The 72,089-nt window shown below is 35.5% G+C and overlaps 1 pseudogene; it reads right to left on the reverse strand.

Annotated features, from left to right (window-relative positions):
• Positions 1–28,401: 28,401 nt before the first annotated feature.
• On the reverse strand, positions 28,402–58,756 carry LOC113264694 (endophilin-A1-like; annotated as a pseudogene).
• Positions 58,757–72,089: the final 13,333 nt, after the last annotated feature.

Genomic DNA, 72,089 nt, shown 5'->3' on the forward strand with positions numbered 1-72,089 from the left:
CTGAGCCGAAGGCAGACGCTTAACGACTGCGCCACCCAGGCGCCCCATGTTATTTTAAAACTTTCTATCTGTCCCTGCAATTCTCTCAGTTTTTGCTTCATATATTTTGATCACTTGGTCTTAGGTACATACATGTTTATAATGGTTGCTGTATGGAAAGATTTTCCTGTGCCTCCCCAGTGGCAGCAGAGCTAGGCTTTCTTTTGGGGCAGAAACCCAGGCTCAAGAATATTTCATGTCTCTCCAAAAGTGGCTGATGGCTGTTGCTTCTACTCCTTTCTCCAGTAGCAGCATATCTTTGTCTGGATCCTGAGGAGCGGAGAGTTTAATACTCCACTTTTTGATTCAAATATAATTTTTAAAAAATATTCCTACCCTGACCCTAATCTTTCTCTTAAAAGTACCTGATGGAGGGGTGCCTGGGTGACTCAGTCAGTTAAGCGGCCAACTCTTGGTCTCAGCTAAGGTCTTGATCTCAGGGTCATACATTCAAGCCCCACATTGGGCTCCCCACTGGGCACGGATCCTACTTAAAAAAAAAAAAAAAAAAAAAAAAGTACCTGAAGGAGACCTATTGGAAAAAGCTTGAAATTGAGTGCACATTCTTCTTGTGTGTGGGGACTCCAGTTATTCAAAACTGACATACTTATCCATAGTCAGTCCTTAAGAATTCATCAAAAATTTAGCTTATTTAGTCTTACACGTTTATATGGTGGCTATTCTGTCCTCTCAAGCCGTACCCAAAGTAAAAGTTTATGTGTCCTGTCTCTCCTTGAAGGAGCTTGTCATTTTTGAGAAATTATGGTTGCTTCATAACCTGAGTGCTGCAATGGGCTCAAGAGACAGTTTGATTTTTTTTAGATCATCAGGCTCTTACCTGTTTGATTGGGAGCAAGGTTCTTATGTGGCTTTCTACACTGTAAGAAAAAGCAAAGCCACTCATTTGTTTTTCTAATTAAGTGAATAACAAAGATAGTTGACTATTTGGAAAAAAGACTTAAACTGTAAGATGAATAGTTACGAATGAGAAGGAACTGGAAGTTATAATGTGTTATCCCACACTGGCTGCTTTAGGGTCAACGGACACTCAGTGCAAAATAGATATGACTTTCTTTATACTCTTCTGTTTCTTTTTTAACGACACTGAAGATACACTCAGGAAGCAAAGACAAAAAGGACTTTCTCCTCCCACAGCTTCAGGGAGAATCAATTTCAATAAGGGATGGGAAAATGTAGCATTTGATTTGATTTAAAGCAGAGCCTGAGGGGCTAACTTCAAGCCTAGTTTGAAGCCTCAAGTGATAAAGATTTATAGGGGAACCAGGAAGGTTACGAATACGCATCCATGCTATGAGAAAGTGAGCAGATTATTTCAAAGTTTTCAGCCAGTGTCATGCTGATATTGGACCAATACTCTATAGAAGCACAGCAGGAAATTAGATAGTACATATGCATGAGACATAGCCTAAATTTGAAAAGGATCAAGCTTTTATTAATTTGCTTTGGAAGATAATCCAAAAGTTGCTTTAATTTAATGGGATTAATAAAATGGGCCAGTGCTTAGAGGTAGGGTTAGAAATATGTCAAGTATTTCTGCCTAGCATTTCTGCTACTATAAGACGTGTTATAGTATATATATATATATATATGTAAAAGTTTATATATATATGTAAAATAATGGTATTGATTTAGAAACACATTTAATAAATTAGCAACTTCTGTAAAGAGAATAGTTTCCATAGAAGTGATTGTCTAGCTTCCACATATACTCAATATGCATGCCAGAACAGGAAACAATGACCACAAGACTTGAGTACACTACATCTCTTACCCTAGTTAATGTTATAAAATGCTGATGGAACTTTCAGGGTAAACAGGGTTGGGTCTACCCAACATCCTCTACGTGAGTCATGCAAAATGTTAGGATGGAAAGGAGGACAGTTAGAGTAGCTCCTCTGCTGACCTGGTGGTGGCAAGTCAGTGAAGAACAGTCACCAAAGTGACAATAGTGCACTGAACCCTGGACTAGTGGGAGGGCTTAGAATCATTCTTTTACAGCCTGTAGTGGAGCTTTCAGGAGCCTCTCCAAGGCAGCTGGATATTAGTGGGGCCAAACCCTCCTAGACTTCATGGTAGGTTTTACTATGGGTTGGTGTCTATGGCATGATAGGATCTCATCACATCCTGGTTCACCTCCGTGCACAGGAATTCTTTTGGTTGTACTATATAGCAGTTTTAGTAGGGCTTGGGGACTTCAAACCTTAGATTTTAAAAAATATCTTTCAGAACCCTTTAGAAACACCATTATACTTCATCTTTAAAAAATGACTAAGATAATTATGGAGATGGAAATGAGAAATCAGTAAGTAGAGATAATAAAATAATTAGGTTGAAAGAATTCTGGGAAAGTTGGAAACCAGCTGTGTCCTAAATGTAGTGACTTCTGTACAGGCTTAGAGACTTGTGTGCCATATACATGTTTCTGATGGGGTGAAAAAATTTATCTTGTTTTTGTTGTTATGATACCTGAAGCAGACCAAAAAAAAAAAAAAAAGTCATAAAGAGCCGAAATCAGTAGCAGAGACAGTAAATTTGTCATCTCAATCAAAACCACCTTCTCCCACAAGAACATATATAAGTATTCAACAAGTAAGTTGTTAGTGTGAGTTAAGAAGGTGTTCCAATTCCTGAGTAAACAGTGTGAAAGAATGGATGGTAATATACCAGCAAAAGGAAGTTGAGGAACTGATTAATATTAACATCAAGATTCTCAAAAATAAGAAAATAAAGCGGAAATAGAGATTTTAGATAGGATGCTTTAGAGTTTTAAAAGTAATACATGTGACAATGCATCAAGATAGTAACAGAAAAAACTCCCTCGAAGAAACAAGAAGGTGATTTTTTTTCCCCCAAGATAACACACAATTTGAAAAAAATAATGCCACTGGGTTCAAATGAAGAAAGTAAAATCATGTTGGAACAGAATAACTAAATGCCTTGCAGTCCCTTTAGACTATCTATGATATTACTGCCTTGACTCCAGCCACATACATGCTGAAGATAGGGAATTTATTGGCAAACTGCACCCATATGCCAGTGACAATGTAAAACATCACAGCTTGTGTTCTGGAAGAAGTACGTAAGACACAGTTTACCAAGCATTCACCAGTGATAGGATATAGGTAAAGAAAGCATTCAGCAAAGTTTATTAAAACAACTAGAGTATCTGAATTGATGTTCCAAAGAAAGAGTCATCTTCAACTACACTGAGAAGTAGTTCATATTGATGCAACAAACATCATGTCTTTGTATCTGGTGTTTTCAAGACTTAGATTCTTTACCTCTTGGTAAGAACTTCAAAAAGAACTTCAAATTTGGATTCCCATCAATTCTTTGGACAGGACAAAGGTGCTGGGGCTGCCACAAAGCTGGTGAAAGTGGGAACTAGAATACTATGTCCACTACCATAGTATTCTAGTTCCCACTTCCATGCATTACACGGAAGCCAGAGTTGATTGCATTTGGCATGGTTTCTAGGATTGTGGGGCATTGCTCTCAGTGGTACCATTGCATGGCCTGAGTGTGAAAACTCTTGAATGCGTTCTAGCTGCGGCCTTATTCAGGATGGATGAGTATGAAATAAATGTTAATGAGGATGCTTAGACGTTCACAGCCACTTGGAGCTAGACAGAAAAGTAGATCCAAGAGACCTTTGGTCCACAGGTAAAAACTGTTACTAGGAAAAAAAAGTGTGAATTCTCTAATACTGAAGGCATAGAGGTTGTCGGAAAACGTAGGGTGGGTGAAAGGACCAGGCATCTGCAAAACTCCTCCGAAGGAGAGTATCACTCTTGAGTTCAAGGAAGTAAGTTAGCAATCAGTTACTTCAAACAGACACTGTCAGACTTCCAATTGTATATATGGTTTTTCCTTCTGTGAAAATCATATTATCTCTACAATATAACATTAAAGATATTGGCTCTTCCTTGAACCACAAACATGGTCAGAAGCCATGGATTAGAATCAAGCTTATTCGTCTAATCATGGATTAGACTGTGCATATTACTTTAACATCATATGGATATGCGTAGATGATATCATGCGGGCATTAATGTACACTGTCCAAATATAAAATGTACATTATTTTGTTTCAATTCTCTTAAGCTTTCTATTTTGAAATTGTTTTAGAATTTTAAAGCTAGGTCTTAATAAGATTCTTAGAATTGTTTTAAGCAACGAGGATATTGCAAGTATCCAGAAATTTTACTATTATGTTACTTTTCATCTGAGAAACTTATTTTATGATAAAAGAACTATCAAGATAATGTACATTTAGTTAAAAAGCATTTCCCAACACCATGTGCAATGGTTCTCATATGTACAATAAACTTGTCTTAGTTTTAGAAATAACATGTTTTCTTCCTTGAAATTCGGTCTTTTCCTTACATACCCTTTTTTTAAGAACAAGAAAATATTAAACTAAGAATCTATGCATGTATATATGTATGTATATATTTATTCATATGAATGTGGTTTATCCAAATAACTCCATAACCTTAGATTTTTCTTTGCATTTAGTTATACCATTGGCCTGAAAATGGGAACAGGTCCATAGATAGAGGTACTGAAAACAATTGTGTTCTACTTAGTTTTATAGGGTATTGGGAAAAGATAAGCTCTTGCTACTATTGCTCTTCTTCTTTTTTTTTCTTTTAAAGATTTTATTTACTTGTTAGGGAGAGAGAGTGTGTGTGAGCACCACCCAGGGGAGCAGCAGGCAGAGGGAGAAGCAGGCTCCCTGCCAAGCAAAGAGCCCAATGTGAGACTTGATCCCAGGACCCTGGGATCATGACCTGAACCTAAAGCAGCTGCTTAACTGACTGAGCCCCCCAGGTGTCCCCACTATTGCTTTTCTGAAGGCAGAGAGTTTAGTACACTAAACTAAAGCATCTCGTGCAACACTATGCATCCAGTCATTGTGGTTAAATACTGACTGGATTATACGGAAAAAAACATGAATTTTTCATACCTGTATTCTTGTTTTCTCCTACTTTTCCCTACATATTCATTTCTGCAAGAACTCAGAGAACTTGCTCAAAACCTCAATCGATTTTATTAAATTTTATACATGACAACAATGTACACTACAACCTATCACTAGTGTTCCAGTATTTGGAGCCGTTGCTGACACAACCGCAATAGTTTGAGGTTGTTCTGGAAAGAGGTGACACACTGACTATACGGCACAATTACATTTTTTAAAAAGGATGTATGAGCTGACAAACTTGCGCTAAATTTGTTTTCTGCACTATAATTAAATATATTTTACACATCAGGTACATTTTACATAGGATTTGGAGGTTAATTTACTTAAATAGGTTTATTTCTAAAACACAGTAGCATTTTAAAATGTCAAATGTGATATGAAAAACAGCTTAGCAGTTTTGAGTGCAACATTTGCAATTTTTCTCTGAAGGAGTTATAGGTCATTAAACAGGCTTTCAGGGCCAACAGTTATTATCACTGAAAAAAAGGCATAAAATACACAGTGGTAGTGCATCTCACGGTGTTAGAAATGAGGGTAATGCTACATTACTTGAGTAGATGTATTTAAACAAACGTCAATCTCCATAAAACCTTACGTTTAAAGCTTCACTGGGAAAAGCCTTAAGGAACAAAACATAACTTTTAGCATTTTACCTGTTTCTGTAGCGTTAGTGATTTGATTAGGATTAAAAGTCATGTGAAAGAAAAAATAAATGGATTTTTTCTTCAGAGACACCTAAAGACAGCTAGTATATGTGTGGCTCGTACATGAGAGGGGCCCTAAAATTTAGGCTTTATTAGTCATAAATCTGCCATTAGCTGTCTTCACGCCTCACCCAAATTCTCTATATCAGTCCATGGAAGTGAACAGCTTTCATCCAGCTGACTAGCCATCGACTTCTACCAAAACCATTGTTAATATCTTTGGCCTCTGCTCTACCCTTCAAACTCCCGCAATAGAGTTCACTGCTCCCTGATTTAAATACTGTTTTAACATCACTTTGAGGTCTCACACTTTCAGGGTGATTTTTTATTCCAACCTCAATGATTAGTCTTTGTCGTCCACTTTGGAGGATTTCTTCTCTTTCTGAACTCCAAGTATGGGTTCCCGGGGATTTATTTGGTACCATGCTTCCTTCTCTCTTATATTTTCTCCCTTAACGATCCAGGCCAGTCACATGCATAAACAAAATTTACATGAGGATGACAGCTGAACTTTTATCTTCAGTCTTGAACCTTTCTCTAAACTCCAGATTGATACATCTGTGTACTACCTGATGTCCCTACTAGTCATCTCAAACGTATTTTGTCGCAGGGTGACTTCTTGATAGCATTCACTCAAATATTCTTTTTCATTAGTTTTCCTCTCTCATTAAATGTTACAAACATTCACCCAAATGCGCAAGCTAAATATCTAAGAGTCATCTTTGATTTTCTCTTCTTCCTATAACCAATTCATTAATAATTCCCGTTTTGCCCCTTCCAAAATATTTTCTAATACTGTGCACTTCTCTCCACCTTTACTGCCATCCTGCCTCCTTACAAATTCATCTTTCTTTCTTTCCATAGGACTATTGTAATAAGTGTTCGAGTTGAGACCCCTGTTTCATTCTTGCCTGTCCTCTCCAGTCCACAACCTATTGAATTCTCAACTGAATAGGTCGTCTTAAAATGCTCTATCAAGTGAACAAATTAACTGCGTAAAATTCACGTTTGGCAAACTACACAGATGTCAGCTATCCCAGGAAAGACAGTTCAGTACATCCAGCAGGTGAGAAACTCTAACTGGCAGAGCTGGCTGAGAACCAAGGGGAAGTGGAATGGTTGGTGAAAGATGCAGCGTTATCTGTCAATTATGGCTTTAGGAATGGTTGCAGAAACTAGGGCTATGATATCTACCTATACGTCTAGATTGCTGGGTCACATTCAATTAGATGTTTTAACTAGCTTAAAAAAAAAATCTTAATCCTTTACGTTCGAGAGAGTTTATTAATATTGGTAAATTAACTATTTGATACATTATCATATAATGACCTGAGACTTATTAAAATAGGAAGAGACAGTATAATAAAAATCCTGTATTAAAGCTAGATACAATAATGTATTAGACTTCACATTATTTTCCTTTGGTCAGAGGGAAGCATCTTTTTGGAATAACATACAATTCCTGTATTGGTCTGCTAGCAGGAAACAGCATGCACACTCTGTTCCAGCAGTGCTTTAAAAAAGGGATTATTTGTCAAAGAAGTGACAAAATGTAGGGAAACCACAAGGGATAGTACAGTGAGTACTTTGGGACTATGCCGCCACTAGACCCAAAGGGAAGAAAAAAAGACAGCAATTACTGGAACCCAGAAGGAAAAGACTGACTTCAATTAGAGTTTCAAATGCAAAGAGTCACCTTTCAAAGGAGAGCTGGAGCCATCCTGGGGCCACCCTCAGGAGAGGGAGAAAACACACCCACTACCTCCCTCTCCTTCCCTCTGGCATCCTGCCAGGACTCCCAGTTAAACCAAAGCTGAAATCAGACAAGGGAGAAGTGTGGTCTCTGCAGGTCAGCCCCTTGGATCAGAGGGCAGGATGGAGAGAAGTGGAGAGTTGAGTTGAAGATCTCTGGAACAGTGATATCATGTGAGCCAGGGGCATTTTGTGTTGTTTGGAAGTTAAATATTAAAGAATGTGGGGGTTGATATGGGTCAGTGAGGATGTTGGATCATATGCTTCTTTGTGATGTGTGTGGACATGAGCAACTCTTTAACGTCACTTCTGTTTAGGAGGAAATGCTTTGCACTGAGTCCTGTCTGGCCAAGACAGAAGGAACAAACCCGCTTTCTCATCCTCACGTACCACTGCGGCAGTTACGTGAACTAAGCATTGCTAGACCGATTACCCCATGGTAGACGTGGACTTTAACAAAAATGGAAAAAGCTGCGCCATGTAGAAGCAATTTTCTGTCAAACTCTCTTGGCAAAGACACCTGGCTTTCAGGGTTAGCAGAGTTAGCATCAGCGTTGGCAGGCTGAGCTGCTGCGTTTGTGCCCCTGGTCACAGCACTGAGGTCCCTCCCTCAGTAGTTGCATCGACCACTTTGCATTGCTGCTGGCTGCGTAGCTTCCTATCCTGACTTTTCTGCTCTGCTTGATGTGCTGGATCTATCGCTCTCATTAAACTATTTATCATATTACCGTGCTTATTATTATTTGCAGTTAAAATCCAGACTGATACATCATGCTGTTCTTTAAACAGATGCACATGATTGACACTAATTTAAAAACAAGTGTCTGTTGATGGTCAGTCTCTCTCTCTCTCACATAAATAGATAAAAAAATAAATAAATAAATAAAATCTTAAAGACCTGAGAATAGGACTGCTTTGGTTGATTTCGTATGTCAATTTGATTGGGCCACAAGATGCCCAGATATCTGGTCAAATATTATTCTTGGGTAAGTCTGTGAGGGCATTTCTGGATGAGATTAGTATTTGAATCTGTAGGCTGAGTAAATCAGATTGTTCTAATGTGGGTGGGCTTTATTCAAGCAATTAAAGATTGAATTAAAAAAAAGGCTAAGAGGACTCCTATTGTTGGAGCCCAAAACAGCTCTTTTCTTGCCTTCAGATTCCAGCTGAGTAACATCAACTCTTCTGGGGTCTTGAGCCTGCTCACTTTAGGACTGGAATTACACTATTGATTCTACTGGTTCTCAGTCCTCCAGATCCAGAACGGAACTCTGCCTGCAGCTTACTGACTGCAAATCTTGGGATTTCCCAGCCTCCATAATTGCTTAGGCCATTCCATGAAAGAAGGAAAGAAAGAAAGAAAGAAAGAAAGAAAGAAAGAAAGAAAGAAAGAAAGAAAGAGAGAGAGAGAGAGAGAAAGAAAGAAAGAAAGAAAGAAAGAAAGAAAGAAAGAAAGAGAAAGAAAGAAAGGCCTATGGATACCCATTTCGTTCTATTTCTCTGAAGAACCATAATTAATATAACATCCTTTTCATTTTGAAGTCAGTGATATTAAATAAGAACAATAATGACAAGGTAATAAGCTAAAAATAAAAGTATTTTTAAAATTTATTAGAACCTCTGTTTTATGGTTTTTTCTTTAATGATACTTTGCCAGGGATGGCCAGCAATCCCTGTACTGACCAATGAAAGATTACTCCAAACTTTGCTGTGAAAGAGAGGAGAAAGCAAGGGGTTCAACGCTCAGAGGCAAAGACACTTCACTCTTCTTTGCTCCCTCTTTTATTGGTCCTGCAGCATAATCACAAATCCTTATCACTGTTTCTCAAGCACGTGATGTGTGACAAGGGGTCCTACTGAAACTGGGAGGATCTGTTTAAGGGGAAAGATACGATATGCTAATTTGCGTGTTCTACGAGTTCTGCTGAACGTAGCCTAAGGGACAATGCCTACCTCTCTTAGATCACAGGGCGGCTGTCTGGGCTAGGAAAGTTTCGGAACGGCAACTCCCCGCAGCGTTCCAACTGCACAGTGGTCACTCAGGCCTCAGCATTCCAAAGGCCTATGACCTTCTCTGAAACCTTCCCTCACCCCCGCGGCCTCTGTGTTAACATTTTAGCGAGCCAGGTGTTATGGCTGATTTCATGCTCTACATTAACCCCAAGAATACTTTACTTTAAAATTCAGTTGATATTTTATTAAAGATGTAAAATTTTACATACTACATTGAGATCCACTATTTTTTCTAACCTCTCCACTACTAGTCTTCTTTCTGCTATCATGAATTTGTGGCCCTTTCAGAGCCCTTCCAGGCCATATTTCTGTAATGTTATTCTGCATTATACATCACAGTTTAACATGGATTTCAATCCATATCATTAATATATTTTCTGTGCTACAAAACTCTCTTTTATACATATTGTAATTTTAAAATGAAATCTATGATTTTAAATATAAATCAAGTTGTTTCATTTTAGTTGCTACTTTTTATTTCTATCATATGAATATACATTTTTTCCGGAGATGGTAGTTTGGCTTAATTTTCAGGTATATCCAAAGGAAAATTGCTTGATCAGAAGTTATTCTATTTAGCTTCCCATTTCGATTCTTGTAGAAGTGCTTATACCAATTTATACCTTTCCCATCTGTGCATGAGAGTTACTATTTCTACACAATTCCCACTAACTGATAGTTTCAAATCTTATTTTTAGCTAATATCTAAAGAAGTGGAATACTATTTCTTTTTATTTAAAATTTTTATTTTACCAATTATAAAAATATTGAGTGTTATTTTGAAATTCTTATTAGCTATTTGAGATTACACTTCTGAGAATTGTTCATTCGTATTTATAGAAGATGCCGCTTGTATAGGTCACATCCCCTTGACTCATCTCTGATCTCAGCACTGGCAAGTTTAGTGGACAGTTCTGTGCAAACTCACACACCCAGCAGCTAGTCTCAAGAGTGCAATAATGGACTTTATGTATTCTACCTCAGGGCTTTCTAAAGGCCAGACAGAGTTTGCTCTGACTGTTCTCAAGCACTGCTCTGAAATACTAGAGTTAATCCTTGGGGCCAATATTCACACAGTGGAATTTAGGCACCACTGCTAGGACTAGGATCCTCCAGCTTCCTGTCCTTTTGATAGAAAAATTTGGTAGACATTTTGTTTGCTTCTCAGAGGTCCCAGCAGTAGTGAGTCTTTCCCCATAGCATCAAGCTTCATTACAGACCCTCCATTGGCCTCTCTTCCTTTCCTGTATCCCTTTCCATGTTCCCCCACTCCTGTTTAGTGAGACTGTCTCCCAATACAGTGCCTGTACCAAAGTTCTTGGTCTTTGCTTTCAAGGGAAAACAAACTAAGAAACTACCTTCATGTAATGTATTTTTTTACAGATTTATTGAGATATTATTAATATACAAAAACTGTACATATTTAATGCATGCAATTAGATGAAGTTGGACATAAGCATGCACCTGTGCTACCATCACCATTATTAAGTTAACAAATATCTCCAAAAGTGTCTTTGTGTCTTTTACTTTTTGTTTTCTTTTTTTCTTAATTAATGTTGTAAGTTTTGAAAATATATTAGAGTAATAAATACTTTGTCACATATGTGGCAAAAATTTTAGTCGCTGAGATAAAAATTGTTATTAGTGATAATTCTATTCTTGTAAAGTTATATATGTGTATTTTAAAGTAATTATGTATTAGATACATAAATATGAATATAAATATGTATGTACATATATTATAGTCAAGTGTGTCAGTCTTTAGTTGAATGAATAGGTTGTATTTATGTCCTTTCCACCCCCCCAGTTTTATTGAAGTATAATTGATTAAATAGATAAAATTATGTATATTTAAATTGTACACCATGATTTGATACATGGGTACATGGTGAAGTGGTTCCCACAATCAAGTTATTTAACACATCCGTCACCGTGCATGCATTTTTTTCTGTTACATTTTCGTGTGCATATGTGGTGAAATGCTTAAGATCTACTCTCCTAGCAAATTTCAAGTATACTATACAGTACTGTTGGCTAGAGTCACCATGCTGTACGTTAGATAAAAATTGATTTATTTTTAAGTCAAAGTTTGTACCTCTGACCAACATCTGCCCATTTCCTCCACTCTGCCTCATTCCCTAGCAACCACTTTGTTTCTATCAAACTTTTTCTTTCTTTTTTGTTTTGTTTTGTTTTTGTTTTTAGATTCCACAAATAAGTGAGATCATACAACATTTATTTTTCTCTACCTAGCTTATTTAACTTAGCATAATGTCCTCCAGTTTCATCTATGTTATCACAGACGGCAAGATTTTTTTCTTTTTTATGGCTCAATAATATTCTATTATCTATATCTTTATAAGTTCAATTCTTGTTGATCACATTTCTGGAGATAAGAGCTTTCTTTCTTTCTTTCTTTCAATTCATTTAAATCAAATTTTCTTGGAATTTACATCTTGACTAATGAATTTCCCGAGATTTTGACTCTAGGATACTGATGATCCAACCCTCTTCTCAGACACACTACTCTCCTTCACTGTAATTGAACTTCTTTTTTTTTTTAAGATTTTATTTATTTATTTGATAGAGAGAGCCAGCGAGAGAGGGAATACAAGCATGGAGAGTGGGAGAGGAAGAGGCAGGCTCCCAGCGGAGGAGCCCGATGTGGGGCTCGATCCCAGAACACTGGGATCATGCCCTGAGCTGAAGGCAGACGCTTAACGACTAAGCCACCCAGGCGCCCCTGTAATTGAACTTCTGACTATATCTGCCCTTACTATCATGGTGAGCAGCAGGGCACGATGCTTCAACATTAAAGACAAGTTATGCTAAAGAACACATAGCCTTGAGGATCTAGGATCCAAGTATTTTTCCAGCCAAGTAGAGACTAATTAACGTCATAATTCTGGCCAGAAAATTTGAGGTGGGAAAATGTCATTTTGAGTAGCACAGAAAAATCAAGCAGGATTTGCTATCCAGAACACTGAAGCTATCTCTTATTTCATTCTGCCTCCTTTTATTTCACCTTTAGCCGTTCCTTCATAATGCTACCAATACTCCCAAATCATGTTATCCTTCTCAAGACTTCATGCCAGTGTGCAGATACTCATCCGCCTATTAAACCACAAGTCTTGAAGATTCAGCCCAAGCTTACTGTCTCATTAATGTCATCCTTGAATATATTAAAGGACTTCTACTATGTATTCTTTATCCTCTTTCATACCATTTATCAAATGGCAGTGATTCATAGATTCCATCATTCTCATTTTTCTTTTTTTTATTAAAGATTTTATTTATTTGACAGAGAAAGACACAGTGAGAGGGGGAACACAAGCAGAGGGAGACAGAGAGGCAGGCTTCTCATTGAGCAGGGAGCCCAATGTGGGGCTCGATCCCAGGATCCTGGGATCATGACCTGAGCCGAAGGCAGATGCTTAACAACTGAGCCACCCAGGTACCCCATTATTCTCATTTTTCTCTAAGAATTTGAGCTCTCACTCTTTAATAGCAGAGGCTGTTAAAAACTTTAAATCATATCTATTAAATATGTTTATTGAATGAATAAATAAATAGCAGTAAATAAGCAAAATCTAAAATTTGGGAAGCGAGAGTGTTGAAAAATGGGCACTGGTAAGGAAAACTGAAGTAAAATCTGAGACTAAGAGAGAAATTATTGTTTTTTTTAACTTTTTAAATTAAGTTTTTAATTTTAATTCCAGTATATTAACCTACAGTGTTATATTAGTTTCAGGTGTACAATACAGTGATTCAACACTTCCATACAACACCTGGTGCTCATCACAAGTGTGTGCCTAAACCATTACTCAATGCTTATCATGATATGTTTAAGTACTCTTAATTCCCTTCACCTGTTTCACCCATTCCCCTACTCACCACCAGAAGTTATTTGGTTTTGTATGAAAATATCTCTGGGGGCGCCTGGGTGGCACAGTCATTAAGCGTCTGCCTTTGGCTCAGGGCGTGATCCCAGCGTTCTGGGATTGAGCCCCCACATCAGGCTCCTCTGCTAGGAGCCTGCTTCTTCCTCTCCCACTCCCCCTGCTTGTGTTCCCTCTCTCGCTGGCTGTCTCTGTCAAATAAATAAAAGAAAATCTTTTAAAAAAATATCTCTGGCAATTTTGAATTTTTTTTTTTTTTTTAAGAGAGAGAGGGCACACACGTGGGGAGCAGGAGGGGCAGAAGGAATCGGAGAGAGAAAGAATCTTAAGCAGGCTCCATGCCCAGTGTGGAGCCCAACACAGAGCTTGATCTCACGACCCTGAGATCAGGACCTAAGCCAGAAATCAAGAGTTGGATGCTTAACCAACTGAGCCACCCAGGTGCCCCTCTGGCAATTCTGAATTAGTGAGATAACTTACATGTATTAAATAGCAAAATCTCCAAATCATATTTTTATATTTTAATTAAAGTCAATTATCTTAAAATGTAACAAAATGCATGTTGATTCTCTTAAATCTATATAGCAATCTTTATTACACACAGCACATCTTAACGTATTGTAATGTCTGATTTTTAACTTTATTCAATATTTGTGCCCAAAGGTACACATGAAACTATTTAGAACTTACTTTGAAAAAAAAACAAAAAACAAAAACCCCAACCCTAAGACATGTATAAATTATTCTCATGTTGCAAATCCTATGGTCAGCTTGCCTTTAATATCTTTGGGATATATTTAAAGGTGTGACATGGATTGAATTATATCCCTCAAAATATATATGTTAAAGCCCTAACTCTCATATGACTGCATGAAGATTCTGACCCTAAAACAAAAAAATTAAGGTTACATAAAGATATAAATATGGGGCTTCCATGTAGTTGAAAATAAATGTAAAATTTGACTCCCCAAAACTTAACTAATAGACTACTATTGACTACAACCCTTACAGACAACATACTTGATTAACACATATTTTATGTTATATGTGTTATATACTGTATTCTTATAATAAAGTAAGCTAGAGAAAAGAAAATGTGAAATAAATCATAGAGAAGAGAAAATACTTTTATAGTATGTACTATATTACCAAAGAAATCCACATATAAGCATATCCATACACTTCAACCTGTATTGATCAAGGGTAAATTGTATTCCTCAGAAATATGTCAGGCTTAGTATAGCATGATAAAATAATTTATTACTGAACTAGCAAAACAATACTAATTGTATGGTCTTAATTCTATTAAAATCTGCAAACTTAAATACCTAAAATAATAGGCTGACACTGAATTTTTTTTTTATTTTTATTTTTTACAGATCTCTAATGCCTTGTTTATTGTTTTGCAGTGTTTGGTTTCCTCTGTTTAATTTTGAATAATTTCTACAATTATATCAAATTCAAATTTACTCTTCTTTCCTTCTGAAGCATCTAAACTTCTGTTAATCCCATCCAGTGGGTTTTCTATTTAATATATTTATTTTCATCTTTAGTTGAGAATTTTGTATTTTGTTCTCTCTCCTCTTTATATCCATGTTGTCCTTACATCTTCTTATAACCTTTTTTCTTTATTTTTTAAAAATAATTTTTATTTTTTTATATTAGTCACCATACAGTACATCCCCAGTTTTTGACGCAATGTTCCATGATCCATTATTTGCATATAACATGCAGTGCACCATGCAATATGTGCCCTCCTTAATACCCATCACCGGTCTATCCCAATCCCCCACCCCTCCCCTCTGAAGCCCTCAGTTTGTTTCCCAGAGTCCACAGTCTCTCATGGTTCAATCCCCCTTCTGTTTACCCCCCTTCATTCTTCCCTTCCTTCTCCTACCAATCTTCCTATTTCTTATGTTCCATAAATGAGTGAAACCATATGATAATTGTCTTTCTCTGCTTGACTTATTTCACTTAGCATAATCTCCTCCAGTCCCGTCCATGTTGCTGCAAATGCTGGGTAATCGTCCTTCTGATGGCTGAGTAATATCCCATTGTATATATGGACCACATCTTCTTAATCCAGTCATCTGTTGAAGGGCATCTCAGCTCCTTCCACGATTTAGCTATTGTGGACAATGCTGCTATGAACATTGGGGTGCATATGGCCCTTCTCTTCACTATGTCTGTATCTTTGGGGTAAACACCCAGTAGGGCAATGGCTGGGTCATAGGGTAGCTCCATTTTTAACTTTTTAAGGGACCTTCACACTGTTTTCCAAAGTGGCTGTACCAACCTGCATTCCCACCAAGAGTGTAAGAGGGATCCCCTTTCTCCACATCCTCTCCAATATTTGTCTTTTCCTGCCTTGTCAATTGTTGCCATTCTAACTTGTGTAAGGTGGTATCTCAAGGTGGTTTTTATTTGAATTTCCCTGATCGCTAATGATTTTGAACATTTTTTCATGTGTCTGTTAGCCATTTGTATGTCATCATTGGAAAAGTGTCTGTTCATATCTTCTGCCCATTTTTTGATTTGATTATTTGTTTCCCATCTATTGAGTTTGAGAAGTTCTTTGTAGATCTTGGATACTAGTCATATCTGCAGTGTCATTTGCAAATATCTTCTCCCATTCCGTGGGCTGCCTCTTAGTTTTTTTGACTGTTTCCTTGGCTGTTCAGAAGCTTTTTATCCTGATGAAGTCCCACAAGTTCATTTTTTCTTTTGTTTCTCTTGCCTTTGGAGATGTGTCATGAAAAAAGTTGCTGTGGCCGATGTCAAAGAGGTTGCAGCCTATGTTCTCCTCTAGGATTTCGATGGATTCCTGTCTCACATAGAGGTCTTTCAACCATTTGGAGTTTATCTTTGTATGGTGTGAGAGAGTGGTCTAGTTTCATTCTTTTACATATAGCTGTCCAATTTTCCCAGCACTGTTTATTGAAGAGACTGTCTTTTTTCCACTGGATGTTTTTTCCTGCTTTGTCAAAGATTAGTTGCCCAAAGAGCTGAGGGTCCATTTCTGGGTTCTCTATTCTGTTCCATTGGTCTATGTGTCTGTTTTTGTGCCAGTACCATGCTGTCTTTGTGATCACAGCTTTGTAGCATAGCTTGAAATCTGGCAAATTGATGCCCCCAGCTTTGTTTTTCTTTTTCAACAATTCCTTGGTGATTTGGGGTCTTTTCTGGTTCCACACAAATTTAAGGGCAGTTTGTTCCAGTTCTTTGAAAAATGTCATTGGTATTTTGATCGGGATGGCATTGAAAGTGTAGATTGCTCTGGGTAGCATAGACATTTTAATTACATTTATTCTTCTGATCCATGAGCATGGAATAGTTTCCATCTTTTTGTGTCTTCTTCAATGTCTTTCAAGAGTGATCTGTAGTTTCTAGAATATAGGTCCTTTATGTCTCTGGTTAAGTTAATTCCAAGATAATGTATGATTTTTGGTGCTATTGGAAATGGAATGGATTCCCTAATTTCTATTTCTTCAGTCTCGTTTGTGTATAGAAACGCAACTGATTTCTGAGCATTGATTTTGTATCCCACCACATTGCTGAATTGCTCTATAAGTTCTAGTAGTTTGGGGGTGGAGTCTTTTGAGTTTTCTATATATATCATGTCATCTACGAAGAGAGACAGTTTGACTTCTTCTTTGCCTATTTGGATACATTTATCCCTTTTTGTTGTCTGATTGCTGTTGCAAGGACTTCTAGTACTATGTTGACTAATAATGGCAAGAGTGGGCATCCTTGTCATGTGCCTGATCTTAAGGGAAAGGCTTTCAGCTTTTCCCAGTTGAGAATGATATTCGCTGTAGGCTTTTCATAGATGGTTTTTATGAGATTGAGGAATGTACCCTCTATCCCTACACTATGAAGGGTTTTAATCAGGAAAGGATGGTGTATTTTGTCAAATGCTTTTTCCGCATCAATTGAGAGGATCATATGGTTCTTGACTCTTTTCTTGTTGATATGATCTATCACACTGATAGATTTGCAAATGTTGAACCACCCTTTCATCCCAGGGATGAATCCCACTTGGTCTTGATGGATAATCCTTTTAATGTACTTTTGGATTGTATTAGCTAGGATCTTGTTGAGAATTTTGGCGTCCATATTCACCAGGGAAATTGGTCTGTAATTCTCTTCTTTGATGGGCTCTTTGCCTGGTTTGGGGATCAAGGTAATACTGGCCTCATAGAATGAGTTACTAGTTTTCCTTCTGTTTCTATTTTTTGAAACAGCTTCGGGAGAATAGGTATTATTTCTTCTTTGAATGTTTGGTAGAATTCCCCAGGGAACCCGTCAGGCCCTGGACTCTTGTTTTGGGGGAGGTTTTTGATCACTGCTTCAATCTCTTCATAATGAATTGGTCTGTTTAAATAATCAATTTCTTCCTGTTTCAATCTTGGTAGTTTATAGGTTTCCAGGAAGGCATCCATTTCTTCCAGGTTTTTTAATTTATTGGCATACTGTTGTTGATAATAGTTTCTAATGATCCTTCCTATTTCATTGGTGTTGGTTGTGATCTCTTCCCTTTCATTCATAATTTTATTAATTTGGGTCCTTTCTCTATTCTTTTGAATAAGTCTGGCCTGTGGCTTATCGATCTTATTTATTGATTTTTCTTCCAAAGAACCAGCTTCCAGTTCTGTTGATCTGCTCTACTGTGCTCCTGGTTTCTAATTCATTGATCTCTGCTCTTATCTTGATCACCTGCCTACTCGTGCGTGGGTTAGGCCTGTTCTTCTGTTCCAGCTCCAGATTCTTGAGGTGAGAATATAAAAACTGCATTTTAGATTTTTCTATTCTTTTGAGTGAGGCTTAGATGGCTATGTATTTTCCCCTTAGGACTGCCTTTGCAGTGTCCCACAGGTTTTGGACCGATGTGTTTTCATTCTCATTGGTCTCCAGAAATTGTTTAAATGATTTTTAATTTCCTGATTTATCCAATCATTTTTGAGCAAGATCGTTCTTAGTTTCCAAGTGTTTGAGTTTCTTCCAATTTTTTCCTTGTGATTGAGTTCCAGTTTCAAAGCATTGTGGTCTGAGAATATGCAGGGAATAATCTCCGTTGTTTGGTATCGTTTGAGACCTGTTTTGTGATCCAGTATATGTTCTATTCTGGAGAAAGTTCCATGTGCATTAGAAAAGAATGAGTATTCTGTTGTTCTGGGGTGTAGTGTTCTATATATATCTATGAGGTCCATCTGGTCCAGTATGTCATTCAAAGCTCTTGTTTCTTTGTTGATTTTCTGCTTAGGTGATCTGTCTATTGCTGAGAGCGGAGTGTTGAGGTCTCCTAATATTAAAGTATTATTATCTATATGTCTCTTCATCCTGGTTAAGAGTTGGCTTATGTATCTAGCTGCTCCCCTGTTGGGGGCATAGATATTTCTAATTGTCATATCCACTTGTTGGATACATCCTTTATGAATAATATAGTGCCCTTCTGTATCTCTAACAACAGTCTTTAGTTTAAAATCAATCTGTCTGATATGAGAATTGCTACCCCAGCTTTCTTTTGAGGTCCATTGGCATGAAAAATGGTTTTCCATCCCTTCACTTTCAGTCTGGATGTATCTTTAGGTTCAAAATGAGTCTCTTGTAGACAGCAAATGGATGGGTCATGTCTTTTTATCCAATCTGCAACCCTGTGGCATTATGGGAGCATTTAGGCCATTCACATTGAGAGTGATTATTGAGAGATATGATTTTAATGATGTCATGTCTCCTGTGAATCTTTGTTTCTACAGATTGTAAACTTCTGTTCTGTATCACTCTTGGGGCCTTTCTACTTTTATAGAACCCCCCTTAATATCTCATGTAGGGCTGGTTTGGTGGTTATGAATTCCTTCAGTTTCTGCTGATCCTGGAAGGTCCTTATCTCTCCATCAATTCTGAATGACAACCTTGCTGGATAAAGGATCCTTGGCTGCATGTTCTTCTCAGATAGAGCTTTGAAAATACCCTGCCAAACCTTCCTAGCCTGCCAGGTCTTTGTAGACAGGTCTGACATTATTCTGATATTTTTCCCTCTGTATGTAAGGATTTCCTTCCCCCTGGCTGCTTTCAATAGTGTATCCTTGGATCTAATATTTGCGAATTGCACTATGACATGATGTGGTGTAGGTCTGTTCTCATTGACCGTGGGAGGGGTCCTCTCTGCTTCTTGAACCTGAATGCTTATTTCCTTTGCCAGATTAGGGAAGTTCTCAGCTACAATTTGTTCAAATATCTCTTCTAGACTTCTCTCTTTCTCCACCATCTTGGGGATGCCAATGATTCTGACATTGGAACGTTTCATTGAGTCAGTAATCTCCCGTAATCTACATTCTTGAGATTGGATTTTTTTGAGGCAAGTTTCTCTTTTAACTTTTTCTTCTACATCCCATCCTCCAATTCACTAATTCGTTCTTCTGCCTCATTTACCCTAGCTGTCAGCGCATCTAGTTTAGACTGCATTTGATTCATAGCACTTTTAATTTCTGCCAGACTTGCTCTCATTTCTGCCCTTAGAGATTCTATATTCTCGTTAATATTTTCATTAATAGTTTTTTCCGGCCTACACATCACCTTGACCATTGTTACTCTGAACTCCATTTCTGACAATTTGGTTATATCCATATCCATCAGTTCTGTGGCAGAGACCACAGACTCATTATCTTTTCTTTGCTGGGGGGGATTTCTCCTCCTCGTCATTCTGATGAGGAGAGGTTGCAGGGATGCCCAGAGCCCAAATTATTGACCAGGACACAGGCAGTGTGCACTTGTTTTATAAGGACCTTAGGGATGTCGGCTTCTTGATTTTTTAGCCTGCCTTCTGGGGGAGGGGCTTGCTGTGCTGATATTCAGGCAACCCTGTTTGGGTAGAGTTGCCGTGTCGCCTGCGAGGGGGGATGGGGATGGGCACAATGTGAGCCGGTATTTCCAGGCTTTTATTCTCTGGTGGCTTTCCCTGGAGGTTTTCTGTGGCTCTTCTGAGAGTCAGAGCAGCAGTAGCCGTATCCTAGCCTCTGTCTCAGAACAGAAGGATTGCAGTCCACTCTCCACTGAGCTCTCTTGGCCACTTTAACTCTGTTTCTGTCAGTGCTGCTAAAAACCCTGCAGCATCCTGGGATGTGCGCCCCACAACCTGTGTCCCAGGCCTCACTTCCAGAGCCAGCACGTCTCTGTCCTTTGTGCTTCTAACACCACCAGCCACCCTCAGTTCCCGCACGAGCTCTCGAGCTCCCTGTTTCAGTGTGGTTCGCGTGCACCCCGGAGTGCCGGTTTTCAGTCAGGTCGCGCAGGCTCCCGAGCTCCCAGTATCAGTCCGGTTCCAGTGAGCTCTCCAGAGCTCCGGTTTTCAGTCTGGTCACACTCACGTTCCCGGGTTCATGCTCTCAGTCTGCTCTCTCGTGGGTGCCGGTCCTCGAGTCCGGCCCGCTCCCCAAAGCAAGTGGCTACTGATTCCCGGCGCCTGAGTGCATCAACTCCCTCCCCCTTCCATTTATATTCCGATATCTGTGCATGGATTCACAGCTCCCCGTTTCATACCTCAATATTCAGCACTGGAGATGGTGGTTTGTAGAGATCCAGATGTATCTTCCTGCATCTCAGGCTGATTCTGTGGGTTTTCAGGATAGTCTGGTAGATATCCAGCTCGACTTGGGACCAGCTGAGAAAGGGTCTCCTACTCCTCCACCATCTTTTCTCCTCCTTGCAGAAAGTGGTCGCTTTTCTGTTCATAGAGCTTCTGCTACTCTTTTCTTCGTTCTCCAGTTGCGTTCATAGGTATTCAGAATGGTTTGGTAGCTCTCTCGCTGAATTCCTGGGACCAGACAAGCTTTAAGTCTCCTGCTTCTTCGCCATCTTGGAACGCCTCCACTCAGTTATTTTTATAATTACTATAAATCTTAAAACTTCATTCTAATATTGCATTACTCCATAATAACAATGTATTTATTGACAATATGAAATTAGCAATTACTTGTCAAGTCAAGGACAAAACCTTGTAATATTCTGTGACTCTTTAAAGTGATTCATTGTAGCCATTTATAGTCTGTAAATATCTCTTTCTTTTGAATAGGTAAAATAGTGTATGTGTTCTCATAAAAAAATTCATTTAAATTTTAAAAGCTTTTGGACCTCCTTTTTAAGAAAGAATAAATCCATCATGTTAGAAGCTCTGCATTTCACTAAAAACTTTACATTAATGTGACAAAATAAAAAGTCAAAAACTAAATACTAACCATATTTAGTACAAATAAGTAAATGGATTTTATTTTTATTTTGTTTTATTTTATTTTGTTTTCACTTTTCCTCACTCCATGGCTTAATTTTAACTTTTATCTTTGGGACATTTGACCCCATGGTGAAAATTGCCATCTTTAATTCTTAAGTAATGCACTTCATTAAAATGAATACACATATTTTTCACAAGGCAAAGAAACTCACAGAATTGTTTAATGAAATATATGATTTATGACATGACCACATTTCCCTCTCAGTTCCAAATAGCTAATGTGTTATCACTATTAATTTCTAAATTACTTATGTAGTCAAACATTTTGGCATATGAGATATCAACTTGCTAATGCATTTCCAGGTCTTTTAAATTATAAGTAGTAACAAAAAAGAAACATTTACAAGAAATTGTCAAACTTCTTATCAGGTAAGTAACAAAAAACAAAAGAACTGTGAAATCTAGAAACAGGTGAGTGGAATGTGAGCCTTCCTTCTTCATATGCCTATCTTTAAAACACTTGCCAATTTTAATCTGGGAAAAATCAATATGAATAAAGATTCCACTGAGATCTCTGTGGAAAGAACTGTTAGGGGCTCCCTTCCATGCTTAAGAATATTCCTAAGATATTCACTGAAGAAAGCCATCAAATCCAGCAGCAAAAACAGGGGTCTTTGGAATAGCTGGTAATAGTGGACCTCTAATCTCTAAGTCCAAAAGGCACAATAGTGCTGAATGTTTTGCCTGAATCCTCCCTGTCTTAATCTACTACTGTGCAGGGAAACAAGCATGAAATATGCTCAGGAAATGAAACATTTTTACTGATGCATAGAAGACCTTAGCCTCAACTCTGTCTTCCCTCCCCTTACTAAATCCAAATTGACTGTTAGCAATTCTTACTGTTTATGCATCCTTACCACAATTAACACAATCTTAATTTCTTATACCTTCAATAAAATGAACACTGAAAAATTCTCAGAACAACACTCAACTTTGACTTTCTCCAATCTATCCCATTAATACTCCACGCAGGTGGTTTCCTGTAGAACACTCATCTTGACCTTTTCCATATTACAACATTTTAAATAAAGCTTGAATTAATAGTTTTGGTTGACTTTTCTCCTGCTGCACTAAAGCCTTTACAGGAGCCCAAAAGCCTTTTTTTTTTTTTTTCGCCCACACCACAGACCCATCATAGGAGCAGAAATCATTTTTTTCCTCTCACCACCTATAATAAACTCAATCTTAAGAATGTCCAATATGTGTTGAGTCCATTAAGTTAAAAGAGATAAATAATAGCTACAGAGATCAAGTGAATTTTGAAATGCAAAACCAGTGAAACAGAATTTTTAGATGAAAAAGATAAGAACATATATTTATCATTTATGAAGATGTAAATGAAGGAAGAAGTATGTCCTGAAAGTTAAGAACATATGTTCAAAACTAAAACCAATCAATCAGTCATTTAACCTAAAAAAAACATATATACGGTTGAAGCTAGAATTAATTATATGAAATAGGAAATTTTAAAATGATCTCAAAAAAGAAGAGAAAAGGAAGATAAAGGGAATTATAAGAAAAAGGGTAGTGATGTGGCCAATAAATCCAAGGGCTCTCATTTGTGAAAACTAAGTTTTTCAAAAGGGGGGGGGAGAGCAGTTAAAAGGTGAGGAAGAAAATCAGGAAATACTAGAAAGAATTATCCCTGAGTAGGGGACAGATCTGTGCCTGAAGAATTAAGGAGTTTATATAATCATAAGCCGCATTTTTAAGAATGAGTATTATTTAGTCATAGTTCTGGTCAAAAATTCTTTATTCCTAAGGGGGAAAAAAACTTATAAGCCTTATGGCAGAAGAAAACTTTTTGTACAATGAGAAAAAAAGATATCATTGTATTTCTCATCTTCAATTCTGAAAACTAGATGAAAATATAGGAGAATCTACACACTACTGAGAAAAAATGACTGCAGTCTTAGAATCCTATATCTAGCCAAGCTATCATTCTTCTATCAGGGTCAATAGAAGATAAATGAGATTACCACAGAGACAGAGACTATCTGATCCAAGCAACTCATCTGAAGAAAACATTTGAGAAAAAGACCCTTATAAATAAAGCACAGCAAATGCATTAAGGTAAAAAATGATGAAGAAGAATGAGTAAGATTTCACTTAGTCCCAAGTGGAGTCCAGGCACTTCTTAGTTCTCCACAACACAGCACACACTGGGTTAAAAGTATTTTCAAGACTTTAAGGAATAGACGGAAAGAATAATGTAGTAACAGAGAATTACTATTTCCTTAGGGGTTCTTTAAATACCAGCTCATTACCTCAATCATGACTTGACTCCATATAACTAAGGAAAGTTTAGTCCCCTAACCTGAAATTACCCTAGACTTTTCTATGCTGGAGAGTTAGCCCAAACTACCGACACTAAACCTACCTGTCAGTCCCCGATTTTTGCCTTAGTCTTGGACCACTTACTTCCCTAGATGGTTGAGTGTTGATACTGGATTTCTTTTCTGAAGGAAAACTTACCATCACTCACAGGATTTAGCCATATTACCTCAACCAAATAATCACACAATAATCTAATATTTATGTTTACTCCAAAATTTGAGTTATTTGGGCTTAAATACCACACTAAGTCTAGCGTTGGATTCACCAAATTCAGTCAATTTTCTCTTCAGTTTCTTCCATCAAATGTTTAAAAGAATCTCAAATCCCTTTTGTGCTCAATCACTTGTGTTCTTGAACGGCATAAGTGGTTCGTGTTCCAGCATCCCATTCTGTGAGAAAATCCTTAGGGAAGCCCTGTGCTCTGAAAGGAGCGCTAAAATACAGGACTTGCATTAAGAGATGCCCTGAGGCAAATACCTGGTGGAGAACATAGTACCCTATATATTTTGTGAGACAATCCTTCCTTAGACAAACATTAAAATACGTCAGGAAATAAGGGGTGGTCAACCTGTCATGTTCTCAGTCAGGAGGAAACACAAGCAGAGTGAAGTCTCTGAGGGGCCTTTCCTTGCTGAGCTATCGTTGGCCAGAAGTTGGGGAAAATAATACTGTTAGAACTAGTAAAACTCCTCAGGTAATTAGGGAATTCAGTTTTCTCAAAGAAAAATACATTTAAATTCAGTCTGCTTCTTGCCTTAAGAGTTCATTTTTTAAATTCCTTTTTGATGCATAGTAACATTAATCTCCTATAGAGAAAAAAATGCTTGTAGCATAATTTGAATACTAAACTATTAGTATCAGTAGGAACATGTCTTTCTGTCTTCCATAGTTTTTTTTTTCCTCGGGCATCACAAATATAAACCATCTGGTATGCCAGATGCTTGCTTTTCTCTTTATACATGCAGAAATTGTAGGTGGAAGGCCTCCAAAATCCCAGACACTATTATCCACTTTGCTTATCATCATCATCATTATCAACTTCCCAGCATTTTAATAAATGATGCTGTTTCTCTGGTTTGTAGTTAGTAAGATTTGTAGAGATTATTTACTTTTTTTCCACCTACAAGATGTCAGTGAAATTTTAGTTGGCCAGAAATCTGGAATGTTGTTTATAATTTCTCTGCTGTTCATAAGCTCCAACTATATAGAGTATGGACCATTTTAAACTAAGTGTCGACTTCAGTTTTATTGTAGTATTTATCAACCTGTCTCCACACCAGGTTTACTTTTATAAACCAAAACCAATTTGAACTCGATTATATATACTTTCAAATACCTGCCAGGTTTTAACCAAAGTAGACTGGATTTTTCCTAACCCAGTTCATTATATCTATCTTTTGATCAAAAAACAAGTAGTGTGTGTGTGTGTGTGTGTGTGTGTGTGTGTGTGTGGTTGTGCACATGCGCACATGTCCTTTCGTGTGTATGAATGTATGTGCATACCTGCAAGAGGAAACCATTTCCACATGTGGTGGGTATATCGTAATTAAACAAGAAAACCTAGCAAAGCATAAGAGAAGGAGATAGTAGGAACTCATAGTACTTAGTGTGTCAGGACAGTGCTGGTATTAGGAATTAAAATAACCCCAGGCTAGACGATTCATTTGCAGTAGAATAACTTGTTGCAAGAACTATTTAGCAAAATATCTAGAAAGAAGCATTTTAGTAATGCAGTAGCTATTTTTGTGCAACGGTTAACTGAGGAAATCCCTTTTGTAATCATAAAGCCACATAAATACACAACAGCACAGCAGTGAGTACTCACAGATTTTCAGATGGAATTAAAATTTCAGGGCAATAGGTTCACATCTAATATGAGAAACATGATTATCAATGCCTTTGTCATAGAGTTTATGAAGACTAAATGAAATATTACGCATAAAAAGACTGCCCTCCACCAAAAGCAGGTTGACAAGTGCTTGTTGAGTTTGAAATAAATCTCTTGAAGCTGTTCTTTCAAAGATTTGTAAAATACATAAGCTTAAAAACTGAAAAATTAAAAAAGCTGTATCATTAGAAACATGATTACTGAAGTTTGTAACTAAGACGTAACATCTGCACCGTAAGGACTAACCTCTGAAGGTTATAGATGTAAATAGAGAATAATCAAAACATTATCACTAAGATAAGGAACAAGCAAAATAAAATGGATCTGGAAGAAAACAGTGGAAGCATGAGAACTAAGAGAAAGAGAATTTTTATCAGAATAGAGGAAATCGGACGCCTGGGTGTCTCAGTTGGTTAAGTGTCTGCCTTCAGCTCAGGTCATGATCCCCGGGTCCTAGGATCCCGCCCGCATTGGGCTCCTTACTCAGCGGGGAGTCTGCTTTTCCCTCTGCCTGCCACCTCCCCTGCTTGTGTTCTGTCGCCCTCTGACAAATAAATAAATAAAATATTAAAAAAAAAAAAGAATGAAGGAACTCTTTGGCTCTACTTGTCTGTAAAGGCTGCAAAACAGGTTGCTTCTAGGTGGTTGAGAAAGAGCAGTGGAAGAGTTTCATGCCTCACGTGCTAAAGTCACTACAAATAAACATAAGTTATTAAAAAGTGTATGTGTGCTCTATAATCACAGTTTTAGGAAAAATCAATTATTGTTCCTTCCTTACAAGTACATTGCTGCCCCTACATGCAGAGTGTGGAGTTGCCAGAGTTTGGCAAAACGTGTCCTGAGCACCTTAGCTGGAAGAAAGGCTTCTTAACACAGTCACACATGCTATTTATAAATACATACTTACAGTAATTTACTAAATATACAGATTCATACGCAAATACATATGCATAATTAAGCATTAGTAAATATTTTTCATTATGCAATGTTTGTTTACTATTACTTAATATTATGTGTTCTTAGATGATTCTGAATTAAAATGACCTTCTAAAATTGTTAAAGAGACATATCTGAACTATGTATTTCAAAGCAAGTGTTCCTAGTTTTGCTATAACTTTGGTGCCAGAAAGCCCTTAAATGTATGCTTTGTGTGTGACTGTGTGGTTTTGTCTGTGTATGTCTGCATGAAGACACATACATGCACGTATGCTGAAATGACAGCACAGAAAAAAATGTAGTTCTTAATTTCAATTGTTTTTATACTTGTTTGAAGCCTAGTATTGTTATTTTACTATAACAGAAGTTTTCATTATAACCATATATCTATTCAAAAATGAAGATGTGTAAAATTCAAATGTTCAGTTACTTGTTCCACTAATATCTTTAATAAGGCAAATTCAGATTTTAAGTATACATAGGTCCACCTTCCTAAGGAAATATATCCTAAGCCATAATTATGTATGTGTTAACTGACTTCCCTATTACAAATGTTAATTGTTGTTTTGTTGTCTTAAAAGGTAACTCTTCATTAATTTTCCTGTATACAAATGAATATAATATTCTACTTCAATTATTAAAAAAAATATTTTTGATGTGTCATATGTTTGAGTTAGGGATTGAAATAGTTTATGATAAGAAAATGAGAATACGTTATTTCCAATAGAGGCTATGGGAAAAGCAGAGTCAGATGAAGTAAAGACATATCTAACAGTAAGGATGATACTTTATTTCAATGACAGTATCAAAAATATAAAAATAATTTCAGGGGATTTTCTTTTTGAATTAATTTAAAAAGAATTAACATGAATACTTAGATTTCTAGGGCAAAAACGAAATAAGCAGGAGTCCCCTCTAGCTTTATTAGCAAGGAGGGAAGAAAACTGACTGTCCTTCCAGAATAGGCATAAGTGGGAGAAACCAAGGTGACTGTTTTCAGAGAAGGTTTTGAACACACATTCAATGCTTTTCTAAAAACAGCATCATTTAGACCCAAAGAAAATTTGCTGGTGAGGGAGGCTTTCTTCCACAATTCTGTGATGTACCTATTTGGGAGAAGACAATGGGGAAGGAAGAACATTCTCCTACTTAAATGGAGAAGCTGAGAACTGGAGATGGCCCCTGGGTGACAAATAGTATCTTCACTAGGATGTTTATTCTGTGGTGTGGCTCATGGTCATATTTTAGGAAGCCACAGCCTCCTAAGAACCATGTTAATAGCAGTTCTCTGACTACTGGCTGATCTCAGATGGTATTTTAAGAAGCACATGCCATGCTCACCAGGCTAAGAAGACATCACCCACCACCATGACTCTTGTAGGATCGCACAAGTTAACCAAAGAAACTAGGTGGGGCTTGATGACGTGGACCACTGCAGCCTGCACCTGGGATGTGCTGTAAGCAGCGTTATCAAAGCAGCAGTTAAATTTAAATATCTATATCAAGATATAGAGGAGGTGAGCCTGCCAGCTTACATCTTAATGGGGCAAGGTGACCAGAATCTCCACATAGTTGAGGGGGAAGAAGCCTGACTGGCCATGAAGCATTCCCCTATACCAGTGCTCATCAATTTAGTTAGTGAGTGTGATGATATCACCCTCGTTAAAACCCAATTCCCCTTCATTTGCAGGTTCAAAGTTGTACGGAACTCAGCAGCAGGGCCGATCCACAGGGACACCTGGGAATGTCCGTGTGGGAGAAGCTTCCATTGGGCTGAGTGCTGTCTCCCGTTGGAAACTCCTGGCTCATTTGTGGTTTAGGCTGATATTTCCCTGTAGGCTGAGATGAAGCTTGTCTTATTCTTTCTTCCAGTGAGGGTAACTTGCTGCAGGATCTGGATTGTCAACTTATGGTACTCCAGCTGGTCTTGGAAGCGTGCAGAGAGCTGGTTTACATGTTGAACATGCTTGACTCAGCAACTTCTTGAGACTCATCAAATTTCTCCAGATCCTTATGGAGCTCTTCATTTGGAATCTTGTCTTGTTGTTTCTTCTTATAATCAAAGTCCAGGCTTCAACCCTCCAACCTCTGTAGTTGATGCTGAATTTCCTTCAGCTCTCTGTCATGAAGGTTCTGAAGGAGGTCAATGAAGTTCCACTTCACGTCCATCTCCAAAGAGTCGTAAACCTCCAAGAGTTCTTGAATGGCCTCTCCATCCTTACCAAGTGCTGGGCCAAAGTTACAATGATCTCTAAACTCTCTTCTAAACTTGAGCTTGTCTACGGCGAGCAGCGCTTCTCTCTGGGGATATCCTGGCTCCTTCTCCTGGCTGCAGATTTTTTTTTTTTAAAGATTTTATTTATTTATTCGACAGGATAGAGACAGCCAGCGAGACAGGGAACACAAGCAGGGGAAGTGGGAGAGGAAGAAGCAGGCTCATAGCGGAGGAGCCTGATGTGGGGCTCGATCCCATAACGCTGGGATCACGCCCCGAGCTGAAGGCAGACGGCCAACCGCTGTGCCACCCAGGCGCCCCTGGCTGCAGATTTTTGACATGGTGCAGATCATACAGAGTTTAGCTCTGGAAGCTGGGTTGACTTGACGATATTCAATTGTTTTGGTAATTATTTTCATCACAAGCATGGCGGTGACTCCTACTTTCCTCTCCACCTCTTTGTAGTCATCATCTCACTTGGCTCCTCTAGCCTCTCCAAACTTCTCAGCCACTTTCTGAGTGGCTCTGTGGAATTGCTTCTTTAGCCTGGCCACTGCCTACTGACAAGGTGTTGGAAGACACAGGAGTGTGGACAGCTATGGGCGTGGGTGTGGGTACAGGTGCTTTAAAGAGGTTGTGGAGGAGCTGGGCAGGAAGGCTGAGCAAGGTCCTGCCACTGCTCATGCCCCTACCATAGTTGTGGGCATGGGGCACAGAGTGGCATGGGACCTTAAAAAATTGAAATTTTAGGAAAGGTAATATTTTTGTGTTTATTTTATGATATAATCTTATGCAGAAATTATCCAAATTTATATATGTATAGACATTCAATATTTGTTGAGTTTCCATCACAGTCTAGGAACTATCTGAGTCATTTACATATAAGACCTTATTTAATCTTCACAATAATATATGGTTGGTTGTAAGAAATAGGACTTATATATTGGGGCTCTGAAAATTAAGTAACTTCTCCATGTCACAGGTAGAAAATGAAGAAACTAAGAGACAAGCCCAGGACTGTATGGCTATTAATCCTATTTTATTTTATTTGCTTGTCTATATAAGTCAATAACTTTCCTTTAAAAATTGCTGGAGGAGATATCTCATATCAGGTACCCATATCTAATTACAATGTACAAAGTCACAAAAGACCATAACTCTGGTAGCAATAAGAAAGTACAAGATACACTGGAAAATAATGATTTGTTTAAAGTTATTGAAAAGTAGCATATGCTATAAGCGGCTGTCAACCTTTTAAAAGAAATAGGTAAGCAATTCAGCCAGCAAAATCAAGTTTATTAGGGAATAACAGAGGAATTGCAATTCATGATAAGCAAACTACGGTGAACCATGGGCAAGTCCAGAGAACAGAAGAGAGCTTCCTTTTATAGAGGAAAAGAAGGAAGTTGGGAGGCGTTGTTTCAAAGAAAAGTTCATTGGAGGAAAATGAGTGTTTGAAGTGGTGGCCTCTCATTGGCTGCAGGCCAGGGCAGCTGGCTATTGCAGGGTACCTACAGCTTGCTGTTGCCCCAAGAGTAAATCTTCCTTCTTCCTGCTGGACTATGCAAGCTACAAAGAATGGTATGTGCTTGGCAGCTCTCCTTTCATGGCTTCCTGACTCCAATTTTGAATTAGGTTTCCTTAACACATTTTCATATGGCTAATAAATTAAGTCCCAGAGATGAACCATTGGTAGGGGATCAAAGTTTGCAATCACTTTTAAGTCTGGGAATAATTGCCTGGTCTGGGTAAACGGGGAAGGAGGAGTGGGTGACACAAGCAGACAGATTACTGAGATGAGGAGAAAATAGTTGAAGTTCAATGCTAGCATAGTTTGTATGATGAATTAAAATCTGGAACAAACCCAAATGCAAAAAAAGAAAAAAAACCTATGAAGAAGAATAAAAAAGAGCAAAATTGTAGGTCTAAATCCAGTTATGTCAACTTTTACACAAAATAGAAAATGAAGACTCCAATTAAAAGATAAAATTGTCAGATTGAATAAAAAAGCAAGATCCACATTAAATATAGACACGAATTAAAAATAGAGACCTAGAAAGATTGACAGTCAAAGGAGAAAAATTATAGTAAGGTACCAAGTAGTGAGTATATAAAAATGAAGAGGTTATATCAGTATCAGATAAAATAGACTTGCAATAATGGAATATTACCATAGAAAGGCAAATTTCATAATAATAAAAGGTCAATTTATCAGGTAGATGATAATCACAAATACATGTGTGTTTGGCGAGTAATAATAAATAGAAAAATAAACACTTAAGTAGAATGAGAAATAAAAAATCCACAATTATTGTGGAAGATTCTAACATGCTTCTTTCATTATTTGATTGAAAAAAGTGGAGAAAAATTAAGTAAAGTTATATACCACTATCAACATTCTTGTTTCATTGAATCTTATAGACATTTCCCTCAAAAATTGCAGAATAAATATTTTCAAGTTCACGTGGACTATTCCCAAAAATGGACTATATGCTGGCCAATAAAGAAATTCTTGGTAATTTTCAACAAACAGAATTAAAATGAAAACAATTCTCTGTAAAATATCTAGAAAAGCTACAAATGTTATTAGCTAAATAACAAATTTATAACTAATCCATTGTTCAAAAAAAGCCCACACCCATCTTTCAAAGAATTGCAGGAATAATTGCAAACTGTACTGAATGATAAAGATAATATATAAATGTACAAAGCAAGTACACAGAAATACATTTACACTAACATTGGAAATCAAGAAATTAAAATGTAGACGTAAAGGTATTTTTTAAGAGGTTGGTTCTTTTAAACAATTAATGAATTATACAAGTCTAGCAAGTTAGTATAAAAAAGAAAAGAAATAAATTACTAATAACATGAATGAAATCGAAATATAGATCCTGCAGATTTTAAAAATAGGCAAAGGAAATTTTATAAATAACTTTAAATCAATAAATTTGACAACTTAGAATATATCGACCCAGTCGCTGAAAGCAATTTATAAAAATTACTCTCCCCCAAAATCAGAATAGTCTTATGTCAAAAAAAAAAAAAAAAAAAAAAAAAGGATGTGTTTTAAAAACAGCTACAACAAAATGTCTCAAGGAAAACTCCAGGACTAGATAGTTTTAATTATTAATTCTAACAAGCATTAAAACAAACAGACAAACAAGTTTATACACATTCTTAGAAAGAAAAAACAGACAGTAAAGTTTTCTACTGTTTATTGAAACCAAAACAACTGTGATTCCAAAACTCAGTAAAGATATGGTAAGAAAAATTATATATGACAGAATCCCCATAACATCATGAATAAATCCTTTACTAAACATTATCAAATCAGATCCATCAAGAAATAAAAATAATAATACTTCACGACTAACTGGGTGGGGGTTCATCCTGTGAATACAGATAAAATTCTGAACAAACTTTAGCACAACAAATCTGACAATATATAAAAAGGATAATACAATATATCCTGTGAGTATAAAATTGTTTTAACATTACCCAAACTTAATTTATGTTGACATCAACATATAGTATTTGAATAAAACAATGAAAGTTAATATATATGTCAAAGAGAAAAACTCAATAAATGCAGAAAAAAGCATTTGACAACTTTTTAATACCCATACTTGATAAAACTACCAACAAGCTAGAAATGTAAAAAAGATTCTGAAATCTAATAAGGGGCACAAACAAAACACCTACATTTAACACCAAACATAAATCAAACATAAATGAAGTATAGACCCTTTCCCTCTAAGGTCAAGAACCAGATAAGACTGTCCACTCTCACCACTTCTATTCACTGTTATACCTGCAGCACCTGTCCATGCCATAAGTCATGAAGAAGGAGTAAAAGACACAAAGATTGCAAACAAAGAAAGAGAACAGATTTTGTTCACAAAAAAACAAGATTGCTCATGCTAAAGAATCTGCAAACAGACTACTAGAACTAATAAGCAAATTTATCAAGGTCACAGATCAATATACAAAACTACATGCATCTCAGTATATTAACAGTAATTGTGTTTATGTATACCAACAGCAATTTATTTACAATAGTGACAAAAATAAAATGGAGGTTAATTTAACAAAATATGTGAAATATCTCTGCATTGAAAATTACAAAATGTTGCTGAGCTATACAATGTCCATGGATTAGCTCATGGAATACTGTTAAAAACTCAATTCTTTGTAAATTGTTGTGTAGGTTTAATATTAGCAATTTCAAACTAAATTTCTGAGGCCATTTTTAAAGGAAATGTTTGGGTGCTTTTAAAGTTTATATGAAAATGTGAAAAACCAAAAGTCATGAAAGAGTCTTGAAATGGAAGAACAATGGCCAACTCTACCTGACTTCAATACCTAACATAACAATTATCCGGGTCCCTGGGTGGCTCAGTTGATTAAAGCATCTGCTTTTGGCTCACGTCATGATCCCAGCGTCCTGCGATGGAGCCCAGCATTGGGTTCCCTGCTCAGCAGGGAGACTGCTTCTCCCTCTCCCACTCCCCCTGCTTGTGCTCTCTCTCTCTGTCAAATAAATAAAATAAAATCTTTAAAAAAATATAAAAGAAAAAAATAAGGTAACAATTATCAAAACAGTATGGTATTTATATATCAAAATATTTCAATGAGACAATAGAACAAAATAGAGTGTGTAAAAATAGAACTATGCTTTTATAATTAATTGACTATCCCACATGTGCATTAAATAATCCAATGGAGGAAGACAATTTTATCAATGATTGCTGCTAGAACTAGATAACCATATTTAAATAAATGAATCTCAACCCTTACCTCACATGATGCAAAAAGTTAGTTTTAAATATCATAGATCAAACATAACAACTAGAAATACAAATCTTCTAGAAGAAAATATATGAGGACTATCTGCTCAACCATGTGCATAGGGAAAAATTTCTCAAGACACAGAAATAATGAAAGAAAATAAAATGATAAATGAAACTTCAAAAAATTAAAAACTTGCCATCAAAAGACAACATGAAGAATATTTTTTAAAGATTTATTTGTTTGTTTATTTATATTTATTTATTTATTTATTTAGAGAGACAGAGTAGGGGAAGGGGCAGAGAGAGAGAATCTTCAAGCAGACTCACCTCTGAGCCAGACATAGGGCTCAGCACGGGGCTCTATCTCGTGACTCATGAGATCATGACCTGAGTCGAAATAAAGAATTGGATGCTTAACCTACTGAGCCACCCAGGTGCCCTGACAACATGAAGAGTGTTAAAAAAATGTTTTGTTGTCTACTATGAAAGCCACTGAAATAGTTCTAATAGTCAATTTACATAATTAGTTAATATCAGGTTCTATAAACATTGATTCTTCCCTATAATAGAGGATAAGAGTAATAATAATATAACATTTAACTATATTAAATCTTCAGTTCAAAAGGTTATATTTATTCTAAAAAACTAGGTATATTCCATTAGTAACCAAGCAGAATTTGGACAAAAAATATTAATAAGATTATTAATAGTGTCAATGATTTTATCTCTATTTCCTATCATCTTCAATCACGCTTGAGTACCTAATTGTTCAAACACTCTTCTTGATTTCGATCTATACACTACAGATCCACGGTAGTTTCTAAGTGTTTAACTTTCATACTTGGTACTCAGAGTAAAATGTGCTTTTACTTCTGTGAGTTTCCATTGTCAGAAATTTATTATCCTCACCAAAACTGTCAGGCAGAGCTATGATGATGAAGGGTATTTATTTTGCAATTATATGCAACAAACTCTGTTGGAGAAAAAAATAGTAAATAAACAGTTCATGATATATAGGCTATGTTTATCTAAAGGGGCTTTCTATTTTTCAGAATCATTAATTTAGATCTGCCAGTTTATTACAAAATACCAAACTAATTTGTTAATTAAATGTCACCTTCAAATTCAAAACAGTTACAAGGAAGGAAGGGAAAAGATCATACAATGGTCATGGCAGGCTTGTTTGTTTTTATAGGAATCAACGTAAAAACCTTTAGTATAATGTAGTGACTATGGCTTAGACAGGGAAGCCCACTCCTACAGGCCAAACTACACCAGTTATGTCACCTTAGGCAAGTCACTTAGCCTCCCTGTTGCTATTTCAAATCTATAAAATGTGAAAATAAAAACACCTATCTCATACATTTCCTGAGAGGATTAAATGGATTAACGTAGGTCAAGATTTTAGAATAGTTCCTGACACAGAGCAAGTACCAAGAGATTTTTCTTTTTCTTTTAGTAACAAAAATGCAGGAACATTTTGGTATATTTTCAATATGTGTAAGGAAAACACTTCGTTTAGAGAGCCTAAAATTTATCTAAAACACCTTGGCTACGTAGATCGAATTACAAATAAAGATTAAATATATTGCTAGATTTAATTACTTGTACAATTTAGTAATTTTTACATAAGAGGAAAATAAAGTAATAATGTTAAAATAGAGAAAACAATGTTTAAATAAATTTAAAAAATAACCAAATGCCAATGGCCTCATCCAATAAAGAATATGCAAAATTCAAACAGTCTCATAAATGTAATAGCATAAATATACTGGACATCATCTTAATTTTAATTTTAGGAATTAATTTTGTCATGCTAATAATTAATTTTGTGGATACCTTTCTCAAGTTTACTCAGACACAACAAAAATATATTTAGTGAAATGAAGTCCAAACAATATGTTTTATGAGTATTTCCATGTAGATATATATAACTGAGGCCAAAAATAGTAGTTATATTTAATATTTGAAACAAAAATATATATGAAAAGAAGACATTAATCAGTGTAATCATGGCTATTGATGGTAAACTGTAAGATTATTTTCACTATGGGAGACATTATGTGATTCTCCCCCTGAAATTCATTATAACAGGCTTTAAAGAGTTGAAGTATGGGCACAGGACAATGAATACTATTTAAAGGGAAGTGGAATTTAGTTCACAACTAGGCAGAATGATATTATACATGGCAATAATTTTATTCATTACACAAGTATTTGTTGAGCACTGAGTAAGCACCAAGATGGTACTAAACTCAGGGGATTTAATGGCAATTATGATAAACATGCTAAAAAGGTAGCTCTTATGTTAAAAGTTCTTATCATAAAAATAACTATTATAATAAATACAGAAAGTGGAATGAAACTTTTAATAAATACCATATAACATAATCATGGAATACAGAGGTCTTTCCCAAGCAATGCAAAATCTCGTCAGAAGACTTGAAGGAAAACTAAAACCATCTGCCTGAGAAAAGACATTATAAACTAAGTTAAGTGACAAGCAAGAGTGGGAGGATACATGCATTTTCTATGTACAATAAATAAAACGTCTTATCAATAATATATGAGGAACTTCTATAGATCGGTAAAAAATATGATAAATAACAGAAATAGAAATAAATGATGAAAAGTATTAAAAAGCAGTGCTAAAGAAAAAAGTAAATGTATTTTCTAGAGATAAATTATGATTAATTTCATACCAAAAAATTGCCTCTTCTTTAAGATTTTCTTGGCTATTCTTAGCCCCTTAATCTGCAATATTAATTCTAGAATTAATGTGTTGAGTTCCACAAATTATATAATTATGTTTGGGTTGAATCTGATTTATGGATAACTTAGTATAATGTGGAAATATTTGACAACTGTACAATGTAAGGCTTTATATTTATTAAGATTTTCTTTTATGACAGTGAATAAAATTTTTCATTTTTATTCATACATGTTTTTCTGACTTTTTGTATATGATTTGCATTGACTTTTTAACTTGCCATTTTATAGCTTTTTTAAATTATTTAAGATCAGTAGTTAGTTGATTCTGTTGGGATTTATTAGATGATCATATCTCACATAATATGTAAATAATAGTAACTATTTTCATTCCTCATTTATAATCCTCATTTATTTATCTTATTTTATTAATCTCATTTATTTATCTTATTTTATTGCGTTAGCAATAAATGAAGAGTAAAACAATAATGAATAGTAATAGTAGTCAAGGGGCATTATTGCCTTGATACTGACTTCAACAGGAGTGCACCAGATGTTCTGTAGTACAGACATTTAAGCTAACCCTCTATTTTTTATTTATAAATTTCTTCAAGAAGATATGAATATCACATTTTAATATCAGAACATTTAAAAAATGTATACCTTGTATAATATTTTGAGTTTTGAAAAAAAAGGCTATATTTGACATATCAGAACAGATATATGGTATATTTTGTTTTAATTTTTCTTTGTACTAAAATCCTGTAATTGTTTGTATGTATAAACAGATATGTGAGGTGGTGCCAGCAACAGGGTTTTGATTTATAATATCCACTCATTCAATGAATATCAAAGTGTTTTAGATGATGCTTTCATATAACAAGCATGACTCAAGTATAAGTGAGAGGTAATATGCATTTGAAGATAAAATAATAATTTTGATTATACAAAGAAAATTTCAACAAAAACACTATTTCCTAAATTTCTGTATATAATACTATACTGAAAACTGTCTTGGTGGATATGGCTCTTACTGTGGTAGCAAAAGCAATTATATAGAATAATACACATGTAAAACAAAGCATTGTGGAAGTTATTGTGGAAAGTTATTGTGGATAAGACTTATGTTTCCATATGGGTCAGAGACATTATGATGGCAATTTCTTGTGTCTGCACTGTATACATTTATTGAAATGTCAGTTCTTAATATTAAAATAAATATGTATCATTAAAGAACAATATATTTAAAGAGGCAGATATATTTATTTATTTGAGAAGCAGTGGTTCCCTACAAGTATAAAAGAACTATAACGGATACTTTTCTATTGATCAGAATGTAAAACTGAAGGAAGAGAGAGAGGTAAAATGAGAAATACCATTGGCTAGTGCTCTGAGGGCTCCAAATTCTCCTGAAAAATGAGCAAAGGTATGGTAGAGTTATCTTTAAATATGGAGTTATACTTCGCTTGCAAATGTGTATGATAAATATCTTTATAAAAGTTAAAAGACAAGTCAAAAATTGGGAGAAATATGAAAATACGTGTGTCCCAATTTTAAAAGGCCACATTATATTACTTGGCCTTGACAAAAGACCTACTTGAGGGACACCCGGGTGGCTCAGTCGGTTAAGCACCCAACTCTTGATTTCAGCTCAGGTCTTGATCTCAGAGTGGTGAGGTCAAGCCCCGGCCTCGGACTCCACCCTGGGTGTGGAACCTACTTAAAACAAAACAAAACAAACAAACAAACAAAACCCAACTTTAGTACCTGTTATCCCTGCTATCTAAAAGAAATCCAAAGAGGATTTTCACTTTAAGGCAGAGGCAGCACGTACCCCAAGTAGTCAGAGTGGCGCCACCAAGCTCCTTCCCTGGAACTACACTCAGCGTGAAGCCACCGGAGCTTTGAATGGTGTCTGTGAGCATCTGTGCTTTATCTTGATTTATTTAATGCATCTGTTAGCAAGATGTGTCTTAAAGAATCAGAAAAGCCTAAGAGAGGTTAGTTTTGGCTCTGGGAATGCTCAAACTTTCTCTGTATAAATTAATGGTAATTGCTTCTTCACCTTACACAATTTCAGCTTACAAAAGGTTTCATAAGAACCCTCCGCTTTCGGATAGTGTGGAAAACTTTTAGCACGTAAAAGTCTAGTATTCAGAACAACTGTAAAAAATCAACATGTAAAATAATATAGTAGCCAAACAGGATATCAGACCAAAAAAAACCGGCATTTCACAGATTAAAAACAGGATTGCCATAATCCTATAAGGGTGGAGTCAGGGATATGAAGTTTTATTAGTTTAGTTCATATTTACATGCAGGTTTCATGTGTATCAATAATACATGATCAGAATTAAAAAATATATTTGCTGGCACACCCATAATGAATAGTATTATAAATATAAATAGTATGATTTATATTATTTTTTAAGTTTCTTAAGGAAACTATTTGAAGTATTCATTTCTTGGTATAAGATTTAAAAAAGAGAGCCAGGGTGATCAAAGATGAGCTCTACTAAATCAGGAAAAAATTATGATATTTTTTCACAACAGATTTAATGAAAATTTCTTTCGTTTTAACCAAAATGAGATAATTGAAAAAATAATAATAATTGAAAGAATTAATTCAAATTCATAGACAAATACTAGAAAAGACTGAACATTAAGTTGATCAAATACTGTTTTTTTCTAAATAAGTTGCTTTAAATAATTGTAAAATACCCTATCAGGGATAATATCAAGGCAGATTTTTACAAGATCCTCGATACTGCCCTGTCTCTATTAGGCACTTCAGTTTTGACAGGTATCCTGCAATAAGCCAGAGGCATAGGAGAATGGCTCTGGGGAGAGATACTCCAGATTTCAGCTGTGAAGTTGATGAGTTTGAAGTTCCTTCCTAATATCCAAGGAGTTGGGTCTAATATGTTGTTGAAAATTCCATTCCCAAATCTAGGAGAAACTGCTATGCAAAGGTACATTTTGGAGAAGTTAAAAAAATCAATGAAAACTGAAACTGTGGAAATCAATGAGACAGCCCAGGAAAAATATGCAGTATTAAGATGAGGACTTAGAAGAGACATTTCAGAAAAACAAATCAAATTTTGGGAAGGAAAAAGTTGTTGTTGTTGTTGTTGTTGTTTTAAGATTAATTTATTTATTTTGGGGGGGATGGAGAGGGGCAGAGGAAGAGGGCGAGTCTTAGGCAGACTCTGCGCTGAGCACGTAGCCCCGGAAAGGGCTCGATCTCACCACCCTGAGATCATGACCTGATCCAAAACTAAGAGTCCCAAGCTTAACCGACTGCACCACGCAGGAAAAGGGGTTTTAAAAAAAATGTTTCTAAAAGAATGGTCAAAGATGTAAGAAGAAAAGTAGGTGGTGTGTATATGTATGTGGAGTGTGTGTGAGTGTGTGTGTGTGTGTGTGTGTGTGTGTGTGAATGTTCTCACCTAAAGCAAAGGAAAAGTGGTGCAGATGACCAGTGTGGTAAACTGTACCATGCAGCAAAGTGCCTCTAAAATGTAGGAGGGGGTTTGACAGCTTGCCAGATGGGCCTGGGCGATAGCTAGTTATCTAGGGAAGGACAGTTACCTACTTTTTTCATTGATGAAACAACCTGAATATTTTCAAATACTTAAAAAAAGATCCGGAAGAGAGGAAGTGAATAAAGATAAGAGTACGCTATTAAAGAATTCCCTGGGAAGACAGAAAAGCATTGAATCAGGGCAGAGATGAAGAAATCGGATTTTAGTTGCAGAAGAAACTCTTATCCATGTATATGTATTTTTTCCCTTTCTTTCTTTTGTTGTTCTTTTCTTTCTTTTTTTTTTCTTTTTTCTTTTTATTTTTTTGGCCTTTTTGAAGAAGTTGATCCAGTTCCTATCTAATGCATTTTATTTTCTCTCTGCAATGAGAAGAAAGGTCATCCAAGAGTGAGAGGATTAAACTGTATTTAACAGGATTGGGAAAAGAGCAAAAGAGTTAGTGTGGGGAATAGAAAATAAACCTCAGTAGGGGACTTAAAAGGATTTCCAGCTGGTGGTGAAGTCTGGTTTGATACCATGGTCTCCAAAATGTAATGAAGGAAGGCAGACCCCATGCCCAACGCCTGCACATATGAGAGCAGTGAATACTGAGAGCAGAGATCATTTCTTTATTTAGTTGCAATATGGTCCTGTATTAAACTACTGTTACTTTTTTATTATCCACCAAGTATTCACAATATACAAATGGCATTGCCATCTGAACGTGGGAAAACATTTAAAAAATAAATAAAAGCTGTTCCTATCAGCAAGTAGATACATAAATGTCATAAAGTTTACTTTCTCTTTCTTAAAACTCAATTCTCCCCTTAACAGCTTGTGCCATTCCCAAATCCTTATAGAATAGTTGCTATATTTGTTTACTTACTATTCACTTAAAATTATGAGTATATAAAGATATTCCCATACATATCATATATACAAGGATGTCTGGGAATAGACCAACCTTTATCTTCTAATATGTTCAGACATTTTGGTATGCATAGGCTTTCCAGCTTTCAACAGTCTTTGTTGTAGACTCTATTTGCATAGTCCATGTTTTCCCCAAATATTTAATATTAGAAAGTTTTGTAATCTTAGCATCTGTTCAATTACAAAACAAAACAAAACAAAACAACACCCTCATGTGTTACAATTTGCCGTACCTGTATATCAAAACTACAGTACGTAAAAGGCAATTTGCATAATTAGAAACAAATTTGCTGTTCTATTACACTACTGGAACGTGAAATTTCAACAAGTGATACAAAGAACATCTTGCTATATAAACATTTCCAGAAAACAAAGTATTTACTTCTTTTAACTTCAGGTGAAGATATTGGAGTGAAGAATAAGAAAGCTTCTAACTAAATTTTTCATTTATAGTGCACAAATTTAAATTTAAAATTCCCAGTAGATAGATAAAATTCACAGTAAATAGAAGCAAGTTATGTTTTTGAGTTGCAAGTTAAGATGAAGATGCACTATTGCAAAAGTAAACATTAGAAATGCACAGAAACAAAATAAATATGTACATAGTAATAGATGATATATCACAACAAGCATGATCTTCGGAATTAAACTCGAGATATATTTTCACTAGGAAGTAAAATAAGTGTTCTCAGATTTAGAAGTTCACCAAAACAATTTCATAGAACATTAATTTATATGCATAATTTAAGGAACTATAGAAATCAAATGATATATGTGGTATAAGAATTATGTTTAAAATATTCACAGAAATATTTCCTTAGAGTTCAATATTTAATAATTTGATTCACCAAATAAATCAGTGTCTGCAGGATTTCACAATAGGTAATAACAACAATAAAGATCTAAAAGTCAATGTTATATTAAAAACATTCCAGATCCATTTGAAAAATTAAACCTATCTTTTAAACTAGATGATTAAATATTCAGCTTCTGGATCATAGGGTCCCTCTAAAATATTTTGTTTGCTCATTCATTTAATCTCTCATTATCAACCTACATATATGGACCACTATATTCTATGTATCATATGATAAGATGGAAATATCGAGAGCAGTTCTTACTCCTATGTTGTACCCTAGTCCTTGCAGGAACATATGCTCTGTAATAACAGAAGAAGTATCATAGTAGAGATTCATACACAGGCATTTGTATGGATGTGGGGAGAAGTATTTATAGTAAATTTAGAATACAAAGCATTTACAGTAAGACTAAAAGAACTTTCCAGAATAGATTATATTTGTCTGTACTTTAAAAGTTAACCACCTGTGGATATGGAAAGAGAAGAATATAGAATATGCAATGCTACAGGAACACAAAAGTCAGTTGATAAGATATCCTTGGTTAGTTACAAATATGTATGTCTGGAACATTAGAATTGGAGGGTAACATCTGAGGAAACTCCAATGACTTGCGATGAACTAATATGAAGTATCAAATTCTGGTTTATTAAAAAACAAAAATCTAAGAAACCAGAGAGTATTTTAAATTTTGAAATGATCATAAATACACAGGAATTTGCAAAGATGGTACAGAGTCCCATTTACCTATCTCCCTACATCTTCCAATAGTCACATCTCACATAACGATAGCACAAAAAGAAAATCAGGAATTTGATAGCGATATAATAGTTAGACTACAGATTTTATTCATATCTTAACAATGTTTACATGCACTCATTTGTCTCTGTGTGCGTACTTCAATGTAATTTTATGACATATAGATTTTTTTTTACCACCACCACAGCCAAGAAACAGAACTCTTTCATCATCTCAAAGAAACTCCTTATACTATCCTTTTGTAGCTATACCAATTCCACTATTACTAAACTCTGTTTACATTAACAGCCAATCTGTTCTCCATCCCTATGTTGGCTCAAAAATCTTACATAAATGGAATGTATAGTATGTAGCCTTTTGAGACTGGCATTTCCACTCAGCACTTTGAGATCCATGGAGGTAGTTGCATGTGTCAATAGTTCATTCCTTTGTAATATTTCATGGTGTAGATACACCATGCTTTGCATTTACTAGTTGAAGCACAACAGGGCTATTTGCAATTTTTGGCTATTACAAATAAACCTTCCATAGACATCCATGTACAATTTTTGTGTGTGAACATAAGGTTTCGTCTCCCTGAGATAAATCCCAGGAATGGAACTGTTAGGTCATATAGTAAGTGTATTTTAGTTTTATTGGATACTGCCTACTGCCAAACTATTTTCCTGAGTATTATACCATTGTACAGTCTTATCAGCAATTTATGAGAAATTCACTATATCCTTTACCTGACCAACATTCAGTATTAACTTAATCTTTCTAATATACCATGCTTTAAATTTTCATTTCCTTACTGCTTAATCGTATTGAACATATTCATATGCTTACTTGCCATCAGCGTGTCAGCTTTGGTGAAATATCTGCTCATGATATTTGTCCATTTTCTAATTGAATTCCCAATTTTTTCTAAGTTTCAAGAGTTCTTTAAATATTTAAGATGCTTATCCTCTGTCCAGGATGTGGTTCGCAAATATTTTTTCCCAGTGGTAGCTTGTTTTCCCATCCTCTCAACAGGGTATTTCAAGGAGCATGCACTTTAAATTTTGATGAAGAGCAATTTATCAATATTTTCTTTTACAGATCGTGAAATGCCATGCTTAATATTTCTTGAAAAGTCACTCATACTTCATTTAATTTTCTTTGTAAATTTGCCAAAATGCAATTGTGCACACTTGTGTGGGTCTATTTCTGGCTTTTCTATTTTTCCTTTGATCTATGTGTCTATACCTTCTCAATACCACACTATATTGATTGCTGTAGATAATTAGTATTCCTAAAATTAGGTAGAGTGTTTCCTCTCATTTTATTTTTTTAAACATTCACTCTAGGTATTCCAGTACATTTTAATTTCCATAAATTTTATTATGTTTGTTGATAGGGGTGCCTGGTTGGTCAAGTGGCTGCCTTCTGCAAGGGTCATGATCTCAGGTCCTTAGATGTGGTGGGAAGGGCCCACATAGGGCTTCCTGCTTAGGGGGGAATCTGCTTTTCCCTCTCCCTTTGCTCCTCACCCCTGCTCATGCGCTGTCTCTCAAATAAATAAATAAAATCTTAAAAAAAAAAGAATGTTGATATAAAAAACCAAAAACCAAAAAACAACAACTTGCTGGGATTTTAGTAGGCATTGTGCCTATCCTAAAGATCAATCTGGGGATAATTGACATATTAACTATGTCAAATCTCCCAAATCATGAGCATAATATGTCTCTTCCTTTATTTATCAGGTTTTTTGGCAATTTTTCTGTGTATAGATTCCATACATGTTTCGTTAGATTTAAATTTAAGTATTTCATTTCCTTTGAAACAATTTTAAATGGTACTGTATTTTAAATTGTGTTTTCTGAATGTTCATTTCTAGTACATAGAAACAATTAATTTTTGGATTTTTTATTATGTTCTGTGACTTTGCTGAATTAGATTATTATTTCTAGATTTTAAGTCCCTCATGATTTTCTTATTTTTCTATATCAAATGATATGATATCAAATGATATGAACATATAAGTTTTCTTTATTAGCTTTATTAGCTTATCAATGTGGTTGATCATTTTGATTGATTTTCAATAATTAAATAATCTTGCATTTGTGGAATAAATCACACCTGATAGTGGAGTATAATTATTACACATAATATATTTATTTTCTTTTATATGTTCCAAAGTAATAATTGCTTTTGAAAAAATATCCTTTAATATAAAAATTTTCTTAATATTATTTTTTATTTAGGAATCTTTAATGTAATTGGTTTTAGTCGATGAAGTTTTGCTTGCTATATTATTTGTATGAATAGAATTTGATGTTTTTCAAAAAGTTAATAGATATTCTATGTATTAACATGTCTTTTAAAAGTTTGAATCCATTTTATCTATGTTTAAAAATATTCTATGTGATCCATCAATACATCTTTTTGTATTAAATTTAAATAAAAAAAACGTGAATCCAGTATTTAAACTCTTCCTTCTCTAATGGATTGTTAAAATAACTTCCTTTTTCTGAGCTTGAGAACTTTTGGTAGCATTTATTAACTACTGATGTTGATGATATTTAAATAGTATTAAAATGATTTTTTGGTAACACGTTTAGTAAGAGTGCTAGATGCCTAGCATATGTGTTAGTTCATAGAATCTTCATGTGGGTCAATGACTAAAACATTAAAAATGATTTATAATATTTTGTTTTTATCATGTTGCTTTTAACAGGCAAACCTATTTGCTAATACCAAAGGAGTGGATACTACTAGGCCAGTTTATAGATGAGGAAAGTAATGCCCAAAAAATCTAATTAATTTTCTATTTTTACATAGATAGTAAAGATTTTACTGATTGATTGATTGATTTTTCAGAGAGAGAGAGAGCATGTGCAGGCATACACATGTACACATGAGTCGGGGGAGGGGCCTACGGAGAGGAGAGGGAGAGAATCTCAAGCAGACCCCCCTAGCTGAGCTTGGAGCCTGACAGGGGCCTCCACCTCATGACCTGAGATCATGACCTGAGCCAAAACCCAGAGTCGGGTGCTTAAACAACTAAGCCACCCAGGCGCCCTTATTTTACATAGATAGTAATGATGAAATTTGTAACTAAACCCACATGTTTGCCAAACTCACTTTCTCTCTACTTTATATAATGAAGTATTATAATTCAACATGCTATAGTACAATTACAACATTTTCTTAGTGTCTCAGAACGATGTAACCATTTTGGGCTATTGTACGAGTAATTTATTGCTGTATTATTTCTCTGTGAAAGAGCACCCCAAAACTGAGTATTTTAAACAATAATTCACTGTTCCTGATAGGTTAAAAATTGGCCAAGGTGGAGGGGTTTTTGTATCTGCTGGTCTCCCTTAAATGGCTGCTACTGAAGCTAGGTGGCTTTGCATCTGGGAAGTATATGGATCTTGGCTGGGGTATCTCAGCTCTCTTCCATGTAGTATTTATCCTCCAGCAAGATAGTACTGGCTTGCTTTCATGAATAAGACAAAGGTCTAGGAGAAAATGTGTAAAACCCTGTCAAGGCTTAGGTTCAGAAAATTCTCTGATAAAGTAAATCTTCTGGCTATTTCAGATTCAGGGAGTGAAGATACAGACTCGCCCTTTCATAGCCGGTTCTGGAAAGATATTTACTTATTTATTTCAAAGAGAGAGAGAGCTGAGCCCAGAGCCTGATGTGGGGCTTGATCCCACACCCTGATATCATGACCTGAGTTGAAACCAAGAGTCAGATGACTAACTGACTGAGCTACCCAGGCACCCCTGGAAATATATATTTTAAAAGGGATGAATATAGTAATGAATAGAGAATTAGGACAATCATTCAATCATAGCAGACATAATTATGAGACAGGGAAACTGAAGGGACCCCATGAAAGAAAAAGCTGTTGTTTTCTTTTCTTTCTTTTTTTAATTCTTTTGCTTCTTATCGAATTTTTATTCTTGCTAGGACCTGCACCCCCACCCCACTCTACACATGCCTTGTAATACAAATAGCATATGTCCTCCTTGTAAGGGACAGAGATAATGATATCTTTGGAGTCTTCCAGTGCTATAAATAATATCTAAGGTATGACTGGGAGGGGTCCTCATGAATGTTCTCCAAGACCACTGACTCCAAACACCTTGACACCAAGACCACTGGCTTCAGGGAATGAGTGACTTATGAAGAACTCCTGGACCCTGTCCTTATTCTGAACAGTTCCTGGATGCCTAGGAGGACACATGCACCTGACCACAGTCACCAATAAAAACCCCAGACACCAAGCAAAGAGGAGACTCATGCTCTTTTCCTTTCTAAATCTCCTAGATGCTCCATCCATTTCCTCTGTCTCTGTCTCTGTCTCTCTCTCTCTTTATATATATATATATATATACATCTTCAGTAAACTCTGCTTTCACTTCCTGCTGGCTCACATTTGATTTCCATCCTGCTTGAAGCTAAGAACCCTCTTGGCTAGTCCTGCAGGACCCCTGCTGGGTCCTCAACTGGCCTGCCTGCATTAATTATACTATGTCTCAAGCTATTTATTTCCAAACTTCATTTCACACTTTAAAATTACAGAGTGATGTTCACTCTTGTTAAGTAATTAGTCACACTTTTTACCAAAAGCAAAACCCAAGAAAACAGTAAAGTCTTTATGATTTTGTTTTTATGAATTAGTGAATTGTATAACTGTAGTTTGCTGGACAAATTGGAATATTTCTATCTATGATTTTTGTGGATTCTTCTTTAAAATTTTTATTTATTTATTTATGTATCTATCTATCTATCTATCTATCTATCTATTTATTTACGAGATCTATAGAGAGAGAGAGCACAAGTTGGGGGAGGGCCAGAGGGAGAAGGAGATGGACCAGCAGACTCCCCACTGAGCATAGAACCTGATGCGGGGCTCATTCTCAGGACCCAAGATCATGAACTGAGCAGAAGTCATAGGCCTAACCCATTGAGCCACCTTGGTCCCCTGATTTTGTGGATTCTTTACCACCACCACCACCACCATTTTTTCTCCCTATAATATATATGGAAGTCATCTGTTATTTTCCCTAAGAAAATTAACTTTCATCAAGTGTCATCAAATATATTTTACCATTATTAATTCTGCTGGTCTTTAAGCTGTACCAAAGATAAATAAGACAAAGAGAGCCTGGGCATCAGGGACTTCCAGATCTATGTTTGAACTTCAACATTTTATATAAGTTTTGATATAGGTACAGAATTTTTTTTTTTGAGATTTACAAACTGCAGTGGTTTGATGGCAAACTGAAGCAATTCTCAATTTTTTTTGTTTATAATTTTTAAGGGTTGAAAATTTAAATACAAGTTCTCCTAATACATATTCCTTGAATATATGCTATCTGCAGGATCTGAGTTACATCTATTGCTTGTGAATTTTTTGCTTGTTTTCTAATCCGTACTGCAGTGTTGAGAAAGCTTTATGACTCGATTCTGCTGAGATTGTGGAGGTTCAAATACTGAGAATGACCTGAAAATAATTCTCATTTCCAATTGTATCAGCCTTCACTTTTACTGATTAACTGTACACTGCCCAGTATGTACTGGCTACTTAAGAACTTATTTAATGATCTGATTTGGATTTTTTGAACTGAAGTAATGCTGTTGTAGTGTGAGCCCTGACAGATTTTTTTCTTCTTTTTGGTAACGCAAGTGCCTGACTTAAGCCTTTTTTTTTTTTTAAAGATTTTTTTATTTATTTATTTGACACAGAGACAGCCAGTGAGAGAGATATCCAGTGAGAGAAAGACAAGCAGGGGAGTGGGAGAAGAAGAAGCAGGCTCATAGCGGAGGAGCCTGATGTGGGGCTCGATCCCAGAACACCGGGACCACGTCCTGAGCCGAAGGCAGACGCTTAACAACTGAGCCACCCAGGTGCCCCTGTATGTATACTTTTTTAATTGAAATATAACTAACATACAGTGTTATATTAGTTTGTAGTGTATCTATAATACCTACAAGCAATACCAGTGTCATATTAGTTTCAGGTATATGATACAATGATTCAACAAATGACCAACAAATCAACAAATTTGGTTGATTTCAGTTACTCACATCCATGTCTTTTCTGTTTCCCTCACTTTAAATTCCTGCTGTTATATTTTAAATTCACCGTTAAAGAGTGAGCCTGTGAAACCTGAGGCTCCCACCCTTGACCCTAATAAAAGCGGAATCTCTAGTGCATGAGCTCCCCCCTACCACCACCAAAGGGCCCCAGGGGTATTGTGTCATTTCCAGGTCTTGCAAGTAATAAACATTCATTTTTTCAAAGTTTCCCGATGGTTGTCTGGTTGTCGCTGAAGGGCATCTTGCATGCATAATGAGAACCACAAGGGTCAGTCCAGTTGTAACACTGGTTTGGAAAGAGGAGATGTGTGTGGGAAGCTCACTGCAAGCCAGGTGAATGCTTTCAGGCATTTCTAGCTGGTAGCATTGCTATCAATAGGCTAAGAGGAGCACAAAACAGTTGTATGCATTAGGGATTATATTTGTCTTCTAGAATAAATTATTTAAAAAACATTGAAAGACAAAAGGTTGATATTTTTCTCATGTAAAGGAATTGCAAAGTGGGAATCTGAAACACGGCTAGGCACTGAGAATTATTAAATATTTGGGGAAATAATAAGAAAAAAGAGAGCTAATCTTCAAATATTTGCCCTTAGGAAATTTGACATGTTCATATACGTATATATGGAGCTTACTTCTAAATAAGAAGCAATTTAACATGCACACACACACTTACTGTCTCTCAAATTTCATATAATTTAAATTCACATCTATCATAAAATTTATTTGTTGAATAGATGTGCTTTGTATTGGATTGTTGGTAAAGGTTGAAGATTTTTGATGGCTGAGATTTTCACAGTGAAAAACAGCGAAGATGTCTTCTACCAGACAGAGGCTCTCTCCAGCTTGGTATTCTGCATTCCTGATCTCCTCTAACCCTTAGTGAGCATATATACACTGAGCAGTGAAACCAAGAACTGAATTTGCTTTTAATTACCTGTCTGTTTTATTTATTCTTCTAAGAGAGATCGAGTCTGGAATCTCCCTACAGGTCTTTTCTGTAATCATTAAGCATTTCAAGGAGCAGTTGGTTTATATTAAAAGTTCAATAGGGCATAACTATTTCTCCTCATCTTCTGAAGTAAAATAATTCACTCTTGTTCAGGTGTTATATGAGACACCATTTCATTTGAAGAGGCAGAGAAGATTAATGAGTTTGAAGGCAATCGAGCTGTTATTTTCAAATAGTAAAAGCAGTGAACTAGGCATACATTGTTTATTTTCTACTCTAAAGGCAATATAATTGTACTACATATTGGTCTATAAAGAAATAAAACCATGTTGCAGCAATCCTCAGGTCAACAAACATTCAAACCACCACAATATTGAAGGTGGAGCCTGGCTGCACCCAGAATTCAAAGAAGGAAACTAGGGAAAATTAACATCTTGAATTTCAAAAGAACTCTAATGAAAATGATAAATCTAAAGTCTAAAGAATTTGTTTTTAATTTTAAAAAGTAGAAAAGAACATTTCAGAAGTCACTTTTAAAGGCATTGTCTATGTGGATTATATCTAAGGCAAAGCCTATCCTAGAGGAAGGCAATATTTGGTTTGCCCAGAACAAAAATAATGAAATCTTGATGAATTAAACTTAATGAAAACTTGTCATTTCTCTAAGTATGTGCTGTTTATTAAAATATTTTTCAGTTGAGGAAAAGAACACAACAAAATATCTCATTTTAGTTAGGTCTTTGGAGGCATGGTAAGTTTTCAGTTTCTAACACTGATTAAGCATGATGAATTATACTAATCCCTGAATAGATATTTTTTTCCAAAAAAGACATACAGATAGCCAATAGACACATGAAAAGATGAACAACATCATTCATCATCAAGGAAATGCAAATCGAAACCACAATGATATATCACCTTATACCTATGAGAATGGCTAAAATAAAAAAGACAATAAATAAGTGCTGGGGAGGATGTGGAGAAGAAGAAACCATTGTGCACTATTGGTGGAAATGTAAACTGTTGCAGCCATTGTGAAACAGTATGGAGATTCCTCAAAAAAATTAAAAATAGAAATCCATATGACCTAATAATTCCACTACTAAGTATTAATTCAAAACACACAAAAACACTAATTCAGAAAGATACATGCACCCTTATATTTTTTGCAGCATTTTTTCTTTACAATAACCAAGATATAGAAGCAACCTAAGTAACCTAATTGTCCATGAATGGGTAATGGAGATGTTACACACACACACACACACACACACACACACAATGGGATATTATGCTGCCATAAAAATAATGAGATTTTGCCATTTCTAATAATATGGATGGACCTAGAGAGTATTATGCTGAGTAAAATACATCAGACTAAAAAAGACAAATACTATATAATTTCACTCATATGTGGAATCTGAAAAACAAACAAAAAGCAAAATCAGATCTATAAATAGAGAACAAATTGATGTTTGACAGCGGGGAGGTGGGTAGGAAGATAGACAAAATGGTAAAGGAGAGTGGGAGATACAAGCTTCCAGTTATGGAATGAAAAAATCATGGGAATAAAGGGCACAGCATAGGGAATATAGTCAGTGATACTGTAATAGCATTGTACGGGGACAGATGGTAGCTACACTTGTGCTGAGCACAGCATAACATATAGAGATGCTGAATCATTGTGTTGCACACCTGGAACTAATGTACCATTGTGTGTCAATTATACTCAAAAAATTTTTTTTAAAAATGTACTAATCCTTTCAAACTATTCTGATTTTCAGAATGTATTTAATAATTTCTATTTAAATAAAGTTTAAAAAATTCCCCAATTGTGTAATTCTTTAATGTTGTCATACTTAGTCCATGTGCGTGTTTCCAAATTCTTCCAAAATTCTTTAACTATAGTTTTTAGGAGGTTCTGGAAACAATTTTTGTGATCTCAAAAGGATTTCATAGTATGTATTTTGTGTTTAAATTTTAATGATAATAAAGTTCAGTAACTGATTAATTTATGATTAAAACTGTTTTTTCTTTAAAATGATTAAAATGTGTCATATTACTAATTTTTTGTTTCTTTAGCTAATAAACTATTTCTAGAGCACTTTAAGTTTACAGAACAATTGAGTTAAAAGTACAGAGAGCTCATAAACACCCCCCACATCACTCCATCCCCAGTCTCCCCTATTACTAATATCTTGCTTTTGTGTGGCAATTTTTTACAATAGAGAAGCCAATATTGATACATTATTAGTAACTAGTGTCGATAGTTTTCATTAGAGTTCACTGTGTATTGTGCATCCTAAGAGTTTGGACAAATATATAGTGTAATATGTCCACCAATTTGAGTATCATGCAGAATAATTTCTGTCCAAAAAATCCCCTTTGCTTCTTCCTTCCCTTGACTATTTAGCAATCACCACTTTTTTACAGTCTCCACAGTTTTGCCTTTACCAGAATGTCAAACAGTTCAAATCGCAATGTGTAGCCTTTTCAGATGGGATTCGTTCACTTAACAATATGCATTTAAGATTTCCCCATGTCCTTTAATGTCTTAATAATTCATTTCTTTTTAGTGCTGAATAATTTTTCATTATATGAGTATACCCCATTTATTTACTGATTCACCTACTGATGGACATCTTGGTTGCTTACAAGTTTTGCAATTATGAATAAAGCTTCTATAAACATTCATGTGCAGGATTCTTGTGGACATCTTTTAAAGTCCCTTGGGTAAATACCAGAGTATGATTGCTGGATCATATGGTAAATATATGTTTAACTTTGTAAGAAACTGCCAAACTATCTTCCAAAGTGGCTGTAACATCTTGTATTCCCACCCACATCCTCACCAGTATTTGGTATTAGATTTTAGACATTCTAAGTAAGTTTGTAGTGGTATCTCATTGTTACTTTGTACCCTAACGATGTGATGATTAGCATTATTTTCCACCTGTATAACCTATTTGGTGATGTATCTGTTCACTTTTACCCACTTTTTTTTTTTAAGAATTTATTTATTTATTTGACAGAGAGAAAGAAACAGCCTGAGAGAGAGGGAACACAAGCAGGAGGAGTGGGAGAGGAGGAAGCAGGCTCCCAGCGGCGCAGGGAGCCTGATGAGGGGCTCCATTCCAGGACCCTGGGATCACACCCTGAGCCGAAGGCAGACGCTTAATGACTGAGCCACCCAGGCACCCCACTTTTGCCCACTTTTTAATCAGGTTGTTTGTTTCCTTGTTTTTGAGTTGAGTACTGTTTGCATATTTTAGATTCCAGTTCTGTAACAGATATGTATTTGCAAATATTTTCTCCAAATCTGTGGCTTATCTTTTCATTTTCTAAACAATGTCTTTTGCCCAGCAGTAGTTTTTAATATTAATGAATATTAATGAATTAATATTAATGAATCAATTTTTCTTTCTTCAATAGTGCTTTGGTACTAAATCTAAAGTTACCACTAAACCCAAAATTACCTAGATTTTATGGTATCCTCTAGGAGACTCATCTTTGTGCATTTTACATTTATACCTATAGCATATTTTGAGAGTTAATTTTGTGAAATGGGTAAGTTTTTGTTTTGTTTTGTTTTGTTTTGTTTTTTGCATGTGGATATCCAGTTGTGCTGGCACCATTTTTTGAAAAGACTCTCTTTTCTCCTTTGTCAAAGATCAGTGGTCTATATTTATCTGGGTCTATTTCTGGACTCTATTTTGTTTCTTCGATTATTTGTCTATTGTTTTGCTAGTACTGCCCTTTCTTTATCACTATCACTTTATAGTAAGCCTTGAAGCTTTATTGTGTCAGTCTTCTCATTTTGTTTTTTTCTCCATTAATATTGTGTTAGCTATTATGGTTCTTTTTCTTTTCCTTTTAAACTTTAGATTAGTCTTCAGAAAATTTGGGAAAAAAACAACTAATGTTGAAAAGTGGTCAAGAGACTTAATTTTTGAGTTAGTATTATTCTGTTAATGATAGGTTAAGATAGCTTTTGTCTTTGTTTCAATCAAAGAATATTAACAGCCTTGTTTGAGTATTGCTGTATAATTGTGTGTGTGTGTACCTATAATTGTGTGTGTACATATATATACATGAATATTATTATTCTATATTACAGGGAATTTTCAGTTTATTTTTACTCATAAGGCTTTTTCTTTTTTTTTTTTTTTTTTGAATGTTAATAATCAATTTTCTTCTGTAGTCTACCATCTGTTTAATCAAGGATATGGGCAAGAATAGGTTCATCCTAAGTAAGGTGGGTGAGGTATATCCCATGACTTATTGTTTACCCAGTAAATAAGTATACAACAAATAATATCAGCTTATTAAAGAAAACAGAAATGCTGGCTTATGGTGCATTTTTTTGCTTTCATGTACTGAAAATCTCAGTCTATGAATCTGAATTCTACAACACCCCATGCCCCAAGAAAAAAATGCTCATCCTATATCTCTGGGGTCAAGCCCAGGCAGTAAGTTGTTGACAAATGTATTTTGAAAGATAAATATAAGACAAGAGGCATAGAAAATCTGGAGGTTTAGTCACATCTTTCTCAAGCTAGATGTGTGATCTTTCAACCTAATTGATTATGTTTTATTTATAAGATGAAGAGGATTTGCTAATCAGTCCTAAAGTCCTATTAAGCTTTATGTTTGTATGATTGTTGTTGTCTTTATGAATCTCTAATTTAGCATACCAAGGATATTAGGGAAATGGAAGAGAAAAATATAGATTTTGGGGAGAAAATATTGCTAAGACCTTATAAAATGTCACCTATTGTTTTAAGTGCCTTACATCAATGCATCCATTTTATTGTTACAAAAATCTTTAAAAAAAGGAAATGTTCTTTTTTCTACATTGTACAAATAAAACAAGTAAAGAAGAAAAAAGTTAGACAAGGGGACCAAGGAGATAAACTACTAAAAGAGAGCCAAGATTTCAATCCATCCGAATCAAGAACTATACCTTACACTCTAAAGCCCTGCACATGTCAAATGCTCAATGCAGATTTCTTATTTTTGTTGTTAATGTTCATAGCAATACTTACTGCTTTGTGAGACTTCTGCCAGAGTTCAGAGATTAGTTTAGTACTTTGAGATGTATGGAATCTAAAGTCTGACAATTTTATCCTAGATTCGCTCAAGAATTTTTAACAGGGTCTGTTCTAATCAGACCTATATATAATGTAAGAGTATCCTCAAAACAATCCACCGCCTGCATTAGTATAAATTTGAGTGTGTTAAAATGCAGATTTTTGGATCCCAACCTAGACACATTGAATCATTATATGAGAAGTGAAGTTGAGAAATGAATAATTTAACCATAACAATTATCACTGCTGTAGATGAAATGAAGAATTCCTTAGTTTTCACTGTTCATTTTAGACAATCCAATAATAATTTCAAATAACAAGATCCCAAGATATAAATAAAAAAATGCGGTCATCCAGCCGAGCAGGCAATCAGAGAGCCATCCAACCATCCATTCATTCAAAAAATTCTACATTGACTTTTTACTATGTGACAGATGTTACACTGGAAGCTGGAGATAGGGCTCTAGCCTCTGTGATTACTCTAATATGATAAAAAACCAAAAAACAAAACAACCCCCCAAAACGCCCCCAAAAACAAGGAACCAATCTTAACCATTTTGAAAATATTTGGTGAGAAGATATAGTTGAAGAGATAATAGTCCTTCATTATTAAACATCCATTCTTCTCATATTTCAGTGCCTGTGTGCCAGGTTCTGAATGGAGTGTAAAATCATTTTTATTGATTAGCTTAAACCAAGTGTGTTGCTTGACTCTGTTGTAGAAAGCAAAGCAATCGGCAAGATTCCAATCCTGAATTTGCCATATAGTAACATAAAATCAAGGACTAGTCCGTTTTATCCGAAATACAGATGTAGCTGCACATTTTCTATCTATATCACAGACTCATTATAGTACTATGCAATCTAAAAACTACTTATGAATAGATATAGAAAATATGGCATCCTAAATACATTGTTAGCTTTATCAGTAATGGTTATTAATAAAATACATTTCTCAAGTTATAAATAACTTAGGTAGAACACTTACACTTCTTATGCTCAGATTTCTAAGGCCCAGAAAACATGAAGAATTAAGGTGAGTCTACCTTGAGGCAGTGTTTTCCTACTGCTATTGTCTTGCTACTGAGATCTGCATTTGTATAATCAATGCAGTGCAATGTAAATAAAAAGTTAAAAATAGTTAATGTGTTTCATGATGCATGTCTCTCCTTGACTTGATATAGTTGTTGGGATAATAATTTTTATTACCTTGTTAAATCTATGGTCAATACTAATCTAACCTGAGATGAGAGTCTTACAACAATAAAGGTGGCTGATGTCAAGGGTAGTACTTACAGCAACCATGTTGAGTGTGGCAATTTTAGTTATAATAGCTAAATCTCTGCTTTGGTGTAAGTGGTAAAAACAAAGGGAAATGGGCAGCCAAAATGGTACTATATGTACAAATTGAAAACAAAAAGAAGCTGTAAATAAGTGTTTAAAATGGATACTTAGAAAAATAAACATTCTGATCTATTTTAACAATCCCGCCTCACTGTAGCCATGGCAATACTCCTCTAGGTTATCCAGCAGCTTGAAATTCAGAATTACACAGAAAATAGAACAAGTGCAAACGAATGCTCTGTAAATCTATTAGGAGTCAAACCTTGGCACTGCTGTATGGGCAATCATCAAAGAACAGTGTCTTCAAATATAAATTGGGGCAACATTGTACTGCTGCTTTTATTTATAGATGAAACTTTTCTCAACTCTGTTCCCTGAGCTCTTTGCTTTATCCTGAACTTGTTTCACATTTCTTTTCCCTTGGTGAAGTTCTGTATGATTTGGCTTGTGAGAATTTTCCTCTTTCTTTGCATTGAGCCTGCTGAATTTAATGCAGCACAGAGTTGCAGACTGATGAGGCCTCACATCAGGGAGGGTAGTATATCTGTGGGTATCCCTTAAGAGCAAACCATAAGATAAAACAATAGGTCACACTTTCCATCCTGATATGTAAAGATTGTCAACCATTAATCTTAATTTAATATCACTTTCCACTCTTCCAAAAATCTTAGTTTTTAGTTCTGTGTTTTTATTTTCCATTCACCATTATCATTACTAAAACATCTTATTACATAATATCTTAACATATAGTGGTTTGGGTCATTTTATGTTGGTAACATTTTATGTTAAGATGAGTTGGCCTTTGGTAGATTTTTTTTTTCCCCTACCATTTCTTGATAGAAAATAATTTGAGAAGCAAAATGTGAAGTGTTCATTAAGCAGTGTCTTTTACCAGGGTGGTAAGAATTTAGGAATTCCAGGATTATTTGCCATCTCCAATTAATTAATCCCCCAAAGTAACTTCAGTCTTTTCTCATGGACCATGAGCTGCGGACAATTTATCAAGTGGAGCTCTCCTGGTCCCAATTCTATTTCCCACTGTTTTTTCTCAGCTTATCAGTCAGGCGCGATAGTTCCTCCAGGTGCTCTTGTAAGTCTAACAGATCACCATCATCACTGTCATTTATTGACTGCCAGATAAATACTTTGCAGAGCATGGTGTAAACTGCTTCTCTGGGAAATCTAGCTCCACATATAAATACGTCTTTCTTTTCTAAAGTGACACTCCAGTATATGCTACTAAGCAACAGCTCTCTCTCTGACAGATCTAGTGTTCTTTACTTTTTTCACGGGTCATGTAACCAAGACTTGGGACAAACTTTAATGCTTTTTGATTGAAAGATGCTTTTAAGGACACAGAATTTTAAACTCCAGAAACTAGAAAAATCATCTAGTTGACAAAAAGTACTACACTACCTAACTTTTAAGTAGAAAAGTGTGGGCAAAGTAACAGGGAGACAATGCAAATCTCAGTCATCATTCTAAGTTTGGTGTGGATTTACTAAACCTATTTTCCATATTGTGACCTTGCCTGTGTTCTGTGTCAATATCACCTTTTCCCTCCTGGGAGGGTACAAATAGCAAGTTGTTTTGTTGCTTGGCAAGATTCCCTCTTGTGAAAGTTAGCAATGTACAACCCAACTCTGCTTTCAAAACCTGTATTTGTTCTGGTGTTTCTGAAGTTGACCTGGAAAAAGTAGTTTTATTTATATTTGATTGTTATTGTGATTATCATAGAATTAATACTGATCTAGGTATATGATCTCTACTCCTTCTCTCAACTGGAATCCTTAACTAATTAAAATAAAATAAAATAAAATAAAATGAAATAAAATAAAATAAAATAAACTGAACAAAAGTTTCAGAAACATTTTGCAGAAAAAATCAAGGAGGAGTCAGCCAGAACATAAAGAAGGAGTATTACCTAAGGAAATTTGAATATTTGAAAGGGATGTGAAATAAAACTTGTAGATGTGTACACCACAACAAAGTAATAGATAGGCCAGGTCAATTTGGGTTGAACATGAGCTTACATAAGTATCTGAAAGCTTCAAATGAAAATAGGTCTGATACCCTATTGAGGAAAATAAAATTACCTTGGAATGTTTAAAATCCATAGCTAGATTGTTAAGAGTAAGACAATCTATACTGTAAGAGTAAGACTATATTGTCTTCTATTGACCATGCTTTCATGTAACTTCAAGTTCTCTGAAGACCAAAATTATCATTTGGTCCATATTTCAAATTTCAATGTGGGTCTGGTATATTGAAACTTTTGAGAATTTCCCAAATAGAATATAATGTATTTTATGCACTAATAGATAATTTATTTGATTCTATTAATTTTTATAAATCTCTCATTCCAATCACCCTCGAATTCTATAATGCCATATTGTTCTAACTTTTACTTACTATCTGAATATTTCTTCTTTATCCCCTTCACTTGCTCATCCTTCAGTTTCTGCTCCCATCCCTAGATTAAACACGTAAGCTAATTTGGTCAAGTGTGAAAGATATGGTTGGGACTCCATATCCCCTCAGCATTCAGGGTATCCATACATGCCAGCGGCTTTATTCTGCAGTACCTGCAACACTGTACCTGAGGACTATCTCTGGCCACAAGGATGTTCTCCAGCAGCAGCATGAGGCATGTCAGAGGTAGCAGACAATTAATGTTCTTGGAAGCAGTCCTCAACAAATTATAGGCAGGTATAGTGGATACATAACCCAGCTTCCTTGTCCCTTGGGAGGATAGGGGCAGGGTATACCAATTCTGAGGCATATTATAGTCTACCCAAGTAATACGTTCATTAACCCAGTCTATATTGACTTCTTTTCCTGTTCTTCTCTATCTCCCTTCCCTACCAGTTCTTCATGAGATTACTTTCCAAAGAAACTATTTGTACTCAAATATATTTATTCGGCCTCTGCTTCTTGGGTTACTCAACCCAAAACAGTATGTTATTTGACTTCTTTAAGGTTCAATTTACTTACCATAGAAAAGAAAAGAAAATACAGAACTACAGGATTTTTGTGAGATAATGAAATAAATTATGTGAAGCATTTTATATAATAACTATTTTGAGCATAAGAAATATTATTTCCTTTCTTTTCTCTCACCATAAATAATATTTGCTTATTTCAAATAATCTGCACATTAGTGGGGTTGCTCTTTTTAAGATTGTATTTTCACTGTTTCTCTCCTTCTGGAATGTTCTCAAAAAAGCATAGGGTGGTAGACTATTGACCAAATGTGGCCTATAGACATGGTTAGTTTAGTTGTCACAGTAAAGGTTAGCCCAGCATTATAAGCTACAATTTTCTACCAACATTTAAGACAAGGACATTTTATGGTTTAAAGCTCAGATTCCTGGCTTATCTTGGGAAAAAAAAAAAAAACACAATGAGAGCAGATAGAGAAATTTGAGCCTGAGTTCCTATATGGCAAGAGTTAGCTAGCATTAACAGATAACTACCCACACCAGATGGAGCATGTACTCTGTTATTGTCTCCTCAACAGGAAGATCGCCTGTCAATTGTTACTCATAGTAACATTTACATTATTTTCCTGAAGAAAAGTTAGGAATAAAGAGAAATGTTTCCTGTAATTACTTCTCTATTCAAAGAGAGAAAACAAAGAAAAATAGACTGATAATGTTATTGTTCAAACATATGAGTCGAATTTGTTAACTTATGGAAATGAAAGGGACTTCTATGTTTCTAATTTGCTAACTACACCCTACCTCCTTCAGTTATGCCTGCAGGTTTATGAACCAAAGTCTGAAGGGGGAAATTCCAGACTCCTCAGCCTTGTCTTAAAAGACTCCACATTTTGGAATCTGTATGTCATCTTAATCCACTGCTCCTAAATAGCCTTTCTGCAATTAGAAAAGTCAACTTGCACATCTCTCTTTTGTGAAGACACTTCTTGGAAGAGATGATAGAGCTCATTTATATACATTTTCCTTAGTCACATTCTTTTTTCAAGATTATAATCAACTAATCCAATCCTAGCAGATAATGTTTTATGGTGCTTCCTCCCTTTTGTACTTGTGTTCAGTATATTATTCAATATTAGTTAACATAGTTAAGAGTTTGAAGCATTGTAAAAATGAGATCCCTACAACACAATGGATTAAAGAAGCTAGAAATCTAGTTCTCTCATGTCTAGTCTCAGAGTAAGTAGACTGAATAGGCTGGGCATCTTCACTCTGCATAGTCATTCAGTGATGCAAGTCTTTCCATCTTGTTTCTCTACCATTTACTAAGGTTTTTGTTTTCATCTTCATGATCACATCAGTGTTTCCAACATCTAAGTTACCAGAAGAGAAAAGAATATAGAGGAGCCCATACCCAGTGGTGGGTTCATGCTGATAGTGACTTATTTCAGTTCTGTTTATATTTCATTGACAAGAATTTAGTAATATGGCTGCATCTGCCTGAAAGAAGGACTTGAAGTATGCTTTCAATATGGGTGTCTGTATGGCCAGCTATTGTTCTGTCCTATAGAGAAGGAGAAGAATAATTCTGATAGCGACCTAGTGCTCTCTACCATTGTCATATTTTTTCTCAAACCAGGTGTGTTTCTCCTATTTCTTTCTTTCTCTAATTCCAACCTATTTTTCATGATCCAATTTGAATAATACCTGTTCCTTAAGTCTCCCCAGTTGGACTCACTTGCATTTCTTTGACCTTAGATTGTGATTATTGGCTCCATCATCTGATAAACAAATGTGTTGAGAAATATCAATGTGCCTAAATGTGCCATATTCCTGAGAATAAAAGATAAGTCAGAGATCCTAGGTTTAATATCAGATTACAATTCAGTCTAAACATTTTAAATTGCTATATTTTAAAAATTATCTCCTCATGGGTTCAAGGCTTATATCAACAAATTAAATGTTTTGTTTTTAAAGAGAGTAAAATACCACCTGCTGTATTTATTTTACCCTCATCTGGCATAAGGTATTATGGTATAGCTAAATATTTTTGGATTTACATGTAGATTTAGAGAATCCCCCCCCTTCTACTGTGTATCCTTAACTGCCTTTATACAGTGGGATTTTAGGTAAAATATGTGAAAGTACATTTGTATTTTAAGGGTTTTGACATAGGTGTTGTCGAATTGGATATTAAATATGCATATTATTTGGTGATAGTTTAGTCTGGGAATCAGATTTGATAGATTTCACATTGTTATTCTCAGACTGATGATTTTGCAATCTTTTATATGTGAACTTGATTTTATGATTGTTTTTGTATTTTTTAAGAGAAATTATTTGCTTTCATTTGCAGTAAAGACAGCAATATCCATTTACCTTCTAAACACTTAAGAAAATGCCTCCAGAAACAATTACTAAACTTTAAAAAAAATTTTTTTTAAACTTTTAGACATTTATAGCTAGTGAAATACTTGATGTTTCCTGAAGCTGTAGCAGTTTACATCTATGTCCCATTGTTCCTTAAATTATCAAGGATTTAAAGAATATTCTTAAATCATAAACAAAAAGAAATTTAACTTTTTAAAATTTAGGAATGTTGATGGCAAGAATAAATAAGATAAAAAAGTCAAAAAAAGTGAAATATTTGTAGTAGGAATTCTGAGTAGCTGTAGGCAATGTTGGTATTGTAGTAAATACCTCCCCAAATTTCCTCCTTAAATGATGAAAAATAACCTCACACCTAAGGAAATTTTGTGGAAAATTACACCATAAATATTCTTTGAAGACAGAATGCTGAAACTGCAAAATAATTGTGTGAAAAGGGATATATTTGGGCAAGGATAAAAAAAATCAGATAAAATACCCCACTATCATAAAATCTAAATAAAACCCCTAAAGTCCTTATCATGAAACAAAGTTGTTCATGTATCAACTGAAGGAAATTAATCCTATAAAAGCTATAAAAAATAAAATTTCCATGAAATAAAGAAAAATATGTTAATGCTTTAAAAATTAATATATAGTCAAAAAGCACTGGAGATATAAAAAACTAGTCAGAAATTCAAACTAAAAGTAGAAATGGACAAAAAAGGGAAAGAAATGGAAGAAAATGCAAACTTTTCTCATAAATGAATATTCTATTACAAGTTGCCCAAAGGAGAATAAATTCAAATAAAAATTTAATAAAGAATATTGTAAAAAGGCAGGAAAACAGCAAAGAGATTTAAAATGACATAAAGAAGTAAAAAGTTAGAAATTAATGAACATGAAGATAAAGAAGGAATATGACTTACATTATTAGGGTTTCTGAAGATCTCACTAGTTGACTGAAAACATCTGAGAATAATCAACTCAGAGACATAGTCAAGTAAACCGATCGAAAGTCAAAGACAAAGATTAAATCCTCAAAGTTTGCAGACAAAAGATCAAATCAAATAACTTATTCAGGTAACACAATTAGCCTAGTATCACACTTTTTACAGCTGACACATAAAATGAAACAACAATAAATGGGTATTTTTAAACATTCAATGGAAGTGTGCACCAAGAATGTTATGTATATAAATAAACAAAATTAGAAGTGAAGGGAGAACAGTATAAGTGATGCAACAGAAATACATAGGATCATGAAAGACTACTATGAAAATTGGACAACCTAGAAGATATGGAATAATTCCTAGAAATATGCAACCTACCAAGATTAAATCATGATGAAATAGAAAATCTGAGCAGAATGATTACTTGCAAGGAGATTCAATCAGTGATCAAAAACCTTCCAACAACCAAGTCTAGGACCTGATGGCTTCCCTGGTGAATTTTATCAAATAATAATAAATAAATAAATAAATAAATAAATAAATAAATAAATAAATAAGTATTCATAGGAATATATTATTTAGATTTTGCTATTTAGTAAACCACCTCAAAACAACATTTATTTGGCTCGGAATTCTATGGTTCAACGATTTGGGTCAGGTTCAGCTGGTGGTCCTTATGTTGTTGCATAGTTTTGTGTTTGCAGTCATTTTCTGATAATCAGGTGGCTGCTGCTCTGGTTGCGGTAGATTCTTAAAACTGGACAGTTTGTGTCTTATCCACACGATTTCTAATTTTCCAGCATGTTAGCTCAGGCTTGGTCACATGGTAGCAATAGAGTTCAAAGAGAGAGTAGAGTCATAAAAAGCCACTTTATACCCTAACTTAGAGCTAGCACACTGTCATTGAAGCCACATTCTGTTTCCAAAAGCAAATCATGAAACTAACTCAGATTCTGGGTGTGAAATACCCACCTCTTGATGGAAGGATCTATGAAATCACATTGCAAGTGCCACAGACAGAGGAAGGAGTGGGAATTATGACTATCTTTTCATTCTATCATATAAAGCACTAAATCAAATATCTTAGAACTTATTCAATATTTTAGTGCTCTGTCTACTTATCAGTATGTTTATTCAAGAAATATTTAATGACTCTTTATCATGTTCCAAACACTATTCTTGCCACAGTAAAGGGATTATAAATAGGCCAGAAACATTTTTCTGTCAAGCTATAAACAATAAAGGGAAATTCAGACAAACTTGCATAAATAAAAATTTAACATTTGTAGTACACAGCTCCTGATGCCTCTCAAAGAGATCCCTGCCTCCCAATATTCATTCCCTTGTATAATCTCCTCTCTAGTAGTGTGAGGGGGCCTTATTGACTTGCTTCAAAGGAATAGAATATGGCAAAAATGATGTAATATCACCTTTAGACACCATGAACACATTTTTAAAACAGTGACTGACCAGATTTAAATGTTTACAACACATATACTAAAAAAGTATTCACATATATAATAACATTTTTGATAATAATTAATTCTTAAAGGATAATTAACAAAAGATGAACAACTTAACAAAGAAAAATGTAAGAAGATATGTACACTAAGAATAATCCATAAAAAGATAAAACCTGGATAAAGTACCAGAGAACTGGACTCATACCATTCACTGCTTATGAGAATATAAATAGTCACATCCTTTTGGAAGGCAATTTAGTCATATCTGTGTCATCTCTGATTTGTAATACTATTTCTAAAACTATAACTACAAAATATTGTGAAAGTTTATATATAAATAAATATTCAGTGCAAAATTATTTACATAACAAAAATATAGGTAGCAACCTAATGGTTCATCAACTGAGAAATGGTTTTAAATAAATAAGGACATATTTATCTAGTGGAATATTCTATCATTATCAAATACTGACTTATAATGTGGATAGATTATTATGTGAAAACAATCAGTTCCAGATCTTTAATTCAAGGTAGTATATGATGTGTCACAAGAGGAACAAAATGTCACAAGAGGAACAAAAATGCCACAGAAAAAAATGTTTTCATCAGTGGCTGGATTACATTTTTTCTTGGGGATTTAGATAACACTGCATCTATAAAATTTTTCTTCTGCCCTCTGAAACTATTCATTATCTCTGTGGAGCAGTAGGACAGAAATTTTAGGAGAAGTATTTCATAAAACAATAATCTTACATATTAATATGAGTTTCTAAATATATTTTTAAAACCTTATTGAAAGCAATTCACAATAATATAGGAACACTTCTAAGCAAGATTATTACTATCTAATAACCTTCTGATGAGATAAATTTCCTGTTATTTTATAAGTGGATAATTCTATAAATGTAGTGATACTGAAAACCCCTGTAGAAAACAGGCAAAGGATTTTTCATTTTGACAAAAGTAATTCTCTTCATTTATAATGGAAGAGAATCACCATTTTCTCAAAAGAATTAAAAAGATTTCCCACAAAGCTTGTGCTCTCTGCATGTTCATTTACTTAACTGAATAACATAGAAAATGGAAAATTAATGTCTTATCTATGAATGTTAACAAAATCGGTTACTAAATAGTTACCACAATCTATCTAATGCTAATTTTATCCATATGGAAAGAATAAAATGGACCATTTAAGTAATTATATGTGTAATTCATTCTCATCTTACTTCAATTGAAATGAGTGACGGGAATGAGTCTGACAGCAGGTAATACAAAAATAATTTCTATGAAACAGATTTTGTGACTTTGTCCTTCAGTAACAGATTTACCACTTTAATTATACTTTGTGAATGCATATTTTAAAATTATTTTTAATACTTGAAATACCTGTCAGCTGATAGGAGGAAATTGAAGGTCAAAAGTTCATATGGTGTGGCTTTAAATAGGAATAATTTTTAGTTTTCTCACATAACACTGAAAGTGGATGAATTGTGTAGAAAAATGAGTCAACTTAGCCATGTAATTATCTCATAAAATACACCTTCTTAAAGCAATGTGAAAATATGCTAACCTTTTCCCACTCAAGGGACTTACCGGAGAGAACGACTAGCAGATTTGGGGAAGAGTGGAGGACAGTGTGGCTGAAGTGCTACAGTGTGGGGACCAGAAGAGATGAGATCAGAGTTGTAGTGGATCCAGATCATAAATCACATTAGCGATCTTGGACTTTTCCTTTGAGTAAAATAGGAAGACATTGAAGAGTTTTGCACAGAGGAATGACACAATCTGGTTTACGATGTGTTCTTTCTGGAGTTTGTGCTGTGAGAAACACACACAAGAGCAGAAGCAGGAAGACCAGTTATGAGGTGCGAGAAATAAGAAATATATATAGGTATCTGCCCCCTGAGTCCTGGCACAGAGCTCCTAAAACCCTTGTAATTTCCTAAGTGATAAGAGGGATAGGAGCATCTTTTGTTTTAATGAGGCGATATTGAATGGGTTGCTGGCTGGTGACCAAAGAGACAAAACCATGATTAGAAGCTTGAAATTTTCTTTTCTTTTTTTCTTAAAATTTTTTAAGATTTTATTTATTTGTTAGAGAGAGTGAGAGAGAGAGAGAGAGAGAGAGAGAGCACGAGCCGGGGAGGAGCACAGAGAGAGGGAGAAGCAGGCTTCTTGATGATCAGGGAGTCCAATGCTGGACTCAATCCCAGGACCCCAGGATCATGACCTGAGCCAAAAGCAGACACTTAACCAGCTGAGCCACCCAGATGCCCCGAAGCTTGGAATTTTCAAATCCATCACCCTGTTCTCCAGGGAGGGAAGAGGGGCTGGCAATGGAGTTAATAATTGATCATGCTTATATGAGAAGATTCCACAAAATTTCAATAGTGTGGGGTTCAGAGAGGTTCCAGGTGGGCAAACACATCCACACCATGAGAGTGATTCCCTCAACTCGACGGGGACAGAAGCTCCTGCACTCGGACCCTCCCAGACCTCACCCTATGTATCACTTCAGCTGGTAGTTCACCTGTATTCATATTCTTTAATAAATTGGTAAATGTAAATAAGTGTTTCCTGAGGTCTGTGAGCTACCCCATCAAAGTAATTGAAACTGAGGAAGGGGTCTTTGGAATCTCTGATCCATAATAGGTTGGTAGAAGCACAGGTGACAATCTGGGTTTGCAACTGGCATCTAAAATGGGGTGGGGGTGTCATCAATGAGACCCCTTGACACCCTGGACTCAGGATTGACCCTTGAACTCAGAAATGACCTCCTGAACACAGGAAACATCTAGAAGCTTCTGCCTGTTAATTTCATCTTTTAGAAACTAACAAATTGCTAGAACAAGAAAAAAAATATTTGAGGACCCAACATCAGCACAGATGAATCAGAAAGTGCTAGACAGTTACCTCAGCTCCATTATAATGTTAAAATCCTCCTGTGAATAATCCTCCTAAGCCCCAGTAAAAGGAGCCTGATTACTCCTGTCAGGGAGTCTCAGCTTTGGAACTTACTCCCCATGATCTCCTTATGTGCTGCAAATAAAGAAGACTTTGTGAAGCAACTCCACCTGGTGTAGTCTCTGTCACTCTCTAAGGAGCAGACCTACTTTGGTCTGGTAACAGTTGGGGAGAGCCTTGAGGGGCTGAGTCCTTACTGGTGGGATCAGATATGTCTGGGTAATGTCTGTACCAAGTTACACTGTAGGATGCTCGCCTGGTGCCTGAGCCTTGCTTATTGTTCTGGGGGAAAATCCACACACATTTGGTGACCAGAAGTGTCAAAAGTAAAGCGTTCTGTGTGAGCATAAAGCAAGACTCACAGGGTAAAAGAACACAGAAGAGAAGAACTGTTATTATTATTTTTTTTTCTTATACAGAAGGAGGAAAACTGAGTTTTTCCACTTAGAAGGCTATTGCACTAATCCAGGTAAAAATGGAAATGGCATTTAGGTCTGGGTAGGAACAGTTAAAGTTGTAGAGTAGCATTCTCTATATATTTTCAAAGTAGGTTATCCAGATTGCTGACAGATTGAGTATGGCATTGTCTCTTACTATTGACCTCACACTTGTTCTGTATACTTGAAAGCAGAAAATATTAGGATCCACAGTGGGTAAGGCAGTGACAAAAAAAGTAAAGTTAGTCTTAACCAATGTGGGAAACAAAGGCAGAAGAAAACTTATTAAATTTCCTTACTACTTAGAGCCCATTGACAAGTACTTAAAATAGGCACAGTGACATTCCTCCAGGAATTCAACTGCCTAGATGCTGACACTTTGCTAAGGGCATAAGGCAATTCTAGCCACCCATATCTGCCCTCCATCCTGTAAGCCTACTTTAACATATAAAAATTCCTTTGGAAACTTCCTTTATCTCTAACCCCCCCAAGATACATATTCACAATCATCCCCCCAAACATATGGCCTACCGATACACATCTCGAATGTCTCATGCCTAAGGTTTTATTAGATGGTAAAAAATGACATTTTCCCAACAATACCAACCCCCTCAAGGTCCTGGAAACCTTGCTTCCAAGTTCGATAGAGACTTAAGCTCTCCATAACCCCCTCCCAACTTGAAAGTATATAATGGGCCACTCCTCAGGACTCCCGTGCAGCTCTTTCTGCCCATGGGTACTGTCCATGTGCTTTAATAAAATCACCTTTTTTTTTTTTAATATTTTATTTATTTATTCAACAGAGATAGAGATAGCCAGTGAGAGAGGGAACACAAGCAGGGGGAGTGGGAGAGGAAGAAGCAGGCTCATAGCGGAAGAGCCTGATGTGGGGCTCGATCCCGGATCGCCGGGATCACGCCCTGAGCTGAAGGCAGACGCTTAACCGCTGTGCCACCCAGGCGCCCCAATAAAATCACCTTTTTGCACAAAAGATGTCTCAAGAATTCTTTCTTGGTCATCAGCTTCAAAACCTAATGTCTTTCCTACATCATTAGCAATGAGTAATCGGTCTGCATATGAATTTCTGGAATGTATCAAATTTGGGGAAATACTAATACTGGGATCTCAGATGGGTGCTATGGGTCACTGAGACTAAAACAATGGCACTACACAAATACGAAAAGGTATGGAAAGAGGAAAACTTCAAAAAAAGCAGAGAGAAAAAGATTCACACGTGTAGAAAGATAATCTGGAGGCTCCAGGAGCAGCACCTAGTAGAAGATTAGGGAGGCATGTGGTCAGTATCAGGCTGACTAGCCAGCTGACTATAGGTATACGTATGGTGCAAAAACCTAGCCAACTTTTCAAGGTGAATTTGAAGGAACAAAACTTAGCATTAATACCCTCATTCAAGAAAGAGTGTAATACACAGCAGTATGACAGATTTGGGGATTAGGCAATGAGGTGAGGGAAAAGCTACTAAGATTGTATTACAAAGACAAAGGCAAAGGCTCCATGAATTTGTAAAAGAATGCAAAAAACAGGAAAGAGGCAGAGATCCTGAGACAATGAAATTATCAATCTAGAGCTCCTTGATTTTTTTGAAACTGTACAGGCTGGATCCTGGCAACAAAGGCTGAGGACAGACCTTGCAGGTAAGAACAAGTAGCCACTTTATGATGGTGTGAGCAACATAGGGGCAGAGACTCTGGTGTATAGAAGTTTTCCATGCACAGGCAGATAAAACATCCACCTAATTAAACATCTGAAAAAATAAGTAAAGGGAATATAGAAAATGTTACTCTTATAATACTTACAAACAGGCAAATTTGAAGTTACATATAAAAAGTAACAAAATCACTTATTTACCTCTAAATTGAAATATCAATAGTGTTGGAGACTCTATACATTCAGGAAATCTGGTGCTGAATTCAGAAAAGTAGTCCTCACTAAATGTCTGGTACTCTTTCCACCTTTTCACTCATTTTTATTTTGTTATGTAGAAATATCCTTTATAAAAACAATATCGTAAATGAAATATATAAAAAAAAAAGTTGAAAGAAGACGTACTCTGGTTGAAGCAGGCAGCCTGGAAAGTGAGAGTCATCTCTCCTCGGTCTTCCTCTTTTTCTTTGTGGTGACTGGAGGCTACTCAATGGGCCTTCGGAATGGTTGGAATATACATTAAAAAAGCACCATGTGTCGTCATGATGGTAATATATAATAGTGAACTGATATTATTTGACTAATGTTTCATTCCTACATATTTAATCATTTCATTGCAAAAAGGAAAGAAGAAAGGACATGAAGTAAACACTTGATTGATTTTTGTTATGGACCACGGGCCCACACCTGAAGTAGGTAATAGGTCAGCTTGTGACCAACATTACCCTGTTATGTCCCTGTTTTTCTGTTGACTACCAGTTGCAGTTGTCTTGCATTTAAGAATCCCTTGTATTAAAACTAGACATATTTAGACACCAGAATCTTCTGAGTAAGGTGGTATTAGAGGAACAAAGCAATTGAGACCAATACAGATCAAAATCCATCTAGAACATAAATTGATTGAATTAAATACTACCTGGCATTTCACACACTATAAAATCAACCTTTTTGTCCATCTTTCATGTTCTCTCCTTTTCAAGTGCATGGTTAAACTTGTATAAATCTTATAATACGAGTCCTCTGTAGATGAACTCTTTAATTTAGGGAATTATACATTCACATTAAAAAGTAAACTTAAAAAAATGCCTATTTTCAGCATATGTTCTATCTTTATACCTCTGATTTGGTGGTCTGAAACTGATTAATAAAATTTTAGAACTCATTAGCATGCATGTGCTGTATGTGTGATGTGGTGTGTGTGTCCGCACACGTGCGTGCGCACCCGTGTGTGTGTATATACACATTTACTTTGAAGTCTCAGTGAACCAGAAGTTTTTGACAAAAGAACTAATGATCGAACTACGCAGAATTTAGGTTAAATGACTAGAAATTCATAAACTTGCAAATGAGGACAATGTTGGTATCTGAATTAATAGGGAAAAAAATGAACAGCCTATTTTTAATTAACACCTCTCCAGTGTAATCCTCTTTTACAGATTCATTTTAATGACTCCCTATATTTAAAACAAGCTTTTACATAAATAAGCAATTCTTTTATCTTCTTGGTTTTTTTCCTTTTATGAAATCTGCCCATTTCAACAGCTATTCCTACCATTTAAAAAATTTCCTCTAAACTTCTCTTCTTTCAGCTTTATCTTTTGTTGCCCCCTAAATTACCTTCTCTTAATTATTCTATTGTTCAAGAAAAGCCTGAGTCAAAATGTCACATAATATACTTTTCCATCTCTAGCTCAACCTTATGTCTTTTATTTTTATTTTTCAGTTTGTACAATAATACACTAGTTTTATTTTTAGTTTGAGCTTCAACACCTTCAAGTTTGTAAGTAGTCAGAATTGTTACTCTGACTAAAAGTTGTTAACAGCCCTGCACTTGTTGACACAACACTTCTAAAAAACTTCAATTATGGTGAGCAATACAGTTTGAATATAGTCTTTTACCTTATGTGAAACCTCATCTTGAAATCTAGGTTTCTGATTTAATATTCAAAATACTCAAGTATATTTTTTAGAAATAGAAGCAAAGTTTTAAAGTATTTCACCTTTAGAAAAATGTATAAACACAACAATCTTCCTTTAAAAATTTAACATTGAAAGGCTTATAACTTCAATATAAGCACAATTGCTTCAGGTTTCAAATTCAAGCACAATGGCTTAAATCGCTATTATTCCTGGGAGGCAACTTATCTAGTGTTTGATCTGCTCACTGAAAGTAGAGCTTTCTCAGAACCACAAACATTCTCAGCCACAAAAACATCCTTAGAGTAGCTGAGGCATTCCCGGAGAGTTCATGCCCACTCAACCCAAGATGCCTCCCTTTCCTGGTAGCCTTGTTCACAAACCTGAATTTCACACTCTTAAGTGAAAATAAAAAAAGGAAATCTCATTTAAAATGGAGTCAGGAAGCCCCGAAGTGAAAGTTCTCACATAACATCCCACTCATTGCAGCCCACATAACCAGCAGAGAAAAGGAAGATAATTATTTCAACAAGGGAGGGCACTTTTCACATGGAATTTATCTCCTGCCTTCGAGGAAGGAAGATCCATGCCTGCCCCAACAACGCACTAACCGCAGCCTGCAACCAATGAGAAATCTCCACATCAAACTCTTGTTCTTCTTCAATAAACTTTTGTTTAGAACAACCCTCCCCAAGGGGGCGCCTGGGTGGTGCAGTAGTTAAGCGTCTGCCTTCGGCTCAGGGCGTGATCCTGGTGTTCTGGGATTGAGCCCCACATTGGGCTCCTCCGCTGGAAGCCTGCCTCTTCCTCTCCCACTCTCCATGCTTGTATTCCCTCTCTCGCTGGCTGTCTCTCTCTATCAAATAAATAAATAAAATCTTTAAAACAAAAACAAAAACAACAAAAAAAACCACATCCCTCCCCAATTTCCTCCTTAAACCTTATAAAACCTTTCCTTTGTCTCTTCAGACTTGCCTGTGGTTCACCATAGCTTGCTTGTCCTGATCGCCATTCCTCTGCTCTTCCCAAATAAACTCATTCTTATTTTTACTTAAATAAAATTGCTCTTTGCTCTGTTTAAAGTTAACACTTGTCTCATACTCTCATTAACAACTGTTTTTGGTTTTCTGAGCCATTTTTGCACTTCCCTGCCCTCTAATAGACCTTTTCACTGTGTCCCATATTCCATGGTACGTACACTCTCTACCTCTTCAAATGTTTACCCAAATAGTCCCTTCATCTTTTTGCCTTACTGAACAAAAAAAATCAGGT

This window comes from Ursus arctos, unplaced genomic scaffold (assembly GCF_023065955.2).
Source record: "Ursus arctos isolate Adak ecotype North America unplaced genomic scaffold, UrsArc2.0 scaffold_13, whole genome shotgun sequence".
Classification (NCBI taxonomy): domain Eukaryota; kingdom Metazoa; phylum Chordata; class Mammalia; order Carnivora; family Ursidae; genus Ursus; species Ursus arctos.